Source organism: Xenopus tropicalis, chromosome 9 (genome assembly GCF_000004195.4).
Source record: "Xenopus tropicalis strain Nigerian chromosome 9, UCB_Xtro_10.0, whole genome shotgun sequence".
In the NCBI taxonomy this organism is placed as follows: domain Eukaryota; kingdom Metazoa; phylum Chordata; class Amphibia; order Anura; family Pipidae; genus Xenopus; species Xenopus tropicalis.
Genome location: NC_030685.2, coordinates 22,414,804 through 22,486,892, shown reverse-complemented (window position 1 = coordinate 22,486,892; position 72,089 = coordinate 22,414,804). Strand labels below are relative to the sequence as shown.

Genomic DNA, 72,089 nt, shown 5'->3' with positions numbered 1-72,089 from the left:
GGGAGAATTATATCCTAATGGTTATTTTTAATACCGGAGGCAAAATCCTCCCATGCTTTCATCCTGCGGTGTTTGCGACTAATGAATGATAGACAATCCCCTGCCTGACCCCTGTCAGAAGCCAGAAGCCAGAAATAATAACCACACAATAACCCCCAGTACTAATGACAGTAAGTGGAACATAGAAAACAAGTAACTACACAATAACCCCATGCTAGGATACAGATAGAATCAAGTGGCACATACAGAACTAGTAAAACAGGGTAGGGTTGGTAAGGGGGGCAGGGGGTCATATTGGGCAGACCATGGCCCGAGTGAATCTAGAAGCTGCTCTGACCTATAATAAATGACCCAGCCTAATAATATAGATTAGATAAAGACACCAATAATAATGGTGTGTTGATATGGGGGTCAAGAGTGGTACATGGTTGAGCTGAAGGGCATTTAGAGAATTTGCCATCATGCAACAGAGCTGGAACTATGGATAGGAAGCATAGACAGCTGCTTAGGACACAACAGGGTGGGGGCACAAGCTGGAAGAGAGGCAGTGCGCTAAGCAACCAGCAGGGAAGGAGATATTCAGAGGAGCAGGGAGTTGAGTGGGTTTTACAAGTGACCTACAGTGGGAGACATTATGGGTGGGTGCCTAGTCTTGGGCACATACATAGCTTTGCCTGACATTGCCATACAATACCTTTTGCTAATATAGGTGAGAAATGCATACACTATTAGTCAGGCCTAGATTTGTGGGAATGACCAAGGGTGGCAAGCTTCTAGGGGTGACATGGCACGGGGCTCATCTGAACTGTCAGCCCCAGTATAGCTGCTTGGGTGTGAGCAGCAGCATTGGCAGGGGGCAGCTATTGGCCTAGGGAAGTGCCACCATCATATCTAGCTCTGTAGTTTGTAAATACATAATTGCTGCTTTGATATAAGGTAAGGTGGGTGGTATATAGAGAATGACCAACCACAGCTGGAAATAGTGTAGTAGTACATAAGTAATGCTGCCCAGATATAGTGGCATGTGGTATATACAGTATACACCTGTCCAGACAGGTAGAACTGGGAATTCCAAATATGGGGCTCAGAAAGAATAAAATAAATAAATATGTCTTCTCTATGAAGTGACTGTACCTGCAGATACAATAGATATAAATTGATATTACTAACTGCAGCCCTGGTGCCCCATACTCACTCTGCTAACTCCTGGACCACAATGAAACAGAGTTCCATACATACGTAAATACAAACTGACACTGCGATAGAGTCATACCCATAAATGAACAACCCCGGCAGCACCGACACATCCAGCACTGACTCAGCCGCACACCCCTAGATACTGGGCCCACACTGATCCAAGCCTGATTCACTCAGGGGCAGGCTGCCTGCATTTATTGTGATTATTTGTTATTAAACATGTAACCTGTGGGACCAAAGCAGTGCGGCTTCCACACACGCAGTGCTCAAACACTGTCTTGGCTGACCAGTTTTCTATACACAACTCATAAATTTAGCAGCACTTGGTTGCATTCTCTGTATTATAGGCCTTTGGCTAGAGACAGGCCCAGACTGGCAATCTGAATATTTTGGCAAATGCCAGAGGGGCTACTGTAAGATGCCATACTATTGTCACTATTTATTGGGCTGTTTTGGCCACTGTTTATTGGGCTGGTGGGGGCTGGTGGGGGCTGGTGGGGGCTGTTTGGGGTGTGCCCCCCCCCCCTCCCCCCCTTTAGTTACTCTGCTGGGTAAGCCTGACTACAATTTAAGGGGACATATTGTGTGAAAAACAAGAACGTGCAAGTGCATTATACAGGTATGGGATCCCTTATTCAGAAACCCGTTATCCAGAAAGCTCCAAATTATGGAAAGCCCGTCTCCCATAGACTCCATTTTAATCAAATAATTCAGAAATTTAAAACTGATTTCCTATTTCTCTGTAGAAATAAAACAGTGCTTTGTAATTGATCCCAACTAAGGTATAAATAATCCTTATTGGATGCAAAACAATCCTATTGGGTTTTATTATTATTATTATTATTATTTATTATTATTATTTAATTAATGTTTTATTGATGTTTTAGTAGACTTAAGGTATGGAATTCCAAATTATGTAAAGACCCCTTATCCGGAATACCCTTGGTCCCGAGTATTCTGGATAACGGGTCCTATACCTGTACTCTGCTTTAAAAAGTTGTGTATCTGGTTGATTCATTAAAAACTTCTGCAAAACCCTTCTAGTCCCGCCCATCTCTTCCACTTCCTGCTGCCTCCTTTCCCAGGCTGTGCAGGGGGGCCCGCGGCACTCAGCACACTGCACTGTAGGACAGGAACCAATCAGCAGCTAGGCTGACCTAATAGGGAACTGAAGCCTGTCTTTGCTTGTGTGACAGGGCTGTGATTGGCTCTCCCCCTCCTACTGTGCCTCTGGCAGGGACTGTTAGGACACGCCCACCCCTCATTTAAAACACAGACAGTGACAGTATTAGATCAATAAAGTGGCCATTTTTAAAGATATTATTTTCTTTTTTTAGTTATGCTATATATCTCCATTAAGGACTGAATGCCAACACTGTAGCTGCCCTTGAACAGCGTGAGGTGCAGTTCTATGTTCACATTAACGTAACTCTCAAACATCAAATTACAGGGAGTGCAATAGTATTATATCTCACATAACCAGGAGGTCATCAGAATGTGGCTATTGAATCTATTCGCACACAATCCCCTTCAACAGATGCTGCTTCTCATTTATTTTCTATTAAGCCCCGTTCACCTGTTTCTTTTCTCCATTCCTCCCCTGCAATTGATGGCACGGCGTGACCATAAATCTTTGTTTGTGCCCTGTCTGTGTCACTCAATACGCCCACGTCGTAGGTTTCAAGAACTCATTGCTGAGGCTGCCTGACCCAGGGCAGGGGGCCTCGCCGCAGCGAGAAACTGTCATCTGGTGACATTATGTTCTGTGAGGGGAGGTGAGAACCGGTAATTCTCTGCTTGGACGTGACAGGGACAACAGATAAAGCGAAGGCAGCAGGGACTTACCCAGTAATATCTCCCCAGTCTATATCATCGTAGCAGCTCTCTGTATTAACCCTGAAGTAGTACTGTGCATGAGCATTAGTGATTCGCGAATCTGTCCCGTTTCACTTCGCCGAATAAAAAAATAAAACGGCGGAAAATTCGCGAAACGTCGAAAATGTTGCACGATAAAAAAATTTGTCGCCCGCGGCTAATATTTTTTTACGCGGCTATTATTTTGACGCCCGCAGCTATTATTTTGTCGCACGGCTATTATTTTGTCGCCTGCGGCTATTATTTTGTCGCCCACGGCTATTCTTTTGTCGCGTGGCTATTATTTTGTCACGCGGCTATTATTTTGTCGCCCACGGCTATTATTTTGTCACCCGCAGCTATTATTTTGTCGCCCACAGCTATTATTTTGTTGCGCGGCTATTATTTTGTCGCACAGCTATTATTTTGTCGCCCACGGCTATTATTTTGTCACCCGCAGCTATTATTTTGTCGCCCACAGCTATTATTTTGTTGCGCGGCTATTATTTTGTCGCACAGCTATTATTTTGTCGCCCGCGGCTATTATTTGTCGCCTACGGCTATTATTTTGTCGCACGGCTATTATTTTGTCGCCCATGGCTATTCTTTTGTTGCACGGCTATTATTTTGTCACGCGGCTATTATTTTGTCGCCCATGGCTATTATTTTGTCACCCGCAGCTATTATTTTGCCACCCGCAGCGTCAATTTTTGTTCGCAAAACAATCTGCCAGTGGTGAAATGTGGAAATTCGCCGCAAATCCATGCCTGGGGAAACATTTTGCCCATCACTAATGAGCATCCATACTTGAGCCTCACCCTGTGTTTAGAGATTTTAATATGGCTACCAGTATAATAGTAGCTGATTTTTTATTAGTCTTTAATTTAAGGGCCACCCAGTTATGCCCCTAATCCAACCCTTTTCCAGCTCCTGCTTCTCAGGATCCCCCCAACCATGCTCCCTGGTGTGTCTGTTCTGTACTATGCATGGAATGTACCATAGAGGAAATTAGAAATGTGTAAAGCAAATAAACTAGTTTAACTATTAAACATCTACATACATCTTTAGAGGGCCACTACATCATGAAAACTATTCAACATGAAGAGTAATACCCCCATATCTGCCCCTAGGTCCCTATGTAAGGGGTTAATTTAAGCAGCATCCAGGCCTTCTTGGATGTCCATGGCTCCCCACCTTCTTGATACATGCTCAGGTCTTCTGCTTCCATTTGTTACTTGCTTGCTCCTGAAAACTGCTCAACATGGAGACGAATATCCACTTCCCTGCCTCTAGGTCCCAATCATTTCTGCTCCTAAAGAACGGAAATGACATCAGTGGGGCCTTATGAATTCTGGATGGCTGTAGCTGAAGATGAGGGCCACCAGGAAAGCATGGGTGTCCATCAAGATATTCCTAACACACTGCTCTTTATTTATATGGTTTACAAAGGTCTTCTAAAGGATTTTTTCCAACATAATTTTAGGGCTTGTGCTAAACATAGTCTTTGCCTATTTGTTTAATTAGGAAATGTACGCATTTATTTTTCTAAACAGGGCAAAATCTGAAAATGAAATGATTAACATTCTTCTTCCTGATCCCTACGAGCACTATCAAGACAAATCAGCAGTTGTCGGGGAAATCTCTGTATAATGAGCTGTCTTTATCTCACAGCCTAACAGGCTGCAGCTGGGGAAGGCAAGGGTTTATTTATACAGAGGGCTTCTCAGTGGACTGTGATGATTTGTATTGATTGTGCTCGTAAGGACATATAACTGTCATTTTAAAAAATATCTAGCTTGTTATTGTTTAGCACTCTATCAATCCTTCGTCTATATCCTTCAATGGCGACTGGGTGACTCATGCACTTCTTTATCCCTCACAGGACAGATGACTACGGATATCATACAAAGCAGCACATCTAACTTTAGCCGTGATATCCAGGCAGACCAGGCATTCCTGGGGGGTCACAGGAGGGGGGAACAGAGGATAGAGGATTTTCTTTAGCTCTTTTGTCTTTGCGCGTCCCCGAGTGCTGCATTGAGATAGTGACGTGGCACAGATTTGCACAAAGCCAAGTGCAGATAACTTTATTAAAAACACAAAAGGATAAGAATATGCTCAAGGTCTTTTTCTTCTTGTAAGCAACTGGCAAAATTCAATTTTGATGCACTCAGAACAAATAACCGAATAAAGCTGGAGATAAGCATGAATAAATAATATTGGGCTTCTTTATCCATTTAAACCAAAGGCTGTGGCCCAGAATGCTGTGCGACGGTGCCCTTGGCATCTATATAAGTATATTCCATGGCAGACAACTCCCACAAAGAGTGACCTGCAATGCTCCCATTTCCCTGATAACAACAGAATGTTCTTGCAAGAACGATATGCATTCTGCCCATCTGCAACCCTCCAGAAGCATTTACTCAAGTCATCATGGAAGACAATGATCATCATTTGAAGTAATCAACAATACTTCACCCAGTAATCAAGTGGCTTATTGGCTTGTAATTTCAGGCTTATGGCCTGTGCTGACAAAATTCATTCTGAAGTGGTTCGGTGACTGGCTTAGAGAAAGTGGTGGCACGGGGCAATGCAAGGAGAGTGGAGCCCTTATCTAAGGGGCATGATATAGATTAGGAATATCAAGACTGTGGCACTCCGGCTATTGTTCGACTTCAACTCCCATATCCCAGTGAGAGCTCAAGGAGGGTGTGCAAATGTAAGATGTCTCTGAGGTTTCTATTAGGAATGTACCAAATCCAAATTTACTTCGGACTTAAGCAGAATCCAAGCCTGTTTCAGCAGGAGTCACATGAATATAAGTGCCTGGCTGAAGCGAATCCGGACCCTTAAAAGCACATAGCTTGGTGGCATGAACTAGGATATCATTTTTTTAATCAACATTTCTTTACAAAACATGTGTTATTCTAGGTCAGTGTCAGACTGGCTAACTTAGGTTCACCAGGGAATGTCCACCCCAAGGGCCCACCATCCCAGGTGTGGGTGTTCCCCTCAGGGACCCACCCTGCCACAAACCTCTTCTTGCCGTACTGCCAGGTGCAGCAAGCCACAGCCCAAAACCACACATTGCAGGCTGTCTGCATAGTTGGCACTGCAATTATCTCACCATTTTTTTTTTATTAAAAAACAAGCAATTTAAAATATACAAAAGTATTCCAATACACAGGTACGCAGGTTACTCACCTAAAACAGCATGAGCCCAATCATAAAAATCCGCTGGAGCATTTATTTTGTCATGCGTCTTGGGGTTATTATACATGAAGTTGGCACAGTGTTTATCTTGTCATGTGTTCTGAGGTCATTATACATGAAGTTGGAACAGTATTTATCTTGTCAAGTGGGGTATATGTAATTAGCACTACATTTATCCTGAAAGGTATTCTGGAGGTATCTTATATTCTATGTGGGATCCTATTAAAAGAATCTATATGATTGAATTAACCTCTTTAATTTGCTTTTTTTTGGAGAACACAACCAGCTCTTCAAAAACATTACCTAGAACCATACCGTATGCTTTGGGATGATTAATGTGACCTGTCTATCTGCAATGACCCTCCGTTGCGAAAAGAAACACTTCTTCTCCTGACCTCTCCTTTGCTAATGGGAAGCTTTGTCCTGATTCCTATCCTTGACTGAGCTGTTCCACCATGATAGATGATACCCTTCCCACACGGAGAAGGGCTTACGTTTCCTTCTTTCTTGCTGCTTCAATCCATATTCTTGACCTTTGGTCTAAATTGAGCTTTTGATGATGTTTTGTGCTGGAGATTTTCTCCATATGTAGAACTGTTGCTGAACATGCAATACAACATTCATCTCAGCAAGGTTATTGAGAAACAAAAGGGCAGAATTGGTTCCAGATAATATACTTATTTGTGCAATTCAATAATAAAAAGACTGTGAAACAATTGATGGCCAGGTCACAAGAAGGCCATACACTCACCAGCTGATCTTTTTAAAGACGACTTTGGCCAGGGATTATCTGGCCTGATGTATATTTAATTTTAGCTGAAACAGTCTAAAGGCAGACCACCCAGCTGGAAGAACCATAAACCTATTTTAGTTATCATTTCTTTTCTTAATTTGCTTTTCTTTTTTGACTCTCTACCTAAAATAACATTTTAGATATATTACAAGAAATGAGTTGGGTCCCTGCAGGGTTCCACCATCTTTGCCTTGGGTCTACCAGTACCTTATAGCAACCTTGTTAGGACTAGCTGATTGACCAATGTATTTGTACTAAATGGTGACTTTCCCCAAATATCTGGTTTAGGCTCTTCCATAGGAAGGCTGAAAAACCCACATAGTATCAAGTATCTAGCCATAGAATTGTTTTGTTGCTGGCACCCCCAGATGTGATCCAGTCATGTCCCAGGTGCTAAACAATAGCATCTACTCAATAGACCCCAAAATTAGGAAAAGATTCATTTGTCCAGCTCAAGGGTGCCCTCTGTATCTTACTGATTGCTCTATCCCATTCATAGTAATCTACAGCCTGGTTTATATAAAACTCCCATACCTTTCTAAGCTGAATTGTTCAACTATCAGACTATCTGGGGTGAATGCTGCACAACCCCATCAGATAACAGCTGGTTGCTTCACAATGAAAATCATGTTAACTAATACTGCTATCCCTTAGCAGGAAGCATCAAGGGCCACCTATCCATCTTTCTTCAAGTACTAACCAGTTGATCTGTCTGAGGATCAGCTGATTGGATCAGTGGAAACTGGCCATCCAAATATCTACCTGAACATGGTTCCCTCACTAGGCACATGGGCCAGCCGATCAGATTACATGTGAGTGGCTGATCTGTACATGCCTCTGAGCCTAGATTATGTGGCCACCCGGAGCTGAGGGGGTATCAGGCTACACAGGATGAGATATTCACTAACAGACATGCTTTTTATAGGCTGAGAAGTAAAATTTCTTTCACATCTTCCACCTCTGACTCCAGCTGGAAAGAATGCTTTCAACATAAAAGAGTTTTATACTTCCTGGGAATGATGCATTTACTGATGGACCAGATAAGCCAATTCTAGCAGGGCAGTCACAGCTAACCCCATTACATAGTAAAACAGTCTAAATAAAGTGATATCTATTTTCTCCTTCATTTTATGGATAGGGAGGAATCCAGTCTTCTCTTTCATTCTCCCAATAGGGAGGCATCCAGTTGCTTCTGGATTCTTGCTAAGCCCGACCTCTCTTGTATACAAACACACTTGCACAATGTCAGAATGTTGTTTTACAATGACACAGTTGGACAAATATGTCAGTTTATCTAACCTTGTTTAGCACCAGGCCGCCCCACTATTGCAAAATGCAGTAAATGTATTATAGAACATGGTAAGGAGCAATGTTTTGGACACACAAGGACTTTTTACTAAAATAGTGCAAAATATTGGCACAATATGTTTTCCAACCACAATGCACAAGTTAGTAAATTGCACACATTTGCATCTACACACATGGGTATGCACTTTCATGCCCTTAAATTGTGTGCACAAAATGTTGTGACCTGGCTAATGTGTATTTATCACCTGCACGTAGGCCTTTACTGGTACAGGGCTTCTTGGTGCCTGAGATCTCTGCATAGCGCTTCTTCTGCATCGGTCACGTTACGACAGTGATCCCCAACCAGTGGCTCAGGGGCAACATGTTGCTCACCAACCCCTTGGATGTTGCTCTCAGTGCCCCCAAACCAGGGAGTTATTTTTGAATTCCTGACTTGGGGGCAAGTTTTAGTTGAATAAAAACAAGATTTACTACCAAATAAAGCCCCTGTAAGCTGATAGTGTGCATAGAGGCCCCTAATAGCCAATCACAGCCCTTATTTGGCACCTCCAGAAACTTTTATGGTGCTTGTGTTGCTCTCCAAGTCTTTTAACATTTGACTGTGGCTCCTGAGTAAGAAAGGTTGGGGATCCCTGCGTTACGAGGGATCCATGCACACATACAGTAGATACTAATTCTTTTTGTATGGCATTTTAGTGTGCCCAGTTCTGCACCCATTTTAGCACCTAGTTAATAAATGAGCACTTGACCCCCTTCTGTGTCCATCTCTGCCCAATGCATTTCACTACAAATTACTAAAAAAAAATCCTATATTTCCTCCCTATGTTATCTCTTTTGCTATTCTCTTTTCCTTTCAGATTTTTTTCCATTGCTTCTGTCATGATGATGAACCCAATGGAAATGCTACCTTGTGTGGAGGAGTATGGTATGTGTAACATTGCCCCAGAATGTAAATATTTTGTGTGCAATATAAAACCTTTAAAGACAGGAAGTGAAATCCAAGAACAACCTTTGATACAGAGGAAGACAAACAGGGCCCCAGCAGGCACATCTTTTATAAATAGCACATAGGCCGATGGGATTGTAAATCTTACTGCTTTCTCTGCCTGGTCTGCCCTTTAACATTATCCACGTGGGACAGGTATTTTAAAGGCTTATGTTGTATCCCTGATTGCAGCAGTACACACTACCCCAGTGGGATCCATTTGTTTACTTACCTTGCCCAGATGTAAATGTACATATAAAGACTGGCCATAATGATTCACAGTTATAAGTGAGAGTATTTCGGCCCAACAATGATAGTATTTGCTTACTTAATACCCTGGCCTGCTGCTCCAAGTAGCGGAAAACTGCCCTGGGGTTCTTCTCAGTGAGCACCACAGAGCGATCATCTTCCTGCTTATTCTTTATTCGCTGCCCTGGGGCAACAGTAAAGTGAAAGAGTTGATGTTTTTTTGTCTGTCATGGGAAAACATGTTTTTTACCAAATACATCAGTTAATAGTACTCCTCCAACGGAATCCTGCATTGAAATAAGTTTTTTCAAAAGACCAAACAGATTTTTTTTATATTTAGTTTTAAAATTTGACATGGGGCTAGCCATATTCTTCATTTCCCAGGGAGCCACAGCCATGTGACTTGTGTTCTCATACACTTCAGTTTCTCTTTACTGCTGAGCTGCAAGTCAGAGTGATATCACCCCCCCCCTTCCCCCTTCCCCCCCAGCAGCTGATCCGCAAAGCAATATGAAGGTAGCAAAATAGCAGCTTCCTGACATCTGTATTGCTAAAAATACTCCCATGCCCCACCTTATGGTACATATCAGAATAGCACTTAATAGTAGAAATCCAAGTCAAGATTTCTCCAGTCCGGTTTCTCCGAGTAGGAGAAACAATATGTTATCTGAAAGCAGTCCTATTGTGTAGCACAGGCTCCTTCTGAAGCTCAGACTCAGGCACAATGCACTGAGATGGCACCAAAACACCAATATTACAACTAAACTACAATTGTGGTTCAAGAATAAAATGTTAGAGTGAGTTATTTGCTATGCAAACAGTGTAATATAGTAATACAAACTATACCATAAAAATCAATACAGAATTCCTTTAAAGTTCTGCTTTACTGTTGTCTTTAACAAGTACAACCATATATCACTCCCCCCACCCCCACCCCACACTCCTTCCAGTCATAGTTCACAAAAGACAGGTGTTGTCGCTAATAAATAAGACGTTCTAGAACCCTTTATGAGCTCCGTGGATGCCTCAGTCCTTTGAAGCACATCACTGTTGTTACAGCAACGCTTTGTTTAACTTATCAAACCAGTGGCTCAACAAAGGATTAATCACTGAGCCACAATATTCCTGGGACAGCAATAAAGAGTCTAATGGTTACCAAGCACCAGTGCACCCCAGGCCTGAATACTGATTGGCAGATAAATAGATGAGTAGGAAAATACATTATATGGAAGATGATTGTATCCTAGACCATTAACCAAAGGAGAGTTCATGTAGAACTAAAGCTAAAGAAGAAGGCAAAATGCTACATCTTATGTCTTGAGCTTCTGTACTAGTCAGAAGCCCCCCCAGCCCTTCAATAGTAAAGATCTGTGCCTCCAAAGGTCCCCCCAGTAGCTCCCCATCTTCTTTCTGCTGATTCCTAGTACAGGTATAGGACCCATTATCCAGAATGCTCGGGACCAAGGGTATTCCGGATAAGGGGTCTTTCCGTAATTTGGATCTCAATACCTTAAGTCTACTTAGAAATCAATAAAACATTAATTAAGCCCAATAGGATTGTTTTGCATCCAATAAGGATTAATTATATCTTAGTTGGAATCAATTACAAGGTTCTGTTTTATTTCTACATAGAAAAAGGAAATCAGTTTTAAAATTCTGAATTATTTGATTAAAATGGAGTCTATGGGAGACGGGCATTCCGTAATTCGGAGCTTTCTGGATAACGGGTTTCCGGATAAGGGGTCCGATACCTGTATATGATCTGAGCTGCTGTCATTTACCTGAGCTTATGGAAAAACTTACATGCAATGCACAGTATATATACTGTATATAAAATATATTACCCAATTCAAAACACAAGTCTAATTAATAATTTAGACTGATATTATCTGACAGGAACCAGTGCATTCTGGTTAATAATCAGCCAATTAGCATCAGTTTCTATGACAGATGTAACCATACTTTTTACTATGCTGAAGATTTCCATAAAGCCTTAAGGTGGCCAACCTCTCCAAACAAGAGGTTGGAGAGGTGGGTACTGGGTATGTGGGCTGTTGGACCGAGGACCTCATCAACAAGCTGGTCCCGATCTGATGGAAAAATCAAACATGCCAATCAAGATCTGGACAATTTTATGTCAGATATCGGTTAGGTAGGCCTGTTGGGTGTGCCCATACACAGGCAGATAAGCTGCCAAATTGGTCTGAATGACCCAAAATTGGCAGCTGAAATCTGCCAGTGTATGCCCACCTTAAACCTTAGCCAAAGGCACACTGAGCATGTGCAGTGCCACTGACACTCAAAAGATGCCATGCTGCTTGGGACAACCTTGAAGGCATGGAATATTACAGTTAAAGGCCTGCTGAACCTCTCCACTGATACAGCAAGTTCAGTATATAAAATAGTATTTCTAGCCGAACTGCACAGACTAATATACATTTCAATCTCCTGAAACATCTGGGGTTCTTTAGGGAACTCTGTTCCGAACAATAATACTTATACCCCGTACCATTCTTGCTCACGGGCACACAATGGCGACTCTCACCGGTGTTCCTTTTGCAGTCAGTAGGAAAGCACACATGGACAAATGTTTATATGGAAAAGTGGTTCCCAAAATGCTGGCAGGTCCCCCTAGGGGGCCCTTGGAGCAGTGGCTGCTGGGGCCCAACCTCAAGGCAAGGTAGTGTGAGATGGGGAACAAATGCCTAATGGCTCTCCTGGATATTCCTTAATAACCAAGCTTAGAGGACAATTACAGAAAGGGGTAAAAGTTTGTCTCTTCTCATAGATTTTCTTGAAAATATGGTTGAATGCAGAGCTGCCATCTGCAGGAGATGGGAAGGACACCTGTCAGCTGCCCAGAAGAATTGGGGGGCCCATAATTCTCACACATGAGTGGGGGATACTGCAAAAGAGGAGAGGTATAGCAGGTCAGGAGGCATGGCCAGAGGGCATTGAGGATGTGGGAACCCTGGCCAGTGTCGGACTGAGATGCCAGGGGCCCACCAGAACACCTTGAACCATGGGCCCACGCTCTAAACTATTATTTCTCCTCTGCTCATATAATCTTTTTATTATCCTAGTCCTTTGTTCTTCTTTGTTCTCATACAGGAATAGGGAATGACCATGAAGCAGGCCACTGGGAGTTTTCTGGTATCCCGATGGACCAGTCCAAATCAAGCAAATAGTTAGAAGCAAGAGGGCCCACTGACACCTGGGCCGGGAGTTTTCCTGGTATCCTGGTGGGCCAGTCCGACACTGACCCTGGCTGAATGGCTGATACACCCATGTGTTCTTATATATTTAACCTAAGGGAGGCCCTGACTAAATGTGGTCTCTCAATGGTCTCTGAAAACCATTGACACAGAATCATAATGACTTGTCTGTCCTACGCAACAATACCCTTAGGTCAATGACAAATCAGAATATTCTGGACATTTTTTCCAGCCAAAACCTGTTTTCAGGTGATTCCCATACAAGCCAACAGAGGGCAATGTTTGGGTGTGGTTGTCAGGCCTACTAAAGATTGCAACAGAAACAATGCCACCTCCACCTGTGCCATTTACCTTAAAGATATCTGCATTTAAACAGCAGATAAGCCAGGGTACAAAAATACAAATAAGTTCCATTAAAAAGTTGTGGTAATATAATTCCACCAATAGATTTTTTTGCTCCACTTTTGTGACCCCCCTCCCCCCCCCCTTCCCCGTGTAACTGGTCTTTTAAGTGAAAAAGGAGAAAATATGAGTTGGCAGAGCACAGGAAACACAAAGGGAAAATAAATTAGACAAACAAGGTAAAAAGGGAATAAAGCAGGGAAGGACTGCACAGGGCGGCAGCAAGGCGCTGACATTGATCAGGTGCTTTCCTGTCATTAAGGCCTTTCTGCCTGTTTCCCTGGCGCATAGCATGTTAAACACATTTGTCTGGGGCTTGTGTGAGGCGCACACTGACGTGCAGTGACTCAGCCTTGGTACGACTGCCTGCGTGCGTGTGTGTATGGAGTCACATCACTGTGGTTCACTTGCAGAGAAAGTTATGCGTGACAGCAACTGGTTGAAAAAAAATGGCTCTGTGTATTCAAGGCCAAGTGGCGACTCGATTTCTCAAGTGCCATAAACCTAAACATAGTGCCATAATAATAGGCCTAGGGCTCTCTGTGTCAAGGCAAAAGAGAGCAATGCTTTTATATATATCTGGAGTTCCACTGATGAACGTAGAATCCTCCAGCCATTAATAATAAGGAACCACCGGGTGTCACCGGCATTGGGAATACACCACCTTAATAACCCAAATTGCTGCTCCCCCCCCACCATGTTCCAGTGCTACATGGTGCCCTGCAGAGAGTTGTGTGCACAGGGAAAAGCTAAATTTGCCCTAGGACCAGGCCCGGACTGCGATTCAAAATAGGCCCTGGCCCCAAACAGCCCAATAAATAGTGACTGTCTATGGCATCTTATAGCAGCCCCTCTGGCATTTGCCAGAAGCCACACTCCAGGCCTGCCTAGGACCTTGCTGCTGCTACTAAGGAGAGCCCTCATGTTGGGTATAATTGCTTTTATGTTACCCTCTCAGCCCATATTCATTTGCTTCTGTTACCAGATCATTTTTGCTCATTTTTATTTGAAGGCAATAACAGGAGAAAGCTCTCAGGAGCCAGCTGCCTGCCATGGAAGAACTGATTCCCCTCCCCAAGGATTCAGGTCGTGATGCAGATTATTGCTCAGTGTCTCTGCTATTGGGCTCTATTTCAAAAAGACCCTTTCCACTCCTGCATCCTTAATTCTCCTCTGGATCTCTGCCTGAGCTGTTTTTTTTTGGCAACTGGGCTCAGGATGCAGAAAGTTTTGCATGGCCCAATTATTTATAGAACTGTCCAAACTACGGTCCCCCAGCTGTTATTTAACTACAAGTCCCTGAAGCCCCTTATAGCCTTTTCTTTTTGGAGCTGGGAATTTCAACAACAAATTCTGTAAAGTGTTGTAATCTTCCCTACTACACCTTCTATCCCACATCCATAGAAGCCACTGTTACTATAGGCACCATCTCTCCCTACTATACCTGCTATCCCACAGCCACAGTCCCTTCCCAGAGGCTATTATCCCCACTGCTACTATAGGCACCATCTCTCCCTACTATACCTGCTATCCCACAGCCGCAGTCCCTTCCCAGAGGCTATTATCCCCCCACTGCTACTATAGGCACCATCTCTCCCTACTATACCTGCTATCCCACAGCCACAGTCCCTTCCCAGAGGCTATTATCCCCCCACTGCTACTATAGGCACCATCTCTCCCTACTATACCTGCTATCCCACAGCCACAGTCCCTTCCCAGAGGCTATTATCCCACTGTTACTATAGGCACCATCTCTCCCTACTATACCTGCTATCCCACAGCCACAGTCCCTTCCCTGAGGCTATTATCCCCCCACTGCTACTATAGGCACCATCTCTCCCTACTATACCTGCTATCCCACAGCCACAGTCCCTTCCCTGAGGCTATTATCCCACTGCTACTATAGGCACCATCTCTCCCTACTATACCTGCTATCCCACAGCCACAGTCCCTTCCCAGAGGCTATTATCCCACTGCTACTATAGGCACCATCTCTCCCTACTATACCTGCTATCCCACAGCCCCAGTCCCTTCCCAGAGGCTATTATCCCCCCACTGCTACTATAGGCACCATCTCTCCCTACTATACCTGCTATCCCACAGCCACAGTCCCTTCCCAGAGGCTATTATCCCACTGCTACTATAGGCACCATCTCTCCCTACTATACCTGCTATCCCACAGCCCCAGTCCCTTCCCAGAGGCTATTATCCCACTGCTACTATAGGTACCATCTCTCCCTACTATACCTGCTATCCCACAGCCACAATCTAATATCTCGGCTCTTGCTATAGCTTGCACATTCAAGAAATACATTTGTGGTGCAATAATTAATTTTTCAGCATTTTTGGTGCCTAGAACTACTGCTCTACAGGACTGCATAATAAGCATGGGCAAGGTCAATTTACCTTGGTTGGATCCTCCACTAATCCCAAGCAGTACGACACAAGGCCTTGGAAGGAAAGCAGCCACATTTATGTTAGTAATCAGTTGTATTGGAGTCCTTCCAAACCTTTACTGTACCCCCATTCCTTTGATATTGAGTCATAACCGGATAAGGAGCACATGGAGTATAATGTTGACAGCCATACACATATACACATAACATTTCATAAGAACAAGGTTTTAACACCCCACAAGACAAGCTGTTTCGGGCATATGTCTTTTGCATACAAAGGGCTGTAAATAGATGAAATCCCATAATCCATAGGTGCACCAGCCAGCAAAACACCTTCTGCGTTCCCAACTCCAGGGTGGCACGGCTGTTAAATGACAGGGTGTGGAAAGGGTGCAAAATGACTCAAAAGGCCACTTTGAGAAAATAGGGGGGGGGGGGGCTTGCAGAAGAGGTGAGCAGGGCTGGAACCACACTGGTACACAAGGTGTTTCCTTAAATGTGCGGGAGACGAGAAAATGAAATAGACAGCTTCCCTTGTGGAAAGGGCAATAAGGCACTCCCGATTTGCAGTCTTTAGTGTTCTCTTTTTTCTACACAAGGTACATTCACTCTGGGCCAGCACAGGCTAAATAAAGGTTCCTTTGAAGTCCAACAAGTAAATATATTAATTCAACTTTAAAGGAATATCCCTGTGGCTCACCAGCTACTAGTGTACTACAACTCCCAGAATGTCCTGATGGCTTTGAGCTGTCTGTGGAGGCTGAGAGTTGTAGTTCAGCAATTGCTGGAGAACCACAGGTGGTCCAATCCTTCAATACGGCATAGTGGCATCTATAATACATATATAAAATATACATATACAAATGCATAGAAGCTTGGTGTTATAGCAAAGTATAAAGGAAATGTACCAAGCCATGATTAGTATCAGTACTAATATTATATATATATATATATATAACACAAAGTAGCCATGAATAACATTTAAAATACAATAGTGCTAAGTGATGTAATTCGTATCACATGACTCAATGAAACTTAAACTTGTGTATTAGAAATGAATAATATAGACCTATTAGATATTGGACTTCCCACTGGAATTCTATAACCTGTATAAAAGCCTGTGGCCTTGTGCCTTTATATGGTCATAAAACTCCTTAGTTGCATCTAATATCCTTATATTCCATGATAGGGGTCACTGGGGGTTTCATGACTGTATCAAGGGCTGAGGCCACAGTCTAAGTGCTTTTATACAGGTCATGGAAATCCAACAACCCTTATAATACCCATAATCAGTGAGCCATGTAACACTAAGCTCTAATAGCGATTAACAGCACTAGGCACTATGAATTAAAATATATATTCATAGCTTTTGTGTATTATATATATATATATATATAAATATATCAGTGCATGTAAAACACACACGCTTGAGTGAATGTTCCCTATATAGTAAGGTTACCAGCTAAAAGGACTGGCTTGAATTGAAATGCAATTAATTGGTAACCACTGGAGCCCAGTAACTTACACTTAGAATTGAACTGGTAACCATACTATAGAGTACAGAGTAAACACAATAAACACCTTCCATTCATTTTAACAATGTGGGGTCACAAGCCCAACTGGCCAGTTTCCCTGGCACCCATTTAGCTGGCAGCCCCAGACAGTGAATGGCTGCCGCATGAAAGCTGTAGTAGTTCATCCATGTGAAAACGAGTAGGTGCAGTTACAACCCTCCCTGCTCCTCTGCTTCTGCCTCCTCTCTGCGCCTCTTCTGCCTCTGCCGCCGGGACCTCCAACACAGGAAAGCGGCCACCAATAATGCTGCCCCTGCTGCAAGTGCTGCCACTGACACAGCCTTGGCAATGTCCATGTGAGGTCCTCGGAATTTGAAGGTGATACATGTGGCAGCAATGCCAATCACCAAGGCCACTGCCCCAAAAGGAAAAACACAGCGGTGCCAGGACTTCTCTGCACCACCTGTGGCCAGTGCCAGCTTGTTAAGGGTGGCCGTGGAGTCTGTGGCTGTCTCGCATGGATCTGGAGGTGGTGGGCCTGGCTTGGCTGCTTGGAGGCAGGATAAGGAGTTGGACTTGCAGACAGTCATGGTCCGTAGGTTGGGGAATGGGCAAGCTGCCTCCCCTGGTGTAGTTGCCTCTGGGGACAAAAGGCTGCTGGGCTCCTCTTCTATGGAGTTCGGGAGAAGCAGGTGCCCCTCTATTGTGAGGCTGACAAGGGGAAAAGGAGACTGAAGCTCTGTGTCTTTCAGTAATGATGATCCACTGTGTCAATCTTCTTTATATCCTTAGGTACTGGGCATAAACAGTGTTACAATCAGCACCAACAGCTCTGACACTGTCACTGACTCTTTCTTTCTCCTGTAGTACAGGGTTTGTTCCACTGTGTCACCGGCTCAATCCTACGGGACTGCTGTTCCAAAGTGTCATTTACTCACAATTAGTGTTCTATGGTGTCAGTGACTCACCCTGTGTCCTCTAGTGCTGGGGTTCCACAGTTCCACAGATTCTCTGCATCCTTTGGTGCTGGTGTGGCCAAGTATCACCGACCCACTCGGTATCCTTCAGCACTGGGGTCTTATTGTGTCACTGACTCACTTTGTATCCTTCAGTGCTGGGGTCCCACAGTGTTCCTGACTGTACGTATCCTTCAGTGCTGGGGTCCCACTGTGTCCCTGACTCTCCGTATCGTTCAGTGTCGGTGCTGTGCCACTGATTCCCTTTGTGTGTCTCAGGACTGGTTTTTCACAATGTCACAGATTTATGCTATTGCATTTATTGCCTGATTTTCTCCCCGTATCTATTTCTCACTGAATGAATGAACAAGGTTCTTTTATTCCTCCTTTCATTGTCTCACTCTGCCTTTTATCTCCCCTGTATCATTGCCCTCTCTGCTGCCTCTTTGTATTGTGCTTCTCCTCTGCCTTACTGCGCTCTCTCTCTTCCTGGCTCTTCTCCCCAGCCCCTCTCCCTTTCTGTTTTGCTCTCTGCTTCATTCCAGTCTCTCTGCTTATTGGTAGATGTGCAGAATGGTGGGCGAGACTCCCAGACACTCTCATTAACACTTTCCTGCCCAGTGGTCCACCTTCAGGCTGGGTTTCTGAGCTTAAAAATGAACCTTAAAGATTATTAAATAATCTTTAAAAATAAGCCCAAAATAAGCTTTAAAAATATATTCAAATAAATATAATTTCTGGTCTATTTTTACAGTGAAGCTTTATATCTGCTGTAGCTGATGTTCCAGCGCTGTGTTGAGCGTTGCATTGTTGGAGGAAATTCAAACAAAAACCCAAAGCAGGATTATAGGTGACCATAGGCAAGCAGGCTCATTGACTAAAAGGGCAGCCCATTGCCCTATGTATGGGGCCACAACGATCACTCCCCTTATCAGTAACTGACTGGGGTTTGTTCAGATGTTGATGGGGCTGGACAGAAATTTGTGTTGGCTGTAGACAATATTGGCTTTGGCTGTAGTTTACAGTCACTTAGGGCCCTATGTATGAATCAGCCAAATTTGGCTGGCACGGAATCCACTTGTTTGGCGACCTTAAGTGCTGGGAATCAGTGTTCTCATTGGTCACTTCCCTTGCAATTATAATGAGGTTTTTGGTCAGTAGAATGCTCATTTTTAGACAACTTCTATAGCAAAACTAGGGGCAAAGTGGGACAGTGTTATGATTGGGTTTACAACCCCTTTAATAATAAAACCTGGAGTTTCAAGGGAATAGCAACCTGGGCATCTGCTAAAGATTTTGTGGACACTTTAATTATTCTTATTTGGTTCAAATAAGTTGATCGTATAGTCTGGTAATGCAAATGCCTTAGTTCACCACAGTAAGGTTCTCTAAGGTGACCATTTACACCAGGCACCATGGGAAAAGGTCATTTTTCCCAGGCCCAACAAACCAGCACAGACTTTCCACTCAGTATCTTCTGCTTTTGCCTTACTATAATATTTCCATTGCACAGGTTTTGTTAATTACAATCTAAAAATAGATTCTTAGCTAATATTGAATGTCTATAACAACATGAATGAGAGTAAAAAGATCTAATAATAATGTGTTAGAATATAATTCTTCTTGGATACCACACAGTGGAACCTATGTCTAGACTAACACACGGATAGCCATGGATCGCCAAAAGATACTCTATGCAATTGCTTCTGAAATTATCACTAAGGAGCATATATTTATTATAGTGTGTAAGCCAACATCACCAGTGATGTTGCCTATAGCAACCAATCAGATATTTGCTTTTGTTTTCTAACAAAAGAATTAAAATGTAATTGCTTATTGGTTGCTATGGGCAACATCACTGGTGATGTTGGCTTACACACTAAATATGCCCCTTAGTATATCCATTTGTAAAGGAAGGACATTCCAATACACATGTATCTATTTCTGATGTGAAATACTAAATATACACAGTTAGAATGGCCTGCCAATGCACAAGAGGATCTCTCGGTGGACCAGGGTCAAGTAGGCTCCAGCCAAGCTCAATTCCCATTAGCCCTTTCTTACTTTAGGTATATACAGTATAACACCCACAATATTTGGTACTGTCTCCATGTAATTGTTGTGAGAATAAGCTCTTGATGCCAGGTTCTCTGATGGGAGCCTGTATATTCATATATATATATATATATATATATATATATATATATATATATATTATATTATATAATATATATATTATATTTATATATATTTGTGAATGATTGCTTTTTAGTGAATTGTTTTTGGTGTATGAGTGAATAATGAAGGCACGATTTAGTTCAGAATGACAGGTAATGTGTTCTTTGTGGGATAGCTAACAACCGTATAAATATACCCAGCTGCTATTACTCAAGGTTTACCTTGTCATCGTGTAAATTCCAGCTCTATTAGAAAAAGAAAACACCTCACAGTATCCCTGAATAACGCAGCTAGGAATGCTGATAGCTGTGGCCTTTCTCTGTGCTATTTGCCCCTGATGTAGTCAGTTTGTTAGAGTTAGGGTTAACCTGTGTGCTACTGAGTAAATGGAAGCGATGGCAGCGTATCTTGCTGCAGTGTTATTAGTGGGACTGACTAAAAGGCTGTATGGGGAGCAATTAGAATCATTTATACATATCCCCCAACTGTCCCGCTTTCCGCGAGACTGTCCCGCTTTTAATAGCGCATTCCGCTGTCCCAGATAGTTCCATGAATGTCCCGCATTACGGGACAGCGGGATGCGCTGGCTGGAGCTTCTTGTGCGGCTTCAGCTCCTTATGCAGCGACAGGCCCTTTTATAAGGTTGCGCCTCGTGAGCATTGACGTCACACGTACGCACGGGGCGCAACCTTATAAAAGGGCCTGTCGCCGCCACATAAAGAGCAGGAGCCACTGAAGAAGGAGCGGCAATGGGGGGTACTGTCTATTGGGGGGTACTGTCTATGGGGGCAATTGGGGACACTTTCTATGGGGGCATTGTGTATGGGGGGTAGTTTCTATGGGGGTACTGTGTATGGGGGCTACTGTCTATGGGGTCAATTGGGGGCACTGTGTATAGTGTCAATTGTGTATGGGGGCAATTGGTAGCACTTTCTATGGGGGGTACTGTCTTATGCCTTTGGGGGCACGGTGTATGGGGGACAAAACTGGTACATAGTTATAACTCACTTGTGGTGTGGTAATTGTAGCGTGGTCACAAAAGTGGGCGTGGTCAAAAAATTTGCCGCATTGCGCGCGCCAAACCTTTTTGTCCCTCTTTTCATTTTTCAAATGTTGGGAGGTATGCATTTACAGAAAGACCCATGCTGGTGGCTATGGGATCAGTGCTGGAAAGGAGGCCATACATGCACCTAACCCTGTACATGGGCATGTATATTTGTCTATCCCAGGGTAAGGCTATGTCCAAATCTCAGAGTTTATATTCCAATACTTATTGAAGTCTGTTATGTTCTGGACTCGGTATTATAAAAGAGATTCACAGCAGCTGGTAGTGTAACAAGTTTTACTTAGAACAAAACATGGCTGAACTGCCAACAAGTTGGGAGGAAGGAAAGGATAGACAGGCAATGCTAGTGGAAACAATTATCAGCCGAACTGGATGACACATATGTTTTTACATATAACAGCACCATCTAGTGATCATACATTAACAGCCAATACACAACAAAGTCTGTATAGCAAAGAGCCTAAAGGTAAACCATCCAACAAATATTGCTGCCCCTGTGCCAGGAGCTACAGATAAATCCAGCCCTTGGTGTGTACATTTCATGTACTTAGGGTTGTCATCAGTTACGCCATTAAAATACCAGCCAAGGCTGGGGACAGGGCCAGTATTACAAACTGACCAGCAATGTATTTGCCAATAAATTTGTAATCCCAAGTTATTTTGCCACTAGCCAGCCTCTGATTGGCCCCAATCCTGCGTCCCCACTCTCCCTTCATCACACCCATCCCCTCTTTAAGCTTGCCCCAGACTGGTTATTAACCCCACTCTATTACATCATTAACCCGCCCCTCTCAGTTCTGCACCCCCTTGTGTCATGGCCTCGTAAGGATTCGACACAAAGGCGGCACCCTATGTGTAACTCCAACCCTTGGCTTGAACAATTCCTGTATCTTACATCCCAAGGGCCTACAGGTCTACCAGAATGAACCTGTCATCCTTTCTTGGTTCTGTTAATTTGTAATAGCCCTTTTTTCAGCTGAGTACTCACAATAGGTGGAGGAAGGGATGGATGCTGAATTTAAATACTTCCTGAATCCAAATAATATTTTTGTACGGGTACTACTTGCACATAGCGGTTACTTGCTCCCAGTATCCCAAAGAGTGCCCAAGACATTCGACTAAGACTTCCATGAGTCCTACCCATAATGATCATCTGGGGAACTACCACACACCTTGATTTTCTAGGTGGAACTATAATCCCTACCCCTGAGCAAATAAGGGACACATCCTTCCTGCAGGGTACAGGACTTGGACTCCCTAAACCAGTACTGGAATTAACCCCATGGGTCCCTTACAGACCCATGCTGAGCAGTGAGCTGGTGCTGAGCACATATAACATAACATATAATATATAACATAACATATCCTGGGTATCAGCAGCTCCAAAGGTAAATGTTTCCATTAACACAAAAGGAATTAACTTGTTTACTGAAAAAAAGGGGGGGCTAAAGTCACCACATGCTATTTGTGGTGCTGTCATTACATTGCGCTGCATGATATTATACAGGGGGGAGGCTGAATTCATTCTCACTCTGCATGTTGTTAAGCATATTATGTTATCACACAAAATTACACTGAAGCACTGTTCATTACATGATTCTGTCTCTCTGCATGTCATTTCATGGCCCCCGGAATAAGAGAAAGCAGCAGTTACCATCATAAATGCTATCTCTGTGGGTCCCTGAGCTACAGAACTGACATACAGCAAGCAGTGTTTGTGTAAAGCAGTTCAGCTATGCGTGCCTTACCCAACATGGAGACTTTTCCCAATACATAGAAACATTCAGTTAATAAGTAGCATATTTGCTCCCCCCCCCACCTACTGCCATTGAAAAGCATTGAAACAAAATGTAGCAAGAAGAGCAGGGAATGTGGTTGGGGTGCGTGGCCTGGGTGGAATGGGGGGGCATCCTTTTGGGGTAATTGGAAAGAGCTGGGTGGAATAGGGTGTGGCTTCATTTGGAATTGCCAGTGTGGCAGTTGTTGGTGTTTTTACTGTTCTGGAGGGGTACTGATCCCCCCTGCACTGAGCTGAGTGACACTAAAACAGGGTGTTCAGATATAGTGGCTATTCTAGGCCTATAACCATAGTCAGGATAAGGAGAGGGATCAGAGGTCATATTTGCTTCTCAAGCACCCCTCATGGCGCCAATGCCATGTGTTAGTACTTTGCCATCTGCCCCATGCCTAATACCCATAGGCCCAGGTCTTGGTGATCCAGAACAGAGTGCCAAGAGCTGTGTGCTGAGGGTTGCACATGTTTATCCCCTTACATGCCCACTACCCTGTGCATCAGTCAGGAGTAGCAGCTACAGCAGCCAGTAAGTACAGGGATTTTATGCACTCTGTACCTCTGTGGATTTTTAAAACAACAGAATCTCCTCCATGAACCTCCACAGTCTGCAGAAGCCATTGCTCCAGGTGCAGAGTTCCTGTTGAGCGGAATGCACAGAAACCCCCATAGAGTTAATCTAAATGGTTTATATGGTTACTTATTATACAATGCTTTAATGTCATTTATCCTCTCTATCCTCTTACTTTAATCCTCAATTAAACATTACATGCTTCCTTCCCCGGCAAGCTTCTGTCAGGTTGTTACCAACATGAGCCTTCTTACAAATGTTGCCTTTAATCCCTTTCATCAGAATCCTGCTTTATATCAGCAACACAACTCCCACATTCTTTCCTATGATCTACACACCCCAACAGAAGACAGATCAGTTCTTCTTCCCACCATAATGGTCATTGGCTCTGAACCATACATAATGGCTTAAATGGTGCCCTTTACCTGTTCATTGTGTGGCATAGTGGATCAGGGGTTGGCACTGCTGCATTGGGCCTGGAGACTGCAAGGAGTTTGTATACCAGGGATCCCCAACCTTTCTCACTCGTGAGCCACAGTGAATTATAAAAAGCCTTGGAGAGCAACATGAGCACCATAAAAGTTCATGGAGGAGCCAAATAAGGGCTAAGATTGGCTATTAGGGGCCTCTATGCACACTATCAGCTTACAGGAGGCTTTATTTAGTAGTAAATCTTGTTTTTATTTAACCAAACTTGCCCCCAAGTCAGGAATTAAAAAATAACTATCTGGTTTGGGGGCACTGAGAGCAACATCCAAGGGGTTGGTGAGCAACTTGTTGCTCACGAGTCGCTGGCTGGGGATCACTGTTGTATATGGTCCTTACGCAGTACCAAGCAGACTGGGATTTAAACTAGGCCCTGGCATTCCAAGTACACAGAGGCCCAAACAGCCCCCACCAGCCCAATAAATAGTGACTGTCTGTGGCATCTTACAGCAGCCCCCCAACACACAGATTGCCAGCCTGGGCCTGGTGGGTACACCATGTATGGGGCTATAAATAAAAAGAACTGTCTACAACTTCCATTTCCCTTCTGTACAGTTCCGACTGCTAATAGGAAACATTTAGAGATTTTTATAGCCCCTACCTGCTCTGCAGGAGTGAATCATCTTCATTTTCCAGTCAGACGATTGCACAGTGCAGCCTATGGGAGCTGAGAGAAAGAGTCATTCTGTGCCTAAATCCTTTTCATACAATCACCCATTTTAAAGTAACCCGGTGCCTGCTTAACCCCTTCCATTGCCATGGGGCTAAAAACATGGCTTAGCATAGATCAAAGAAAACCCAGAACCATAGTAGTAAATGCTAATTGCTGCTATGTTATTGGGATATCTGTGAATCAGATTCTAAAGCTCCACGACAGATTTTAAAGAAGGTAAATTCTGATGACATTGACTGAAGTGCAGGTGCGTTAAGGTAAAAAGAAAACTTGTACACACAGATAACAGATAATGAGGGCAACCTGGCCAATGGTCACATTTTCTGCATTTTAGGGATGCTATCAAGTTGCCTGGAACCAGAAAACAGATTGATTTTGAAGTTAGATTTTTATTGTTATTTTTTATCTTTTATTACTTGTTTTTCTGTACAGGGTTTCTGCTCTTTATGTTCTGTTCTGCCACTGCCTCCCTGGTTGCTAGGGAGAGCTCCCCATAGATCTTTTGTAGGATCCTACAAAATCTGATCCCCATAGGATGTAATGTATAGTTAGATCAGATAAAGTTATATGCTGAGCTTTGTTCATGCAGCTACATCAATCCTATTGTATTTTGTGCTACTACATTCTTGTAGGAGGTGTCCTGCCGAATCCACACCAACCAATAAAAGTAGTTTAGCCCTAAGTTTTTCCATGACGTTTGGGATAGCTGACTGCACCACATGGGTGGGGTTGGGTTGTAATCCCCTAACAAGTACACCAGCCCTGTAAATATAAATGCAATTATCACTTTGGACATTTCCATTTTACAATAATTAAGTACTTACGTCCATGGGAGCGGACTGCTGAGAAGTTGGCCATTCCCCAAGGTCAGGACTGTTAATATGAATATTGGATATATATATTTAATTCAGCATAAGCCTCCATACTTACTTTAATCAATCAATGTAAAACCAAGAGCAGACTTGCTGAATATTGATTTCCCCTGGCAGTGTCATGGTGTCCTTGCATTCCCAAAGCGCCACTCATGATATCAGTGCTGTATATATGTATTTATACATACAGAATTCAGCCTCAGGCACAATGCTCACATTCTTACCCCAACACCTATACTCTAAGCTAAGATTTGAAAAGGTTTATTCATTTAATTTATATATTTTTCCATCAGAAACAATTGTTCTATAATTGATACATTCAAGGCCAGCGGCAGGATGTCCACCGGAGACCGAGAAAGGATGCAGAAAGGTTATTAGGTTACAATGCTACGTTACTGTATTGTCTCCATTGTAATAAGATCAGGCTGACAAGCGTATACATTCTTACAGTATCTGGCCCCACTGTAATGCCGACTGCACTGCCGGGGATTTCCATGTTATGCTACACTTGGTCTGGAGAGAAGCGTCATCAAGCTGAAGCCCCGGGCTCTGTTATGAACTACAACTCACAGATACGGTTCACTTTCTTGACCACCCAAATAAAGGTATGGCACTGTAGTCTTTGCACTGATTACTCTAAACACAATTTGGAGAGTAGTAGTCAGCACCAAGCCTTGTGATTAGTTAGAAGTAGTGCAGGTTCCCCAATGGCCACTTTCCATCGGCATATCCTGGTACAGAAGAACAGGAACAGCACCTCTTGTCTTTGTAGATTAAAATGCCTTTATTGCAACGTTTTTTGGGGCAAACAACAACAGCAGCAATGTTTCAGGTCACATAAGACCTTTTATCAGCTTGATAAAAGGTCTTATGTGACCTGAAATGTTGCTGCTGTTTTTAATTTTAAAGACAAGAGGTGCTGTTCTTCTGTACCACTGATTACTCTAAACACAGGCACCCAGTTCTGAAGGATACCTGCACCCATATAGTGGAATGTAACATACCAGGCAAGGCCAACCTGCAGCCATTCAGCAGACCAGTGGTTTTGAGGGGTGTTGGGCCTTGCAGCCCAGATATAGGTCTTTCAAGGATTTCTGGGATTTACACTTGGCCACAGACCTACAGACTAATTTTATAGGTACGGGACCTGTTATCCTGAATGCTCCAGACCTAGGTTTTCCTTGATAAGGCGTCTTTTTGTAATTTGGATCTCATTACCTTAAAGGTGGCCATACATGGGACAATTTCAGATCCTGATATTGGTCTTTTAGACCAATTAAGTAGCTTATCTGCTTGTGTATGGGCACAACCTACAGGCCTCCATGACCGACATCTGGCCTGAAATTGGCCAGATCTTGATTGGGCAGGTTTGATTTTTCCATCAGATTGGGGGCCGCATCAGCTCGTTGATGCAGTCTCAGACACGACGGCACCCACAGGTGGGCATATCGGGAGAAGATCCACTCGCTTGGCGACCGAGCAGATCTTACAGTGTATGGCTACCTCAAGACTGCTAAAAATCATTTAAACATTATTTTTTTGCCTCACCCACTCACAGGGTTGGACTGGGAGGTGCAGGCTTCCACCTATACAGCCTATATTTCTATCTAGGTTTATTTTTACACTGAACTGTTATGAAACAGTTTTTTTGGGGGTCTTTTTTTAGATAATGGCTCCTTGTACAAGCATATAAATCTGTTTTTTTATACTTCCATCATGTAAAGTTTGGGAATTTTTTCTCTCCTTGTGATATTTTCTATTCCAGCTGCTCCTATAATAACACTCTCCTAGTCGGTTGAATTGGCACATGGTATACATGTGAGCAGTAACGCCACGTCAAGGCTTCAACCATGTTACTGTCCATTCACACACCTATTGCAGCAAATGGCTCACCCTATCATTTGCTGCAATAGTTCCCTATCCCTAGGCTCTGGCTAATATAAGCCACCATGGAACCCTTCCTCCTCAGTTCAGACTGGGAGGTGTCAGGAACAAAAGTTCCCCATTTGGATACCTACAATAATACACACACTCTTTACAACCACATTCTCTCACTGATTCATTCACTATCTTCTCTTTTTCTGTGGCAAATCCCATGGTCATTGTAGTTGGGACTGGGATTCCACTCCCCACTTACTAACTATATAATTCCCCCCCCCCCTAGTTCCTTACCTAGTAAGGCATTAAAATGAGATACGTGGATGGGGACAATTTAAGGACACTGTTACATAGTAATTAAGGGTGAGTGTGTCCATTAGTTTAAATTGACCTAACATCTATATAATCCAGAGGAAGGCAAAAAACCCCATTGGTAGCCATCTCCAATTTGCTTCAGATGGGGCAAAAATTCCTTCCTGACTCCAAAACGGCAATCGGACAAGTCCCTGGATCAATAGTGTGCTGACTATAAAAACCACAGCCTTTTACTATGTAAAAGGCCTGGATATGGGATAATGAAGATTATGATGGGCCTATTTATCTTGCCTAATATACAGTTCATGGCCGGGAGGGGAAGGAGGGAGTGGAGGCTAGGCAGCATTTAGGGACATACAGCTCTGCCTCGTCTGTTCTGATTCCTTTGATCCTAAACCCTAAGTATCCCTAAACTTTACACCAATCACATTCATTACTCTGATGGGCATGTTTTTATTTTTTGAAAAAAAGGGGCCTACAGCTGCAGCTCCATCTGCTGCATTATTTCTCCCTCCTACTGGGTTAAAGAGGCACAAGGTACAGACCGCCTCATATAGATGTTTCTACATTTTAATAGTGATCTAAATTCAACTTGCAGCCAATCAAAAGGTCAACTGTGTTCACCTTCTAAATTGGTGCAGGGGGATCCCTATTTGCATTCACACACATTCACTTCCATTCATACATTTTGCAACAAATTACTTAACATATTAAAAGTGAAAAAGAAGGTTAGGGAAAAAATGAGAGAGGAAAATAAGAATTGGAGAGGAGAGAAGAAATAATCCTAATTATATAACTTATGCTATCTATATTTTTTTTTTTTTACTTAACTTATATTAAAGGTGAAAAGGAAGGTTAGAGGGGGTGGAGCTTACCCACGATCTAAGATGGACGCTTGAGAGCAGAGCTCCGTCAACCAGGGGCCCACAAAAGCAGCACAGCCCAGCAAACTTACCCCAAACCAAAGATAAAAGCCGGGGAACAGACAGAGTACATGAGGAGACCACGGAACCCCCAGCGGAGAACGCAGAAAGCTGTCACCGCTTTCTTCAACACAGCCTCAGCGCAGCCCGACCACACTACACCAGACGCCATCTTGACAGCGCTGGATACGGATCAGACTGAAACGCGGGCCACGATGACGGACTCCTCTACAAACTCCCCACCGGCTACGGTGAACCAAATAAGAGATATGCTGAACGAAGTAAAGAAAATAATCCAAGGAGACATAAAACAGCTCTCCTCTGACCTCAGCAAAGAAATCAGAGACCTCGGTGACCGCACAGCGCATCTAGAGGACAAAATGGGTGAGTTTGCTGAAGCACACAACGATCTTGCAGACTCTCACAAAAAAGCACAAACTGAACTAAATAACTTAAGGGAGAAAGTCACAGACTTAGAAGACAGGTCCCGCAGAAATAACCTGCGCTTCAGGGGAATACCCAAATCTGTCTCTCCTAAAGATCTAGAAAGCCACATTACTGAGCTTCTTAAGGGCTCTGGCACACGGGGGAGATTAGTCGCCCGCGATTAACTCCCTGTTCGCGGGCGACTAATCTCCCCGAGTTGCCTACCCCTGCCATCCCACCGGCGAACATGTAAGTCGCCGGCGGGATGGCAGACGCGGCGGCGCGATTTCGCGCAAATCGCCGAAAAAGACTCGCGAGTCTTTTTCGGCGATTTCTGGAAATCGCCCCGCCGCGTCTGCCATCCCGCCGGCGACTTACATGTTCGCCGGTGGGATGGCAGGGGTAGGCAACTCGGGGAGATTAGTCGCCCGCGAACAGGGAGTTAATCGCGGGCGACTAATCTCCCCCGTGTGCCAGAGCCCTTAAGAAGCTCAGTAATGTGGCTTTCTAGATCTTTAGGAGAGACAGATTCATAGGGTCCCAAAGCCCAAAACAGCCCCAGACAATGTACCACGCGATGTCCTAGCCAGATTTGTATTCTACAAAACCAAAGAAAGATTACTTGCTTCTGCAAGAGAACTGGCCAGAACAATACCAAAAACTGGAAATATACACAGATCTCTCTCCTGCTACACTGCTTAAAAGGAAAGCGTTCCTCGAGATCACTAAACTACTGAGACACCATAACATCCCGTACAGATGGGGCTACCCGGTAAAACTCATAGTACAGCGCAACGGGACACCTACTATCATAACTACAGTCCAAGAGGCCAAAAAACTACTAACAAGATGGGATATCCCTCCAACAAGTGAAGGAACACCACAACCGGAACACGAAAAGTCTGTGACCCATTATATTCACTGAACACAAGAGGGCTGAACTCCCCAAACAAACGCAACCAAATAATTAATGACGCATATAAGGCAAAAATAGACATATTATTTTGCCAAGAAACCCATTTTAGCAAAAAAAATCCCCCAAAATTTCACAACAGATACTTCCCCCACAATTATCATGCAAACTCCAACAATAAAACAAAAGGAGTCTCAATACTGATAAACTCTAAAATACCATTTAAATTCAAAGAGACGCATGCGGATACTATGGGCAGATATTTGATGGTAATAGGCGACATAGGTAACACAACATACTCTCTACTCAACCTCTATGTACCAAATGAGAACCAAAACAAATTTCTTTCTACCACGCTTTCAAAACTACTATACCACAAACAAGGGAAATGTATAGTTGCAGGGGACTTCAACATAGCCCCTAATCCAAAGATAGATGTCTCTAAAGGGTCGAGAACCCCCATACCCAAGGCACAACTTAAACAATCACAAATATTCAGAAATACACTCCACACCCACGGCCTGATAGATGTCTGGAGAGCACAATACCCCACTGCTAGAGACTATACTTATTATTCCCCAAGATATCACACCCACACCAGGATTGATCTTTTCCTTGCAGACCCTCAAACTGCCTCACAAATCACAAAAACCTGGATAGGATTGAGAACCTGGTCCGATCATGCCCCAATAGGAATAGAAATCCCACCTAACAATAATACAAAACTCCCATGGAGACTAAACAAAAGCTTATTGCTTAAAGAAGAACACAAACTCCAAATCGAACAAGCAATCCAACAATACTTTACACATAACATAACGGAAGATAGTAAACCCCAAATAGTCTGGTTAGCACACAAGGCAGTTCTTAGAGGCGAACTAATAACACTAGCCAAAACACTTGAAAAAAACCAGAACAGAAACCCAAACACAACTAGAAATTAAATTAAGGGCGCTGGAGCAACAACTCCAACAAAACCATAATAGGCAAATATTAAAAGAAATAACTGAAACAAGACTTAAGTTAAACGAGAACATAGCAGCTAAGACGGCATACAGACTTAGAAGGCTTAAGCATCTATTCTACACCAAGGGAAACAAAGCGGACAAATTACTTGCAGCCCAACTAAAGGAAACACAAGCACAGACACGAGTACAATACATCTCCACACCTCAAGGGAAAATTACAGACCCCAAACAAATAGCCAATGAATTTGCCAAATACTACTCCACGCTATATAACCTAGCTTCAAACAATGAAACCCCTAAACCGACAGTAGACCATATTAAAGAATATCTAAAAAAATTACAGCTCCCCCACCCCTCCCAAATACAGATAGATATGCTACAACAACCAATAACTGAGGAAGAAATAAAGCTAGCCATTAAAAAGCTGAAAAATGGAAAAGCCCCAGGCCCGGACGGATTCACTAATAACTACTACAAAATCTTTACAAAACAGCTATGTCCACACTTACTCACACTATTTCAAAACATTATGGACACAGCTTACACCAACTAAGAGGCAACTTTAAATTTGAATGGAAAGAATCCTATATTACCTATTTAGGTATAAAACTGCCTAAAGACCCTGAGACCATATACCGATTAAACTATCAGCCACTACTGAAAATGATAGAAAAAGAATGCACCAAATGGAAAAAGGCACCTATATCATGGTTAGGTAGAATTATATCAATCAAAATGAACATCCTGCCCAAGGTTTTATATCTGTTTAGAACCCTCCATATAGCACTACCCCCTCAATACCTAGAGGCTTTACAACGTATTGTTAATAAATTTATATGGCAAAACAAGCCTCCGAGAATAGCTTTTGCCTGTTAACAATTCTCTAGACAGCTTGGCGGCTTGGGGATCCCAAACATTAAGGCATACTATTTGGCGGCAATCCTTGAAATGGTAATAAGACTACACTCCCCCCTAGGAAACAAGAAATGGGTGGATCACGAAACAAGTCTAGCCCCAGATGGGAACTTAATCCAACTTTTCTGGCTCCCTAAAAGATCCAGACCGTTAACACCAAAGCTACTGCCTACCACAAAACTATCAATAAAAACATGGGACAAACTGGCAAAAAAGCACAACTTCAATATATTTCCATCAACAATAATGCCACTTACGGCTCTAAAGTATATGATACCAAACATAAACCTACAAGAATGGATTACAAAAGGGATAACTACAATACGCCACCTATATTCCATAACTGAACTGCAAAAATTTGAGGACCTAATGGAAAAATATAACCTAACACAAAACCAAAGGTACACCCATTTACAACTGCTCCACTTCCTCAGAACCACCTCTAAGGACTACAAAACCTGCAAAAGAAAATCCATAATGGAACACCTATAATAAGGAATGGAATGGAAAAGCAACTTTGTCACAATGCTACAAACAACAACTACAATTACCGGAAGGACACAAATTCCCATACATGCAAAGATGGGAAAACGAGCTGCAACTTCAGTTTACCACAGAACAATGGCAGCAAATATTATCAGCGCATAAAGTAACTACCAACTGCACCAACCATATAGAAGTCCACACAAAAATCACACACAGGTGGTACTTAACACCTAAAAAGATAAGTAAAATATATCCACAATACTCATCATTATGTTGGAGACAATGTGGACAACAAGGAACATTCCTGCATATGTGCTGGCAGTGTCCATCAGCAAAACCCTTCTGGACAGAAGTTTTCAACCTAATCAAAAATAAACTGGGATGGAACCTACCTGTACAACCGCACTACTGCAACTATACCCTCCAGACATACTACCACCAAATAAAAAACTTATTCCATATCTTTAACACAGCATTCTCTCTTATTGCAAAAGTGTGGAAACAACCTTCCACCCCGAATTTACAACACCTAATCCAACAAGTCAATCTCAGAGCAGTAATGGAAAAAATGACATCTGATACACAAGACCGCAAAGATAAGTTAGCCTTAATTTGGGATCCCTGGCACAAAGACCAAGCAACAGCAAATTTATAACAGCCCACTAAGTATTACAACACACCTATTTCTAGCAAAATACCACACCACCTAGGTTTACCTACCAAAACAGTAATCAAAACCTTCCAAAACCTGTACAATTATTTCCTTTTTTTTACTGTTATGTATGTAACAACTGATATTTTGTTGAATCTGCAATAAAATGTAACTTTGCACAAATACTCAATAAAAAAACTTGAGTTAAAAAAAAGGAAGGTTAGAAAAAAGAATTAGAGAAGAAAATAAGAACTGGAGAGAAGATAAGAAATAATCCTAATTATATAACTTATGCTATCTATATATATTTTTTTTTTTTTTTACTTAACTTATATTAAAGGTGAAAAGGAAGGTTAGAGAAAGAATTAGAGAAGAAAATAAGAATTGGAGAGAAGATAAGAAATAATCCTATAATATAACTTATCCTATCTATGGTAACAGAATGGGAGAGGAGATAGAAAAGAAAGATTCTTACCTTAGAATACTTACCCCACTTACCCCAACTAACCTTACCCTATATAAAGAAATTGAAAAATACTGAACGCTGTTAATTAACAGTGCACTGGCTTACCATAAGTGCACTGTATGTTCAGTATAGATGTTGACCCTTATCCAAGGGTCTGTGGGACTTTGTCCAAAATCCATTTAGAGAATCCAGCTCGCAGCTCTTCTGGCCTCCCACGATGTCTTCTTCTTCAAGTTGCCTCTTCTTTTTATCTAGGATCCCGTGTGGTGCTGATGTAGTTGGCTATACAGGCAAACACTTGCAGCTGATGGCAGATCTGATGTCCACAGATGGAATTTGCCATGGATGGTATGTTGCCCTGATCACTTGTTGCACAGGGAGTTTGCTGTTAGTCCCCATGAGCACAGAAAATGCTTTACTCCTGCCAATTCCAGTTGGAATCCACATTGGAGAAGTCTTCTAGCTTATTTTCCTCGGAGGTCTCGGTGCAGAATCCCGGTTTAATTTCTTTTAATTTATCTGCTGGTGGCTATAAAAAGAATGCAAACACTTAGTTGCATTACAGTATTTAATTTGTAAGCATGAACATGACACATTCTACAATACGGGCACATATTTTTGTATGATGTGTATGTTTTGTATGTATGATGTTAAAATTCTGCACTGTATGTTTAAGAAGGTTCCTTACTTCATGGTAACAGGAAAATTCATGGAACAGGGACATAATAAGTTTCTCAATTCAGCTGTCAATTACCAACCTACTTACTGACAATTAAGGGAATATCCCTGAAAATGTTTAGAAGGTTCAAGTATTTATGTCCTTCAAATAGTCTGAGTTGAATGCAAAGAAAAAAATGACATAAAAAGGTATATGGAGGCTCAGCCTCTGCAAAAAAACAACTGCCTCCTATGAAATTCTACAAAAAGGTCCAATAAAGCAAATAGCCTATTGGCCTCCCCAAATAAAAACGTAGCCTTCCCTGCTGTCAGTGGTGCAATACACTTACATGTAGATGTTGTAGAGGTATGGCAAAAGTTAAGCCAGGGATCCCCCACTATTTTTACTTGTGAGTCAAACTCAGATCTAAAAAGTGGCACTGCAGGGTGAATGTGGGGAGACACATGCCTTTGCTTGGGGTAGCCATATACTTACAATTTTGGGCTTGAAAGGTGTCCGAGTTGTTCTCCTTTCCACCTCACTCCAGTTGATTCCGGCATAGAATTGATGTTCCCTGATGTTCCCATTTAGTCCTAAACGGTTGTTATTGTCCATCTCCAGAAGCTTAAAAAAAAAAAAAAAGAACATTTATCAGAATAAAACAGATGTTTAATCAGACACCATTCAACCATAGAGGGCTGTTCAATGCAAGGGCTGTGGTTGAACTCCAGCTCTTCAAGAAATTTTAGTGGCCACAAAATGTATCTATATCTATCCCTCTAAATTGAAATGAGAGCACTGTGTACATCGGTGGGAGTGAAAGCAAATATAACTCATTGCAGTAGAGGAGGGGAGGTCATGGAATATATTCACTCTGCTTGAAAGAAGTACTGCCCCCATGTACCTGACCCCAGATTTTGAATGTGCAAAAGTAGCAAGCAGTGCAAGTAGTCAATGAATTCACTTCCCAGTGTGTAATTGTTCCTACTGACCTTTGGCAGAAGGTCCAGCATTTCCTGGCTCATGTGACTTGGATAATCAACCTTCGTCTGTTTCATATCAACAAACTCCCTAGCAGGATCAAGCGATGGGACAAATGGCAGCCTGCCAGTGGCCATTTCATACATGATGACACCAAGCGACCACCAGTCCACTCCGGCGTCATACGCCTCCAATGACAACATCTTTAGAAAAAAAGAACCAATTATTTCAGGATAATAGAAACACAGTTACATTAAAGACAGTGAAATTGCATTTCTAATTGGGTCTTAAATCTAGAGTAACACTTTGCTAAATGAGGGCCAATAACCTAGGGAATATATAAAAGGCAAAGGTTTGGACCCCTTTGTATATTCTGACTGATTGGGGCATTTTTCCCTTTCTTGTTTATATTATCAAAATGTTCTATTGTTGGGTTAAAATATACAGTAAAATGGCCTAAAGGACAGAGCAAAGTTGCAAAGATGTCCATGGAAGAACAGACATAAGGGATTATGTTGTAAAAGGCACTAAGTTTGCCCAGGAGCAGTAACCCATAGCAACTAAAGGTATAATTTACTGGTCACCTGTATTAAAGCAAACATCTTATTGGTTGCTATTGGTTACTGGTCCTGGGCAAACTTAGTACCTTTAATTACATATGAGGGAAAGAGATATTAATGCCACTGTGTATACATTTTGTTATAAAAAAAATTCTGACCTCTGGCGCACGGTATCCAGGTGTTCCGGCCAATCCCCTGATCTTCCATCCGGCGAACATTCCTACAGCAGCGATGCCGAAGTCGCAGATCTTGATGTGTCCGTCGTTATCCACCAAGATGTTGTCAGGCTTGAGATCACTGCAACATACGCATGGGGGACAATGAATGTACAATATACTGTAACTGAGTAAAGTTCTGAGAATGATAACTAAAATAACTATAGATATTTTTGGTATAAGATAACCTAGAAACAATGAAGCTAAGTATTAAAAAGAAAAGGACAAATACATGCTATTTAATAAAAAAGAAAATGTACAGTAAATAAATATTATGCAGGTAAACTAAAATGTAAAATACAAAGGCTTAAACCACAATTTATTGTGAGCCTGGACAGACAGTCTGAGTCACTAAAAGTAAATGTCCCTAACTGATTGCCCCAGATACCAGAGGCGGAAACATTAGTGTTAGCAGAATGTGAATAAATGGGCACAAGCTGTGCCAGTGAGGGAAGGGGTGGCACATTGCTTTACACTTACATGCCTGCTGTGTTAAGTACTGTATTCCCAAACAAATTCTATGACAATCCACCAAGCCAGTGGTGTACTGAGAACCGCCAGGCCCCCCTGCAAAAGAATCTTTGGAGGTTCCCATTGCACACAGGTACCCAGCCGGCGCCCCCTGCTGAATATGTACAGCGGGCATGTATAACTTTGGAGACTAGAGCAGCTATAAAGGAAGCAGACACCTGACGTCTGGCCCATACTGTCCCCCGCTCTCTCTATAGTAAAGCCACTGCATTAAGCTGTGTATCATGCTAACAATAAATATAAATGGAAACTAGACATTCCATAATATTCTAGAGGAGAGAACGGAGATTGAACTGACCGATGGATGATGCCATTGTAGTGCAGAAACTGTAGCGCAACCACCATCTCTGCAGAGTAGAACCTGCAAAAAAACAATTTCTGTATCATACACATTTGATATATATGTATACATTTAGATATAGCGTTACCTGTAAATGCCTCTGCTTCTTCTATTTCTAATATTTAAGTGCTGAAAAACTTTATATTTTTACTACTTTTTAAGATGACTAAATATTTGTTTTTCTTTACATTAAAATGAACCTTTCGTATTATGTAGAAAGTGATATTCCGAGAGAGTCTGCAATTGGTCTTTTTTTTAGTATTTGTGGATTTTAAATTGTTTAGCTTTTTGTTCAGCAGCTCTCCAGTTTGGAAATTAAGCCGCTATCTGGTTGCTAGGGTCCAAATTACCCTAGCAACTAGGCAGTGGTGTGAACGAGTGTCTGAAAAATGAATCAGAGAAGTCTGAACAGAAAGTTAATTAATAAAAAGTAACGATAACAATAAAATTGTAAGTTTACAGAGTAATAGCTTCTCTGGCTGCCGGGGTCAGTAACCCCCATTTGAAAGCTGGAAAGAGGAAGAAGAAGATGTTGAATAGCTCAAAAATGTTAGCAAGTAAAAAATGAAGACCAGTAGAAAAGTTGCTAGGAATTGGCCATTCATAAATTGATTTGGCTGTTCAAAAGTTAACATGAAGGTGAACTACTCTCTCTCTCGGCCTGGACAAGCATGTTACCTGTATACATGATTAAAGAACAAGGAGAGTCTAATTCTCAGGTGGGTGCCTATATGTTAGATAATCCCTTGTAAATTTCCCCAGGCTGTCGCTTCTTTTGGGAGGAATTCACCAGCCCTTTCTAAGTGCCATGCTGCTATCTAACCAGTATTTCCCAGAGGAATAAAGAGAAAGCTGTAGAAAGATCAGTGGTGCCCTGGTTCTTCCGCTGTGTACATACCTCTCCTTTTGTGACAAAGGCCCAAGAACAAAGCAATACACAACAACCCGTGAATTTACATGAAGGACATTTTCATTTTCTAATGAATTCACTTCTGAATTCCTATTTTTATCATTTTTTGCTTACCAAAATCTTAATTTCACATATACAGTCATGCACAAAAAGTCTGCTCTCCTACTCCCAAGCCCCTCCGCTTATTGCTCAGCCCTGGGGGTGCATTGGCACGACCTGGACACTTACATCTTAGTTGGAGTCAATCATCAACACTGAGCAAATTTGCCCGTGGACAGTATCCTATGGTAACCAATCATATTGTTGCATTTAATGTTCTACATGCAGTTGGCTGAAAAGAAGCCAATCACTGACTGGTTGCTATGGGTTACAGGCCATGTGCATATTTACCCACTGTTGATAAATGAGTAACATACACTTTCTGTCTTAAGGTCCCCATACACTGGCAGATCCGCTCGCTTGGCGATGTCGCCAAGCGAGCGGATCTTCTCCCGATATCCCCCACCTACGGGTGGGCAATATCAGGAGAATCCAGGGTAATTCGATCGTTTGGCCAAATGGGGCCAAACGATCAAATTATAATGACGGGCATAGGTAAAGTCAGTCCGGGGACCGCATCAACGAGCCGTTGCAGTCCCCGATCTGACTAGATTTTCTAACCTGCCCTATCGAGACCTGGCTGATTTCAGGCCAGATATCGGTCAGGCAGGCCCGTCAGAAGTGCCCATACATGGGCCGATTAGCTGCCGAAACGGTCAAAGGGACTGATATCGGCAGCTACTATCGGCCCGTGTATGGGGACCTTAACTCTACGTTCCTCTACAGTAAGAATCTTATCACTTACTGGATGCTCTTCGTCGGTAATGTTTTTTGACGGGAAATCATCCTGTACAGCGTACCCCCACCGGCATACTCCAGCACGAAGAAGGCTTGAGCCTAAAATAAATGAGCAAATGGTAAGGCATAAGCCACAACTGAACAACAAAGCAAGGAGAATTAATAAAACAGATTATGTGGCAATACAAACAGTGTTCCCTACCTTGGACTGGAATGTGGCATGTGAGTGACACAGGAAGGGGCATTCTCTGGCGAACTTCGAGAGCTGGGCCTCCATCATGATCCACGGATAGTTGCACTTGTTTGGTTTTTTCTGGACTATCTTTATTGCCACGAGTTGTTTTTTTGGTGCAAATGATGCCAACATCACCTAAGAACAGACAAAAAAGGTTAAATATCACAGTGTCTTGAATAGCTTTAAGAATAGTGCCCAGAAGGAACCATGTTAGTTGCTGTTAGTTGCTTAAGGAAAGGTCATTTGGAGACAATGACCTGAAATAATTAATTATATCAACTTTAAGTTAATATTCTTAGACTTGGCCAATGGGAATATTTAATGACATTGCCAAGTGTTTGATTTCCCTCATATTTTGCACAGTTTAATACCAGATTACAGAAGAGATTTCCATATTGGGAGGCCCCTCACTCACCTTTCCACCGGTGCCTTCTCCTAGCTTTCGATGGAACGTGTAACTTTGTATGTCCAGGGGGGGTGGCCTTCTCACTTCCACACGGGATTTCTTCTTTGCATTTTCATCTTTTGGGATCAAACACATTCAGTCAAAAGCTCATATCAAAATACATAACACATTTCCATAAATATTTCCATTTATGTACCCCAATGACCATTAATCTTAGCTAAGGCAAGCACCCACATTCAGAGTAAGACTCTTTATCCAAGCAGAATATTGAGTGAGTGACTGACAACACAGAACTGTTACCTTCCTACAAGGTCTTTAGGGTTATACAAAATATTCTCTGTAAAAAAAAAAAAAGGCATTAAGTTTGCACAGGGGCACTAACCTATAGCAACCAACAAGATGTTTGTTTTTAAACAGATGACCAGTAAATTCTACATGCTGATTGATTGCTATGGGTTACTGCTCTTGGGCAAACTTAGTGCCTTATAAATCTATAGAAGAATTTCACAAAGCAAAGGGACGGATTTGTTGTCTCCCCTCTAACAGAACAAGCATCTGACCATTTTTGGCAGTTAAATGTATAAGAGAAAATAAAGCAATATATTTCTAGCATTATACCCTTGCCTTCTAACAGATCTTCTCGGCTCCTTTTCTTCTCCTTGTTGTCTTCCTGCTCCTTAGTCCTTCCATTACTGCTGCTTTGAAGAAATTCTTCTGAGCTGGATTTCTTTTTATTTTTTTCTTCTTCATCCTTCTTCCTCTTCTTGCTCTCAGGTTTGCTGGTCTCATCTGAGAGGCTTTTTCTTTCTTCTTCTTGGCTATCCTTTATCTTCTCTGTTGGTTCTTCAGTCCTTTTCCTTTTAATGGTCCCATCTTCAGGGGGCTTCTCCCTACACAGACTCATCTTCACATTTCCATCAGGACTGGTCTTCTCTTTTAGGTTGGGTTTGTCAGTTGGAAAGACAAATCCGTCTTGACTCTTAGCCTTCTTCTCCACGCAACCTTTATCCTGTAGAGGTTCTTCTGGAGTCTGGCTCCTTTTTTTCCTCTTCTTTCTTCTCTTCTCCATCTTCACCTTCCTTCTTCTCCTTTTATTTTATCCAAATTTGTCCAAATTGTCTTCTTTTTTCGCAACAGCCGTTGAACTCTCTGGCACTCTCTATCTCCTCTTCACAATCCAAATGGCAGTTGGGCTGAGCATGTAAGCAACAGTTAAGGTGTCGGGTTACGACCAACAGACACCCCTGGAGCAGCATGTGACTACCAGCAGTGAGACATGCAACCAGCAGCAGTAGCATGGCCCATTAGCAACAATCTAGGCTTATAATCACTGACAGCAGAAATCAGAGGAATGTTTAAATCTCAGGGCAGATAGAGGCAAATCATTTTAAGAAACTGACAGATTACTTTCTATAACATTCATAGGTAATAAAGCATAACTAAGTTCTTTGGGGCAGGGCCCTCTTTACCTCTTGTATTGGTTGTTCATTGATGATATATGCACCCAATTATTGTCCAGTGCTGTGGAATATGTTGGCTCTTTTTAAATACTTGCTAATAATACATTTTAAAGTGAACTTGACCTTGAGAATTACAAGATGTATCCTATATAATAAATATGTATATTTGATCAACTATTTATTGGTAAATGTGTGTGTTGATAACCAGCTGACAAAGAGATACACTTGACACACAAAGATGATCAGCCTCATTCAAATAGTTTGCCCGATGTGTGTGTGGGGGGGGCGACATTGGGAAGTGGGGGGGCAGCAAGGGCCCTTCAGATCATGTTCTTCAGGAGGCCCAAGGTTCCCCAGGCCTAAACTGTGTAGAATAGTTCATAAAATGGGCACTATTGGCTCATAAGTTCCAGACTACCAGTGCCATTGACTTTACCTTTATGTGTATTTCTGTGTCATTTCTGTGCTGTATACCAGGCCACATGTTGTGCGGCACAGCAAGAGCAGTGGGACTCAACATTTGGGTTCCTCAACAGAACCAAACAGGCCGTGCACACTCTGATTATGTCTATTTATACCCATATGCTTTTCTAAGCGATCCCGCCCCCCATCTTTTTGTGGCGCCGCTCCGAACCCCCCAATTTTCCCATTGTCTTTGACAGGGAAGATTTTCAAACTGCTGCCACACTTACAGCTTTGGAGCTACACCCCCCAAACTTGAATAACATAATAATGGGGTCACCCCAAATAAAACAGCAACATTTGTTGGAAGACCCCAATATGGGAGGGGCCAACAACAGCCAATCAAATTTCACCCATTGACTTTAATGGGGAAATTGAAACTGCTGCCAATCTTACAGCTTTGAGGCTGCACACCCCAAACTTGAATCACATAGTCATGGGGTCAGTCTGAATGAAAATATGATGATTGTTGGATGCCCAAAAGTGGGCGGAGCTGTGAACAGCCAATCAGATTTTACCTATTGACACTAGGGGACTGCAGTTTTAGTTTTGAAAATTGGGCAGAGCCACCAAGAGCCAATCAGATTTCACCTATTGATTTTTATTGGTTTGATGCCAGGGTTTCCAAACTTTGCACAGTCAGTCACTGGGTGACTACGCATTCAAGTTTTTTTTTTAAAAACCACAAAGTGGGAGGGGCCAACAACAGCCAATCAAATTTTACCTATTGACTTTCATGGGAAAATTGAAACTGCTGCCAATCTTACAGCTTTGAGGCTGCACTCCCCAAACTTGAATCACATAGTCATGGGCTCAGCCTGAATGAAAATATGATGATTGTTGGATGCCCAAAAGTGGGTGGAGCTGTGAACAGCCAATCAAATTTTACCTATTGACTTGGTGGAAATCCAACCTGCTGCCATTCTCACAGTAATAACACCGGGGTCCCCAAAGTTTGCAGGGTTAGGCACCAGGTAACTTTGGTTTGAGGTAAGAAAAAGTGGGCGGAGCCACCAACAGCCAATCAGAGTTTACCTATTGACTTTCAATGGGGAAATTCAATCTGCTGCCATTCTGACAGTATTCCCCAAACTTTTCACAGTTGGTCACTAGGGGACTGCAGCTTTAGTTTTGAAAAGTGGGCGGAGCCACCAACAACCAATCAGATTTTGCCTATTGACTCTAAATGGGGAAATTCAACCTGTTGCCATTCTCACAGTAATAACACCAGGGTCCTCAAACTTTTCACAGTTGGTCACTAGGGGAGTGCAGTGTTAGTTTTGAAAAAGCGGGCGAGGCCACCAACAGCCAATCAGATTTCACCTATTGAATTTTATTGGTTTGATGCCAGGGTTCGCAAAATTTGTACAGTCTCTGCGTGACTTCGTACTCAAGGTTAGAAAAAGTGGGCGGGGCCACCAAAAGCCAATCACATTTCTTTCATTGTTTTCAGTGGGGAAATTTTAACTGCTGCCATTCTCACATGTTTAATGTCAGGGTCCCCAAACTTTGCACAGTTTGTCACTGGGTGACTATGTTTCAAGTTGAGAAAAGTGGGCGGGGCCAACAACAACCAATCAGATTTCACCTATAGACTTCATATGTTTAAATTTAAACTGCTGTCATTCTTTAAATATTAATACTAAGGTCTCCAAACTTTGCAGAGCTAGTCACCAGGTAACTGCGATTCAGAGTTAGAAAAAGTGGGTGGAGCCACCAACAGCCAATCAGATTTTAACTATTGATTTTCAATGGGGAAATTTAACCTGCTGCCATTCTCACAGTATTAACACCAGGGTCACTAGGGGACTGCATTTTAAGGTTTTAAAAAGTGGGTGGAGCCACCAACCGCCAATCAGATATCACTCGACTTTCAGTGGGGAAATTTAAGTTGCTGCCATTCAGACACTATTAAAACCAGGGTCCCCAAACTTTTCACAGTGGTTTTTACTGTACAGGTATAGGATCCATTATCCAGAATGCTCGGGACCAAGGGTATTCCGGATAAGGGGTCTTTCCGTAATTTGGATCTCCATACCTTAAGTCTACTAAAAAATCAATAAAACATTAATTAAACCCAATAGGATTGTTCTGCATCTAATAAGGATTATTTATATCTTAGTTGTGATCAATTACAAGGTACTGTCTTATTTCTACATAGAAAAAGGAAATCAGTTTTAAAATTTTGAATTATTTGATTAAAATGGAGTCTATGGGAGACGGGCATTCCGTAATTCGGAGCTTTCTGGATAACGGGTTTCTGGATAAGGGGTCCGATACCTGTATAACTGTGGTCCAAGGTTAGAGAAAGTGGGCAGAGCCCATTCAGTGACTTCATGTTTTTCAACCCAACAGGAAGTTTGTTATCAATCTTCCCTTTCTAGTTAAAATGTGACTCTTTTTCACCCTCTAGATCTTACACACTGTGCAATTTCTGCTTCCTATATTACACTGACACAAACTTCTCAGAGGGGAGGATATTAAGGTATTCACACTCATGGCACACCTGGTATATTATGAGCTAACTTTTGTTTTTTTCAGCTGGCAGGAAAGAGGATAGAGCTAGTAAAATGTTGTGTAGTACTTATCTAAAGCAGATAGGATTCAAATTGGGGATATTAAAAATTAATTTGAGCCACTGGCCCAGACAGACTACATTCTATTGCAACTAAACGGTAAATAATTCTTTTTCTGGCTTGTGCATGTGGAATTGGTCCTTCGGAACATTAAAACACCCACTCACAGGGTTGGACTGGGAGGTGCAGGCTGCCACCTATACAGCCTATATTTCTATCTAGGTTTATTTTTACACTGAACTGTTCTTCTGGAACTATGGGCTTTTTTAGATAATGGCTCTAGTGTACAAGCATATAAATATGTTCTTTTATATTTTCCATCATGTAAAGTTAGGGAATCTTTTTCTATTCCAGCTGCTCCTATAATAACACTCTCCAAGTTGGTTGAATTGGCACATGGTATACATGTGAGCAGTAACGCCACGTCAAGGCTTCAACCATGTTACTGTCCATTCACACACCTATTGCAGCAAATGGCTCACCCTATCATTTGCTGCAATAGTTCCCTATCCCTAGGCTCTGGCTAATATAAGCCACCATGGAACCCTTCCTCCTCAGTTCAGACTGGGAGGAATCCGGAACAAAAGTTCCCCATTTGGATACCTACAATAATACACACACTCTTTACAACCACATTCTCTCACTGATTCATTCACTATCTTCTCTATCTACTCTTTTTCTGTGGCAAATCCCATGGTCATTGTAGTTGGGACTGGGATTCCACTCCCCACTTACTAACTATATAATTCCCCCCCCCCCTAGTTCCTTACCTAGTAAGGCATTAAAATGAGATACGTGGATGGGGACAATTTAAGGACACTGTTACATAGTAATTAAGGGTGAGTGTGTCCATTAGTTTAAATTGAACTAACATCTATATAATCCAGAGGAAGGCAAAAAACCCCATTGGTAGCCATCTCCAATTTGCTTCAGATGGGGCAAAAATTCCTTCCTGACTCCAAAACGGCAATCGGACAAGTCCCTGGATCAATAGTGTGCTGACTATAAATACCACAGCCTTTTACTATGTAAAAGGCCTGGATATGGGATAATGAAGATTATGATGGGCCTATTTATCTTGCCTAATATACAGTTCATGGCCGGGAGGGGAAGGAGGGAGTGGAGGCTAGGCAGCATTTAGGGACATACAGCTCTGCCTCGTCTGTTCTGATTCCTTTGATCCTAAACCCTAAGTATCCCTAAACTTTACACCAATCACATTCATTACTCTGATGGGCATGTTTTTATTTTTTGAAAAAAAGGGGCCTACAGCTGCAGCTCCATCTGCTGCATTATTTCTCCCTCCTACTGGGTTAAAGAGGCACAAGGTACAGCCCGCCTCATATAGATGTTTCTACATTTTAATAGTGATCTAAATTCAACTTGCAGCCAATCAAAAGGTCAACTGTGTTCACCTTCTAAATTGGTGCAGGGGGATCCCTATTTGCATTCACACACATTCACTTCCATTCATACATTTTGCAACAAATTACTTAACATATTAAAAGTGAAAAAGAAGGTTAGGGAAAAAATGAGAGAAGAAAATAAGAATTGGAGAGGAGAGAAGAAATAATCCTAATTATATAACTTATGCTATCTATATTTTTTTTTTAACTTAACTTATATTAAAGGTGAAAAGGAAGGTTAGAGGGGGTGGAGCTTACCCACGATCTAAGATGGACGCTTGAGAGCAGAGCTCCGTCAACCAGGGGCCCACAAAAGCAGCACAGCCCAGCAAACTTACCCCAAACCAAAGATAAAAGCCGGGGAACAGACAGAGTACATGAGGAGACCACGGAACCCCCAGCGGAGAACGCAGAAAGCTGTCACCGCTTTCTTCAACACAGCCTCAGCGCAGCCCGACCACACTACACCAGACGCCATCTTGACAGCGCTGGATACGGATCAGACTGAAACGCGGGCCACGATGACGGACTCCTCTACAAACTCCCCACCGGCTACGGTGAACCAAATAAGAGATATGCTGAACGAAGTAAAGCAAACAATCCAAGGAGACATAAAACAGCTCTCCTCTGACCTCAGCAAAGAAATCAGAGACCTCGGTGACCGCACAGCGCATCTAGAGGACAAAATGGGTGAGTTTGCTGAAGCACACAACGATCTTGCAGACTCTCACAAAAAAGCACAAACTGAACTAAATAACTTAAGGGAGAAAGTCACAGACTTAGAGGACAGGTCCCGCAGAAATAACCTGCGCTTCAGGGGAATACCCTATGAATCTGTCTCTCCTAAAGATCTAGAAAGCCACATTACTGAGCTTCTTAAGGGCTCTGGCACACGGGGGAGATTATTCGCCCGCGATTAACTCCCTGTTCGCGGGCGACTAATCTCCCCGAGTTGCCTACCCCTGCCATCCCACCGGCGAACATGTAAGTCGCCGGCGGGATGGCAGACGCGGCGGCGCGATTTCGCGCAAATCGCCGAAAAAGACTCGCGAGTCTTTTTCGGCGATTTCCGGAAATCGCCCCGCCGCGTCTGCCATCCCGCCGGCGACTTACATGTTCGCCGGTGGGATGGCAGGGGTAGGCAACTCGGGGAGATTAGTCGCCCGCGAACAGGGAGTTAATCGCGGGCGACTAATCTCCCCCGTGTGCCAGAGCCCTTAAGAAGCTCAGTAATGTGGCTTTCTAGATCTTTAGGAGAGACAGATTCATAGGGTCCCAAAGCCCAAAACAGCCCCAGACAATGTACCACGCGATGTCCTAGCCAGATTTGTATTCTACAAAACCAAAGAAAGATTACTTGCTTCTGCAAGAGAACTGGCCAGAACAATACCAAAAACTGGAAATATACACAGATCTCTCTCCTGCTACACTGCTTAAAAGGAAAGCGTTCCTCGAGATCACTAAACTACTGAGACACCATAACATCCCGTACAGATGGGGCTACCCGGTAAAACTCATAGTACAGCGCAACGGGACACCTACTATCATAACTACAGTCCAAGAGGCCAAAAAACTACTAACAAGATGGGATATCCCTCCAACAAGTGAAGGAACACCACAACCGGAACACGAAAAGTCTGTGACCCATTATATTCACTGAACACAAGAGGGCTGAACTCCCCAAACAAACGCAACCAAATAATTAATGACGCATATAAGGCAAAAATAGACATATTATTTTGCCAAGAAACCCATTTTAGCAAAAAAAATCCCCCAAAATTTCGCAACAGATACTTCCCCCACAATTATCATGCAAACTCCAACAATAAAACAAAAGGAGTCTCAATACTGATAAACTCTAAAATACCATTTAAATTCAAAGAGACGCATGCGGATACTATGGGCAGATATTTGATGGTAATAGGCGACATAGGTAACACAACATACTCTCTACTCAACCTCTATGTACCAAATGAGAACCAAAACAAATTTCTTTCTACCACGCTTTCAAAACTACTATACCACAAACAAGGGAAATGTATAGTTGCAGGGGACTTCAACATAGCCCCTAATCCAAAGATAGATGTCTCTAAAGGGTCGAGAACCCCCATACCCAAGGCACAACTTAAACAATCACAAATATTCAGAAATACACTCCACACCCACGGCCTGATAGATGTCTGGAGAGCACAATACCCCACTGCTAGAGACTATACTTATTATTCCCCAAGATATCACACCCACACCAGGATTGATCTTTTCCTTGCAGACCCTCAAACTGCCTCACAAATCACAAAAACCTGGATAGGATTGAGAACCTGGTCCGATCATGCCCCAATAGGAATAGAAATCCCACCTAACAATAATACAAAACTCCCATGGAGACTAAACAAAAGCTTATTGCTTAAAGAAGAACACAAACTCCAAATCGAACAAGCAATCCAACAATACTTTACACATAACATAACGGAAGATAGTAAACCCCAAATAGTCTGGTTAGCACACAAGGCAGTTCTTAGAGGCGAACTAATAACACTAGCCAAAACACTTGAAAAAAACCAGAACAGAAACCCAAACACAACTAGAAATTAAATTAAGGGCGCTGGAGCAACAACTCCAACAAAACCATAATAGGCAAATATTAAAAGAAATAACTGAAACAAGACTTAAGTTAAACGAGAACATAGCAGCTAAGACGGCATAAAGACTTAGAAGGCTTAAGCATCTATTCTACACCAAGGGAAACAAAGCGGACAAATTACTTGCAGCCCAACTAAAGGAAACACAAGCACAGACACGAGTACAATACATCTCCACACCTCAAGGGAAAATTACAGACCCCAAACAAATAGCCAATGAATTTGCCAAATACTACTCCACGCTATATAACCTAGCTTCAAACAATGAAACCCCTAAACCGACAGTAGACCATATTAAAGAATATCTAAAAAAATTACAGCTCCCCCACCCCTCCCAAATACAGATAGATATGCTACAACAACCAATAACTGAGGAAGAAATAAAGCTAGTCATTAAAAAGCTGAAAAATGGAAAAGCCCCAGGCCCGGACGGATTCACTAATAACTACTACAAAATCTTTACAAAACAGCTATATCCACACTTACTCACACTATTTCAAAACATTATGGACACAGCTTACACCAACTAAGAGGCAACTTTAAATTTGAATGGAAAGAATCCTATATTACCTATTTAGGTATAAAACTGCCTAAAGACCCTGAGACCATATACCGATTAAACTATCAGCCACTACTGAAAATGATAGAAAAAGAATGCACCAAATGGAAAAAGGCACCTATATCATGGTTAGGTAGAATTCTATCAATCAAAATGAACATCCTGCCCAAGGTTTTATATCTGTTTAGAACCCTCCATATAGCACTACCCCCTCAATACCTATAGGCTTTACAACGTATTGTTAATAAATTTATATGGCAAAACAAGCCTCCGAGAACAGCTTTTGCCTGTTAACAATTCTCTAGACAGCTTGGCGGCTTGGGGATCCCAAACATTAAGGCATACTATTTGGCGGCAATCCTTGAAACGGTAATAAGACTACACTCCCCCCTAGGAAACAAGAAATGGGTGGATCACGAAACAAGCCTAGCCCCAGATGGGAACTTAATCCAACTTTTCTGGCTCCCTAAAAGATCCAGACCGTTAACACCAAAGCTACTGCCTACCACAAAACTATCAATAAAAACATGGGACAAACTGGCAAAAAAGCACAACTTCAATATATTTCCATCAACAATAATGCCACTTACGGCTCTAAAGTATATGATACCAAACATAAACCTACAAGAATGGATTACAAAAGGGATAACTACAATACGCCACCTATATTCCATAACTGAACTGCAAAAATTTGAGGACCTAATGGAAAAATATAACCTAACACAAAACCAAAGGTACACCCATTTACAACTGCTCCACTTCCTCAGAACCACCTCTAGGGACTACAAAACCTGCAAAAGAAAATCCATAATGGAACACCTATAATAAGGAATGGAATGGAAAAGCAACTTTGTCACAATGCTACAAACAACAACTACAATTACCGGAAGGACACAAATTCCCATACATGCAAAGATGGGAAAACGAGCTGCAACTTCAGTTTACCACAGAACAATGGCAGCAAATATTATCAGCGCATAAAGTAACTACCAACTGCACCAACCATATAGAAGTCCACACAAAAATCACACACAGGTGGTACTTAACACCTAAAAAAATAAGTAAAATATATCCACAATATTCATCATTATGTTGGAGACAATGTGGACAACAAGGAACATTCCTGCATATGTGCTGGCAGTGTCCATCAGCAAAACCCTTCTGGACAGAAGTTTTCAACCTAATCAAAAATAAACTGGGATGGAACCTACCTGTACAACCTCAAATAGCACTACTGCAACTATACCCTCCAGATATACTACCACCAAATAAAAAACTTTTATTCCATATCTTTAACACAGCATTCTCTCTTATTGCAAAAGTGTGGAAACAACCTTCCACCCCGAATTTACAACACCTAATCCAACAAGTCAATCTCAGAGCAGTAATGGAAAAAATGACATCTGATACACAAGACCGCAAAGATAAGTTAGCCTTAATTTGGGATCCCTGGCACAAAGACCAAGCAACAGCAAATTTATAACAGCCCACTAAGTATTACAACACACCTATTTCTAGCAAAATACCACACCACCTAGGTTTACCTACCAAAACAGTAATCAAAACCTTCCAAAACCTGTACAATTATTTCCTTTTTTTTACTGTTATGTATGTAACAACTGATATTTTGTTGAATCTGCAATAAAATGTAACTTTGCACAAATACTCAATAAAAAAACTTGAGTTAAAAAAAAGGAAGGTTAGAAAAAAGAATTAGAGAAGAAAATAAGAACTGGAGAGAAGATAAGAAATAATCCTAATTATATAACTTATGCTATCTATATATTTTTTTTTTTTTTTTTTTACTTAACTTATATTAAAGGTGAAAAGGAAGGTTAGAGAAAGAATTAGAGAAGAAAATAAGAATTGGAGAGAAGATAAGAAATAATCCTATAATATAACTTATCCTATCTATGGTAACAGAATGGGAGAGGAGATAGAAAAGAAAGATTCTTACCTTAGAATACTTACCCCACTTACCCCAACTAACCTTACCCTATATAAAGAAATTGAAAAATACTGAACGCTGTTAATTAACAGTGCACTGCCTTACCATAAGTGCACTGTATGTTCAGTATAGATGTTGACCCTTATCCAAGGGTCTGTGGGACTTTGTCCAAAATCCATTTAGAGAATCCAGCTCGCAGCTCTTCTGGCCTCCCACGATGTCTTCTTCTTCAAGTTGCCTCTTCTTTTTATCTAGGATCCCGTGTGGTGCTGATGTAGTTGGCTATACAGGCAAACACTTGCAGCTGATGGCAGATCTGATGTCCACAGATGGAATTTGCCATGGATGGTATGTTGCCCTGATCACTTGTTGCACAGGGAGTTTGCTGTTAGTCCCCATGAGCACAGAAAATGCTTTACTCCTGCCAATTCCAGTTGGAATCCACATTGGAGAAGTCTTCTAGCTTATTTTCCTCGGAGGTCTCGGTGCAGAATCCCGGTTTAATTTCTTTTAATTTATCTGCTGGTGGCTATAAAAAGAATGCAAACACTTAGTTGCATTACAGTATTTAATTTGTAAGCATGAACATGACACATTCTACAATACGGGCACATATTTTTGTATGATGTGTATGTTTTGTATGTATGATGTTAAAATTCTGCACTGTATGTTTAAGAAGGTTCCTTACTTCATGGTAACAGGAAAATTCATGGAACAGGGACATAATAAGTTTCTCAATTCAGCTGTCAATTACCAACCTACTTACTGACAATTAAGGGAATATCCCTGAAAATGTTTAGAAGGTTCAAGTATTTATGTCCTTCAAATAGTCTGAGTTGAATGCAAAGAAAAAAATGACATAAAAAGGTATATGGAGGCTCAGCCTCTGCAAAAAAACAACTGCCTCCTATGAAATTCTACAAAAAGGTCCAATAAAGCAAATAGCCTATTGGCCTCCCCAAATAAAAACGTAGCCTTCCCTGCTGTCAGTGGTGCAATACACTTACATGTAGATGTTGTAGAGGTATGGCAAAAGTTAAGCCAGGGATCCCCCACTATTTTTACTTGTGAGTCAAACTCAGATCTAAAAAGTGGCACTGCAGGGTGAATGTGGGGAGACTCATGCCTTTGCTTGGGGTAGCCATATACTTACAATTTTGGGCTTGAAAGGTGTCCGAGTTGTTCTCCTTTCCACCTCACTCCAGTTGATTCCGGCATAGAATTGATGTTCCCTGATGTTCCCATTTAGTCCTAAACGGTTGTTATTGTCCATCTCCAGAAGCTTAAAAAAAAAAAAAAAAAAGAACATTTATCAGAATAAAAGAGATGTTTAATCAGACACCATTCAACCATAGAGGGCTGTTCAATGCAAGGGCTGTGGTTGAACTCCAGCTCTTCAAGAAATTTTAGTGGCCACAAAATGTATCTATATCTATCCCTCTAAATTGAAATGAGAGCACTGTGTACATCGGTGGGAGTGAAACCAAATATAACTCATTGCAGTAGAGGAGGGGAGGTCATGGAATATATTCACTCTGCTTGAAAGAAGTACTGCCCCCATGTACCTGACCCCAGATTTTGAATGTGCAAAAGTAGCAAGCAGTGCAAGTAGTCAATGAATTCACTTCCCAGTGTGTAATTGTTCCTACTGACCTTTGGCAGAAGGTCCAGCATTTCCTGGCTCATGTGACTTGGATAATCAACCTTCGTCTGTTTCATATCAACAAACTCCCTAGCAGGATCAAGCGATGGGACAAATGGCAGCCTGCCAGTGGCCATTTCATACATGATGACACCAAGCGACCACCAGTCCACTCCGGCGTCATACGCCTCCAATGACAACATCTTTAGAAAAAAAGAACCAATTATTTCAGGATAATAGAAACACAGTTACATTAAAGACAGTGAAATTGCATTTCTAATTGGGTCTTAAATCTAGAGTAACACTTTGCTAAATGAGGGCCAATAACCTAGGGAATATATAAAAGGCAAAGGTTTGGACCCCTTTGTATATTCTGACTGATTGGGGCATTTTTTCCCTTTCTTGTTTATATTATCAAAATGTTCTATTGTTGGGTTAAAATATACAGTAAAATGGCCTAAAGGACAGAGCAAAGTTGCAAAGATGTCCATGGAAGAACAGACATAAGGGATTATGTTGTAAAAGGCACTAAGTTTGCCCAGGAGCAGTAACCCATAGCAACTAAAGGTATAATTTACTGGTCACCTGTATTAAAGCAAACATCTTATTGGTTGCTATTGGTTACTGGTCCTGGGCAAACTTAGTACCTTTAATTACATATGAGGGAAAGAGATATTAATGCCACTGTGTATACATTTTGTTATAAAAAAAATTCTGACCTCTGGCGCACGGTATCCAGGTGTTCCGGCCAATCCCCTGATCTTCCATCCGGCGAACATTCCTACAGCAGCGATGCCGAAGTCGCAGATCTTGATGTGTCCGTCGTTATCCACCAAGATGTTGTCAGGCTTGAGATCACTGCAACATACGCATGGGGGACAATGAATGTACAATATACTGTAACTGAGTAAAGTTCTGAGAATGATAACTAAAATAACTATAGATATTTTTGGTATAAGATAACCTAGAAACAATGAAGCTAAGTATTAAAAAGAAAAGGACAAATACATGCTATTTAATAAAAAAGAAAATGTACAGTAAATAAATATTATGCAGGTAAACTAAAATGTAAAATACAAAGGCTTAAACCACAATTTATTGTGATTCTGGACAGACAGTCTGAGTCACTAAAAGTAAATGTCCCTAACTGATTGCCCCAGATACCAGAGGCGGAAACATTAGTGTTAGCAGAATGTGAATAAATGGGCACAAGCTGTGCCAGTGAGGGAAGGGGTGGCACATTGCTTTACACTTACATGCCTGCTGTGTTAAGTACTGTATTCCCAAACAAATTCTATGACAATCCACCAAGCCAGTGGTGTACTGAGAACCGCCAGGCCCCCCTGCAAAAGAATCTTTGGAGGTTCCCATTGCACACAGGTACCCAGCCGGCGCCCCCTGCTGAATATGTACAGCGGGCATGTATAACTTTGGAGACTAGAGCAGCTATAAAGGAAGCAGACACCTGCAGTCTGGCCCATACTGTCCCCCGCTCTCTCTATAGTAAAGCCACTGCATTAAGCTGTGTATCATGCTAACAATAAATATAAATGGAAACTAGACATTCCATAATATTCTAGAGGAGAGAACGGAGATTGAACTGACCGATGGATGATGCCATTGTAGTGCAGAAACTGTAGCGCAACCACCATCTCTGCAGAGTAGAACCTGCAAAAAAACAATTTCTGTATCATACACATTTGATATATATGTATACATTTAGATATAGCGTTACCTGTAAATGCCTCTGCTTCTTCTATTTCTAATATTTAAGTGCTGAAAAACTTTATATTTTTACTACTTTTTAAGATGACTAAATATTTGTTTTTCTTTACATTAAAATGAACCTTTCGTATTATGTAGAAAGTGATATTCCGAGAGAATCTGCAATTGGCCTTTTTTTTAGTATTTGTGGATTTTAAATTGTTTAGCTTTTTGTTCAGCAGCTCTCCAGTTTGGAAATTAAGCAACTATCTGGTTGCTAGGGTCCAAATTACCCTAGCAACTAGGCAGTGGTGTGAACGAGTGTCTGAAAAATGAATCAGAGAAGTCTGAACAGAAAGTTAATTAATAAAAAGTAACCATAACAATAAAATTGTAAGTTTACAGAGTAATAGCTTCTCTGGCTGCCGGGGTCAGTAACCCCCATTTGAAAGCTGGAAAGAGGAAGAAGAAGATGTTGAATAGCTCAAAAATGTTAGCAAGTAAAAAATGAAGACCAGTAGAAAAGTTGCTAGGAATTGGCCATTCATAAATTGATTTGGCTGTTCAAAAGTTAACATGAAGGTGAACTACTCTCTCTCTCGGCCTGGACAAGCATGTTACCTGTATACATGATTAAAGAACAAGGAGAGTCTAATTCTCAGGTGGGTGCCTATATGTTAGATAATCCCTTGTAAATTTCCCCAGGCTGTCGCTTCTTTTGGGAGGAATTCACCAGCCCTTTCTAAGTGCCATGCTGCTATCTAACCAGTATTTCCCAGAGGAATAAAGAGAAAGCTGTAGAAAGATCAGTGGTGCCCTGGTTCTTCCGCTGTGCACATACCTCTCCTTTTGTGACAAAGGCCCAAGAACAAAGCAATACACAACAACCCGTGAATTTACATGAAGGACATTTTCATTTTCTAATGAATTCACTTCTGAATTCCTATTTTTGTCATTTTTTGCTTATAAAAATCTTAATTTCACATATACAGTCATGCACAAAAAGTCTGCTCTCCTACTCCCAAGCCCCTCCGCTTATTGCTCAGCCCTGGGGGTGCATTGGCACGACCTGGACACTTACATCTCAGTTGGTGTCAATCATCAACACTGAGCAAATTTGCCCATCAGAAGTGCCCATACATGGGCCGATTAGCTGCCGAAACGGTCAAAGGGACCGATATCGGCAGCTACTATCGGCCCGTGTATGGGGACCTTAACTCTATGTTCCTCTACAGTAAGAATCTTATCACTTACTGGATGCTCTTCGTCGGTAATGTTTTTTGACGGGAAATCATCCTGTACAGCGTACCCCCACCGGCATACTCCAGCACGAAGAAGGCTTGAGCCTAAAACAAATGAGCAAATGGTAAGGCATAAGCCACAACTGAACAACAAAGCAAGGAGAATTAATAAAACAGATTATGTGGCAATACAAACAGTGTTCCCTACCTTGGACTGGAATGTGGCATGTGAGTGACACAGGAAGGGGCATTCTCTGGCAAACTTCAAGAGCTGGGCCTCCATCATGATCCACGGATAGTTGCACCTGTTTGGTTTTTTCTGGACTATCTTTATTGCCACGAGTTGTTTTTTTGGTGCAAATGATGCCAACATCACCTAAGAAAAGACAAAAGAGGTTAAATATCACAGTGTCTTGAATAGCTTTAAGAATAGTGCCCAGAAGGAACCATGTTAGTTTCTTAAGGAAAGGTCATTTGGAGACAATGACCTGAAATAATAAATTATATCAACTTTAAGTTAATATTCTTAGACTTGGCCAATGGGAATATTTAATGTCATTGCCAAGTGTTTGATTTCCCTCATATTTTTGCACAGTTTAATACCAGATTACAGAAGAGATTTCCATATCTGGACTCACCTTTCCACCGGTGCCTTCTCCTAGCTTTCGATGGAACGTGTAACTTTGTATGTCCAGGGGGGGTGGCCTTCTCACTTCCACACGGGATTTCTTCTTTGCATTTTCATCTTTTGGGATCAAACACATTCAGTCAAAAGCTCATATCAAAATACATAACACATTTCCATAAATATTTCCATTTATGTACCCCAATGACCATTAATCTTAGCTAAGGCAAGCACCCACATTCAGAGTAAGACTCTTTATCCAAGCAGAATATTGAGTGAGTGACTGACAACACAGAACTGTTACCTTCCTACAAGGTCTTTAGGGTTATACAAAATATTCTCTGTAAAAAAAAAAAAGGCATTAAGTTTGCACAGGGGCACTAACCTATAGCAACCAACAAGATGTTTGTTTTTAAACAGATGACCAGTAAATTCTACATGCTGATTGATTGCTATGGGTTACTGCTCTTGGGCAAACTTAGTGCCTTATAAATCTATAGAAGAATTTCACAAAGCAAAGGGATGGATTTGTTGTCTCCCCTCCAACAGAACAAGCATCTGACCATTTCTGTCAGTTAAATGTATAGAGAAAATAAAGCAATATATTTCTAGCATTATACCCTTGCCTTCTAACAGATCTTCTCGGCTCCTTTTCTTCTCCTTGTTGTCTTCCTGCTCCTTACTCCTTCCATAACTGCTGCTTTGAAGAAATTCTTCTGAGCTGGATTTCTTTTTATTTTTTTCTTCTTCATCCTTCTTCCTCTTCTTGCTCTCAGGTTTGCTGGTCTCATCTGAGAGGCTTTTTCTTTCTTCTTCTTGGCTATCCTTTATCTTCTCTGTTGGTTCTTCAGTCCTTTTCCTTTTAATGGTCCCATCTTCAGGGGGCTTCTCCCCACACGGACTCATCTTCACATTTCCATCAGGACTGGTCTTCTCTTTTAGGTTGGGTTTGTCAGTTGGAAAGACAAATCCGTCTTGACTCTTAGCCTTCTTCTCCACGCAACCTTTATCCTGTAGAGGTTCTTCTGGAGTCTGGCTCCTTTTTTTCCTCTTCTTTCTTCTCTTCTCCATCTTCACCTTCCTTCTTCTCCTTTTATTTTATCCAAATTTGTCCAAATTGTCTTCTTTTTTCGCAACAGCCGTTGAACTCTCTGGCACTCTCTATCTCCTCTTCACAATCCAAATGGCAGTTGGGCTGAGCATGTAAGCAACAGTTAAGGTGTCGGGTTACGACCAACAGACACCCCTGGAGCAGCATGTGACTACCAGCAGTGAGACATGCAACCAGCAGCAGTAGCATGGCCCATTAGCAACAATCTAGGCTTATAATCACTGACAGCAGAAATCAGAGGAATGTTTAAATCTCAGGGCAGATAGAGGCAAATCATTTTAAGAAACTGACAGATTACTTTCTATAACATTCATAGATAATAAAGCATAACTAAGTTCTTTGGGGCAGGGCCCTCTTTACCTCTTGTATTGGTTGTTCATTGATGATATATGCACCCAATTATTGTCCAGTGCTGTGGAATATGTTGGCTCTTTTTAAATACTTGCTAATAATACATTTTAAAGTGAACTTGACCTTGAGAATTACAAGATGTATCCTATATAATAAATCTGTATATTTGATCAACTATTTATAGGCAAATGTGTGTGTTGATAACCAGCTGACAAAGAGATACACTTGACACACAAAGATGATCAGCCTCATTCAAATAGTTTGCCCGATGTGTGTGTGTGTGTGGGGGGGGGTGATATTGGGAAGTGGGGGGGCAGCAAGGGCCCTTCAGATCATGTTCTTCAGGAGGCCCAAGGTTCCCCAGGCCTAAACTGTGTAGAATAGTTCATAAAATGGGCACTATTGGCTCATAAGTTCCAGACTACCAGTGCCATTGACTTTACCTTTATGTGTATTTCTGTGTCATTTCTGTGCTGTATACCAGGCCACATGTTGTGCGGCACAGCAAGAGCAGTGGGACTCAACATTTGGGTTCCTCAACAGAACCAAACAGGCCGTGCACACTCTGATTATGTCTATTTATACCCATATGCTTTTCTAAGCGATCCCGCCCCCCATCTTTTTGTGGTGCCGCTCCGAACCCCCCAATTTTTCCTTTGACTTTGACAGGGAAGATTTTCAAACTGCTGCCACGCTTACAGCTTTGGAGCTACACCCCCCAAACTTGAATAACATAATAATGGGGTCACCCCAAATAAAACAGCAACATTTGTTGGAAGACCCCAATATGGGAGGGGCCAACAACAGCCAATCAAATTTCACCCATTGACTTTCATGGGAAAATTGAAACTGCTGCCAATCTTATAGCTTTGAGGCTACACACCCCAAACTTGAATCACATAGTCATGGGCTCAGCCTGAATGAAAATATGATGATTGTTGGATGCCCAAAAGTGGGCAGAGCTGTGAACAGCCAATCAGATTTTACCTATTGACTTGATGGAAATCCAACCTGCTGCCAGTCTCACAGTAATAACACCGGGGACCCAAACTTTGCAGTGTTAGGCACCAGGTAACTGTGGTTCAAGGTAAGAAAAAGTGGGCGGAGCCACCAACAGCCAATCAGAGTTTACCTATTGACTTTCAATGGGGAAATTCAATCTGCTGCCATTCTGACAGTATTCCCCAAACTTTTCCCAGTTGGTCACTAGGGGTCTGCAGCTTTAGTTTTTAAAAGTGGGCGGAGCCACCAACAGCCAATCAGATTTTGCCTATTGACTCTAAATGGGGAAATTCAATCTGCTGCCATTCTCATGGTATTAACACCAGGGTCCCCAAACTTTTCACAGTTGGTTACTAGGGGACTGCAGTTTTAGTTTTGAAAAAGTGGGCGGGGCCACCAACAACCAATCAGATTTCACCTATAGACTTCATATGTTTAAATTTAAACTGCTGCCATTCTTTAAATATTAATACTAAGGTCTCCAAACTTTGCAGAGCTAGTCACCTGGTAACTGCGGTTCAGAGTTAGAAAAAGTGGGTGGAGCCACCAACAGCCAATCAGATTTTAACTATTGATTTTCAATGGGGAAATTTAACCTGCTGCCATTCTCGCAGTATTAACACCAGCCAATCAGACTTCACCTATTGATTTTTTGGGGGGTTTAAATTTAAAATGCTGCTTTTCTCACACTATTTATGTCAGGGTTCCCAAACCTTGCACAGTCAGTCACTGGATGACTACATATTCAGGGTTAGAACAAGTGGGAGGAGCCACCAACAGCAAATCCATTTCCACCTATTAATTCCAGGGTTGTTAAAGTTTCCAGAGTTAGTCACTGGGTATTTGCCGTTCAAAGTTTTTAAAAAATGTGGGCGGAGCCACCAACAGCCAATCACATTTCACCTATTTACTTTCAATGGTGAAGTGTAAAATGCTGTCAGTCTCACAATTTTTATGCCTGAGTCCACAAAATTTGCAAAGTTGGTCACTGGGGGACTGCAGTTCAAAAATAGGAAAAGTGGGTTGGGCCACTAACAGCCAATCAGATTTCATCCATTGAATTTTATTGGTTTAAAATGCTGCCATTCTCACAGTATTTATGCCAGGGTGCCCACTGTTTATCACTGGGTGACTTCAACTCAAGGTTAGAAAAAGTGGGCACACCCACCAACCACCAATCACAATTCACCTATTGACTTTTATTGGTTTAAACTGCTGCCGTTCTTTAACTATTAATCCTAGGGTCCCTAAACTTAACAGAGTTAGTCACTGGGTAACTGCAGTTCCAGGTTAGAAAAAGGGGGTGGAGCCACCAACCGCCAATCAGATATCACTCGTTGACTTTCAGTGGGGAAATTTAAGTTGCTGCCATTCAGACACTATTAAAACCAGGGTCCCCAAACTCTGCACAGTGGTTTTTACTATATAACTGTGCTAAAAGGTTAGAGAAAGTGGGCGGAGCCCATTCAGTGACTTCATGTTTTTCAACCCAACATGAAGTTTGTTCTCAAACTTCCCTTTCTAGTTAAAATGTGACTCTTTTGCACCCTCTAGATCTTACACACTGTGCAATTTCTGCTTCCTATATTACACTGACACAAACTTCTCAGAGGGGTGGATATTAAGGTATTCACACTCATGGCACACCTGGTATATTATGAGCTAACTTTTGTTTTTTTCAGCTGGCAGGAAAGAGGATAGAGCTAGTAAAATGTTGTGTAGTACTTATCTAAAGCAGATAGGATTCACATTGGGGGATATTATAAATTAATTTGAGCCACTGGCCCAGACAGACTACATTCTATTACAACTAAAGGGTAAATCATTCTTTTTCTGGCTTGTGCATGTGGAATTGGTCCTTCGGAACGTTAAAACACCCACTCACAGGGTTGGACTGGGAGGTGCAGGCTGCCACCTATACAGCCTATATTTCTATCTAGGTTTATTTTTACACTGAACTGTTCTTCTGGAACTATGGGCTTTTTTAGATAATGGCTCTAGTGTACAAGCATATAAATCTGTTCTTTTATATTTTCAATCACGTAAAGTTTGGGAATCTTTTTCTATTCCAGCTGTTCCTATAATAACACTCTCCTAGTCGGTTGAATTGGCACATGGTATACATGTGAGCAGTAACGCCACGTCAAGGCTTCAACCATGTTACTGTCCATTCACACACCTATTGCAGCAAATGGCTCACCCTATCATTTGCTGCAATAGTTCCCTATCCCTAGGCTCTGGCTAATATAAGCCACCATGGAACCCTTCCTCCTCAGTTCAGACTGGGAGGATACCTACAATAATACACACACTCTTTACATCCACATTCTCTCACTGATTCATTCACTATCTTCTCTATCTACTCTTTTTCTGTGGCAAATCCCATGGTCATTGTAGTTGGGACTGGGATTCCACTCCCCACTTACTAACTATATAATTCCCCCCCTCCCTAGTTCCTTACCTAGTAAGGCGTTAAAATGACACACGTGGATGGGGACAATTTAGGGACACTGTTACATAGTAATTATGGGTGAGTGTGTCCATTAGTTTAAATTGACCTAACATCTATATAATCCAGAGGAAGGCAAAAAACCCCATTGGTAGCCATCTCCAATTTGCTTCAGATGGGGCAAAAATTCCTTCCTGACTCCAAAACGGCAATCGGACAAGTCCCTGGATCAATAGTGTGCTGACTATAAAAACCACAGCCTTTTACTATGTAAAAGGCCTGGATATGGGATAATGAAGATTATGATGGGCCTATTTATCTTGCCTAATATACAGTTCATGGCCGGGAGGGGAAGGAGGGAGTGGAGGCTAGGCAGCATTTAGGGACATACAGCTCTGCCTCGTCTGTTCTGATTCCTTTGATCCTAAACCCTAAGTATCCCTAAACTTTACACCAATCACATTCATTACTCTGATGGGCATGTTTTTATTTTTTGAAAAAAAGGGGCCTACAGCTGCAGCTCCATCTGCTGCATTATTTCTCCCTCCTACTGGGTTAAAGAGGCACAAGGTACAGACCGCCTCATATAGATGTTTCTACATTTTAATAGTGATCTAAATTCAACTTGCAGCCAATCAAAAGGTCAACTGTGTTCACCTTCTAAATTGGTGCAGGGGGATCCCTATTTGCATTCACACACATTCACTTCCATTCATACATTTTGCAACAAATTACTTAACATATTAAAAGTGAAAAAGAAGGTTAGGGAAAAAATGAGAGAAGAAAATAAGAATTGGAGAGGAGAGAAGAAATAATCCTAATTATATAACTTATGCTATCTATATTTTTTTTTTTTAACTTAACTTATATTAAAGGTGAAAAGGAAGGTTAGAGGGGGTGGAGCTTACCCACGATCTAAGATGGACGCTTGAGAGCAGAGCTCCGTCAACCAGGGGCCCACAAAAGCAGCACAGCCCAGCAAACTTACCCCAAACCAAAGATAAAAGCCGGGGAACAGACAGAGTACATGAGGAGACCACGGAACCCCCAGCGGAGAACGCAGAAAGCTGTCACCGCTTTCTTCAACACAGCCTCAGCGCAGCCCGACCACACTACACCAGACGCCATCTTGACAGCGCTGGATACGGATCAGACTGAAACGCGGGCCACGATGACGGACTCCTCTACAAACTCCCCACCGGCTACGGTGAACCAAATAAGAGATATGCTGAACGAAGTAAAGAAAATAATCCAAGGAGACATAAAACAGCTCTCCTCTGACCTCAGCAAAGAAATCAGAGACCTCGGTGACCGCACAGCGCATCTAGAGGACAAAATGGGTGAGTTTGCTGAAGCACACAACGATCTTGCAGACTCTCACAAAAAAGCACAAACTGAACTAAATAACTTAAGGGAGAAAGTCACAGACTTAGAGGACAGGTCCCGCAGAAATAACCTGCGCTTCAGGGGAATACCCAAATCTGTCTCTCCTAAAGATCTAGAAAGCCACATTACTGAGCTTCTTAAGGGCTCTGGCACACGGGGGAGATTAGTCGCCCGCGATTAACTCCCTGTTCGCGGGCGACTAATCTCCCCGAGTTGCCTACCCCTGCCATCCCACCGGCGAACATGTAAGTCGCCGGCGGGATGGCAGACGCGGCGGCGCGATTTCGCGCAAATCGCCGAAAAAGACTCGCGAGTCTTTTTCGGCGATTTCCGGAAATCGCCCCGCCGGGTCTGCCATCCCGCCGGCGACTTACATGTTCGCCGGTGGGATGGCAGGGGTAGGCAACTCGGGGAGATTAGTCGCCCGCGAACAGGGAGTTAATCGCGGGCGACTAATCTCCCCCGTGTGCCAGAGCCCTTAAGAAGCTCAGTAATGTGGCTTTCTAGATCTTTAGGAGAGACAGATTCATAGGGTCCCAAAGCCCAAAACAGCCCCAGACAATGTACCACGCGATGTCCTAGCCAGATTTGTATTCTACAAAACCAAAGAAAGATTACTTGCTTCTGCAAGAGAACTGGCCAGAACAATACCAAAAACTGGAAATATACACAGATCTCTCTCCTGCTACACTGCTTAAAAGGAAAGCGTTCCTCGAGATCACTAAACTACTGAGACACCATAACATCCCGTACAGATGGGGCTACCCGGTAAAACTCATAGTACAGCGCAACGGGACACCTACTATCATAACTACAGTTCAAGAGGCCAAAAAACTACTAACAAGATGGGATATCCCTCCAACAAGTGAAGGAACACCACAACCGGAACACGAAAAGTCTGTGACCCATTATATTCACTGAACACAAGAGGGCTGAACTCCCCAAACAAACGCAACCAAATAATTAATGACGCATATAAGGCAAAAATAGACATATTATTTTGCCAAGAAACCCATTTTAGCAAAAAAAATCCCCCAAAATTTCACAACAGATACTTCCCCCACAATAATCATGCAAACTCCAACAATAAAACAAAAGGAGTCTCAATACTGATAAACTCTAAAATACCATTTAAATTCAAAGAGACGCATGCGGATACTATGGGCAGATATTTGATGGTAATAGGCGACATAGGTAACACAACATACTCTCTACTCAACCTCTATGTACCAAATGAGAACCAAAACAAATTTCTTTCTACCACGCTTTCAAAACTACTATACCACAAACAAGGGAAATGTATAGTTGCAGGGGACTTCAACATAGCCCCTAATCCAAAGATAGATGTCTCTAAAGGGTCGAGAACCCCCATACCCAAGGCACAACTTAAACAATCACAAATATTCAGAAATACACTCCACACCCACGGCCTGATAGATGTCTGGAGAGCACAATACCCCACTGCTAGAGACTATACTTATTATTCCCCAAGATATCACACCCACACCAGGATTGATCTTTTCCTTGCAGACCCTCAAACTGCCTCACAAATCACAAAAACCTGGATAGGATTGAGAACCTGGTCCGATCATGCCCCAATAGGAATAGAAATCCCACCTAACAATAATACAAAACTCCCATGGAGACTAAACAAAAGCTTATTGCTTAAAGAAGAACACAAACTCCAAATCGAACAAGCAATCCAACAATACTTTACACATAACATAACGGAAGATAGTAAACCCCAAATAGTCTGGTTAGCACACAAGGCAGTTCTTAGAGGCGAACTAATAACACTAGCCAAAACACTTGAAAAAAACCAGAACAGAAACCCAAACACAACTAGAAATTAAATTAAGGGCGCTGGAGCAACAACTCCAACAAAACCATAATAGGCAAATATTAAAAGAAATAACTTAAACAAGACTTAAGTTAAACGAGAACATAGCAGCTAAGACGGCATACAGACTTAGAAGGCTTAAGCATCTATTCTACACCAAGGGAAACAAAGCGGACAAATTACTTGCAGCCCAACTAAAGGAAACACAAGCACAGACACGAGTACAATACATCTCCACACCTCAAGGGAAAATTACAGACCCCAAACAAATAGCCAATGAATTTGCCAAATACTACTCCACGCTATATAACCTAGCTTCAAACAATGAAACCCCTAAACCGACAGTAGACCATATTAAAGAATATCTAAAAAAATTACAGCTCCCCCACCCCTCCCAAATACAGATAGATATGCTACAACAACCAATAACTGAGGAAGAAATAAAGCTAGTCATTAAAAAGCTGAAAAGTGGAAAAGCCCCAGGCCCGGACGGATTCACTAATAACTACTACAAAATCTTTACAAAACAGCTATGTCCACACTTACTCACACTATTTCAAAACATTATGGACACAGCTTACACCAACTAAGAGGCAACTTTAAATTTGAATGGAAAGAATCCTATATTACCTATTTAGGTATAAAACTGCCTAAAGACCCTGAGACCATATACCGATTAAACTATCAGCCACTACTGAAAATGATAGAAAAAGAATGCACCAAATGGAAAAAGGCACCTATATCATGGTTAGGTAGAATTATATCAATCAAAATGAACATCCTGCCCAAGGTTTTATATCTGTTTAGAACCCTCCATATAGCACTACCCCCTCAATACCTAGAGGCTTTACAACGTATTGTTAATAAATTTATATGGCAAAACAAGCCTCCGAGAATAGCTTTTGCCTGTTCACAATTCTCTAGACAGCTTGGCGGCTTGGGGATCCCAAACATTAAGGCATACTATTTGGCGGCAATCCTTGAAACAGTAATAAGACTACACTCCCCCCTAGGAAACAAGAAATGGGTGGATCACGAAACAAGTCTAGCCCCAGATGGGAACTTAATCCAACTTTTCTGGCTCCCTAAAAGATCCAGACCGTTAACACCAAAGCTACTGCCTACCACAAAACTATCAATAAAAACATGGGACAAACTGGCAAAAAAGCACAACTTCAATATATTTCCATCAACAATAATGCCACTTAAAGTATATGATACCAAACATAAACCTACAAGAATGGATTACAAAAGGGATAACTACAATACGCCACCTATATTCCATAAATGAACTGCAAAAATTTGAGGACCTAATGGAAAAATATAACCTAACACAAAACCAAAGGTACACCCATTTACAACTGCTCCACTTCCTCAGAACCACCTCTAAGGACTACAAAACCTGCAAAAGAAAATGTAATAAGGAATGGAATGGAAAAGCAACTTTGTCACAATGCTACAAACAACAACTACAATTACCGGAAGGACACAAATTCCCATACATGCAAAGATGGGAAAACGAGCTGCAACTTCAGTTTACCACAGAACAATGGCAGCAAATATTATCAGCGCATAAAGTAACTACCAACTGCACCAACCATATAGAAGTCCACACAAAAATCACACACAGGTGGTACTTAACACCTAAAAAGATAAGTAAAATAAATCCACAATACTCATCATTATGTTGGAGATAATGTGGACAACAAGGAACATTCCTGCATATGTGCTGGCAGTGTCCATCAGCAAAACCCTTCTGGACAGAAGTTTTCAACCTAATCAAAAATAAACTGGGATGGAACCTACCTGTACAACCGCACTACTGCAACTATACCCTCCAGACATACTACCACCAAATAAAAAACTTTTATTCCATATCTTCAACACAGCGTTCTCTCTTATTGCAAAAGTGTGGAAACAACCTTCCACCCCGAATTTACAACACCTAATCCAACAAGTCAATCTCAGAGCAGTAATGGAAAAAATGACAGCTGATACACAAGACCGCAAAGATAAGTTAGCCTTAATTTGGGATCCCTGGCACAAAGACCAAGCAACAGCAAATTTATAACAGCCCACTAAGTATTACAACACACCTATTTCTAGCAAAATACCACACCACCTAGGTTTACCTACCAAAAGAGTAATCAAAACCTTCCAAAACCTGTACAATTATTTCCTTTGTTTTACTGTTATGTATGTAACAACTGATATTTTGTTGAATCTGCAATAAAATGTAACTTTGCACAAATACTCAATAAAAAAACTTGAGTTAAAAAAAAAAGGAAGGTTAGACAAAAGAATCAGAGAAGAAAATAAGAACTGGAGAGAAGATAAGAAATAATCCTAATTATATAACTTATGCTATCTATATTTTTTTTTAATTTTTTTTTTTACTTAACTTATATTAAAGGTGAAAAGGAAGGTTAGAGAAAGAATTAGAGAAGAAAATAAGAATTGGAGAGAAGATAAGAAATAATCCTACAATATAACTTATCCTATCTATGGTAACAGAATGGGAGAGGAGATAGAAAAGAAAGATTCTTACCTTAGAATACTTACCCCAACTTACCTTACCCTATATAAATAAATTGAAAAATACTGAACGCTGTTAATTAACAGTGCACTGCCTTACCATAAGTGCACTGTATGTTCAGTATAGATGTTGACCCTTATCCAAGGGTCTGTGGGACTTTGTCCAAAATCCATTTAGAGAATCCAGCTCGCAGCTCTTCTGGCCTCCCACGATGTCTTCTTCTTCAAGTTGCCTCTTCTTTCTGTCTAGGATCCCGTGTGGTGCTGATGTAGTTGGCTATACAGGCAAACACTTGCAGCTGATGGCAGATCTGATGTCCACAGATGGAATTTGCCATGGATGGTATGTTGCCCTGATCACTTGTTGCACAGGGAGTTTGCTGTTAGTCCCCATGAGCACAGAAAATGCTTTACTCCTGCCAATTCCAGTTGGAATCCACATTGGAGAAGTCTTCTAGCTTATTTTCCTCGGAGGTCTCGGTGCAGAATCCCGGTTTAATTTCTTTTAATTTATCTGCTGGTGGCTATAAAAAGAATGCAAACACTTAGTTGCATTACAGTATTTAATTTGTAAGCATGAACATGACACATTCTACAATACGGGCACATATTTCTGTATGATGTGTATGTTTTGTATGTATGATGTTAAAATTCTGCACTGTATGTTTAAGAAGGTTCCTTACTTCATGGTGAGTTGAATGCAAAGAAAAAAATGACATAAAAAGGTATATGGAGGCTCAGCCTCTGAAAAAAACAACTGCCTCCTATGAAATTCTACAAAAAAGTCCAATAAAGCAAATAGCCTATTGGCCTCCCCAAATAAAAACTTAGCCTTCCCTGCTGTCAGTGGTGCAATACGCTTACATGTAGATGTTGTAGAGGTATGGCAAAAGTTAAGCCAGGGATCCCCCACTATTTTTACTTGTGAGTCAAACTCAGATCTAAAAAGTGGCACTGCAGGGTGAATGTGGGGAGACTCATGCCTTTGCTTGGGGTAGCCATATACTTACAATTTTGGGCTTGAAAGGTGTCCGAGTTGTTCTCCTTTCCACCTCACTCCAGTTGATTCCAGCATAGAATTGATGTTCCCTGATGTTCCCATTTAGTCCTAAACGGTTGTTATTGTCCATCTCCAGAAGCTTAAAAAAAAAAAAGAACATTTATCAGAATAAAACAGATGTTTAATCAGACACCATTCAACCATAGAGGGCTGTTCAATGCAAGGGCTGTGGTTGAACTCCAGCTCTTCAAGAAATTTTAGCGGCCACAAAATGTATCTATATCTATCCCTCTAAATTGAAATGAGAGCACTGTGTACATCAGTGGGAGTGAAACCAAATATAACTCATTGCAGTAGAGGAGGGGAGGTCATGGAATATATTCACTCTGCTTGAAAGTACTGCCCCATGTACCTGACCCCAGATTTTGAATGTGCAAAAGTAGCAAGCAGTGCAAGTAGTCAATGAATTCACTTCCCAGTGTGTAATTGTTCCTACTGACCTTTGGCAGAAGGTCCAGCATTTCCTGGCTCATGTGACTTGGATAATCAACCTTCGTCTGTTTCATATCAACAAACTCCCTAGCAGGATCAAGCGATGGGACAAATGGCAGCCTGCCAGTGGCCATTTCATACATGATGACACCGAGCGACCACCAGTCCACTGCAGCGTCATACGCCTCCAATGACAACATCTTTAGAAAAAAAGAACTAATTATTTCAGGGTAATAGAAACACAGTTACATTAAAGACCGTGAAATTGCATTTCTTATTGGGTCTTAAATCTAGAGTAACACTTTGCTTAATGAGGGCCAATAACCTAGGGAATATATAAAAGGCAAAGGTTTGGACCCCTTTGTATATTCTGACTGATTGGGGCATTTTTTCCCTTTCTTGTTTATATTATCAAAATGTTCTATTGTTGGGTTAAAATATATAGTAAAATGGCCTAAAGGACAGAGCAAAGTTGCAAAGATGTCCATGGAAGAACAGACATAAGGGATTATGTTGTAAAAGGCACTAAGTTTGCCCAGGAGCAGTAACTCATAGCAACCAATCTAAAGGTATAATTTACTGGTCACCTGTATTAAAGCAAACATCTTATTGGTTGCTATTGGTTACTGGTCCTGGGCAAACTTAGTACCTTTAATTACATATGGGGGAAAGAGATATTAATGCCACTGTGTATACATTTTGTTATAAAAAAAATTCTGACCTCTGGCGCACGGTATCCAGGTGTTCCGGCCAATCCCCTGATCTTCCATCCGGCGAACATTCCTACAGCAGCGATGCCGAAGTCGCAGATCTTGATGTGTCCGTCGTTATCCACCAAGATGTTGTCAGGCTTGAGATCACTGCAACATACGCATGGGGGACAATGAATGTACAATATACTGTAACTGAGTAAAGTTCTGAGAATGATAACTAAAATAACTATAGATATTTTTGGTATAAGATAACCTAGAAACAATGAAGCTAAGTATTAAAAAGAAAAGAACAAATACATGCTATTTAATAAAAAAGAAAATGTACAGTAAATGAATATTATGCAGAGAAAAAACATGTATTGCCAAGGTAAACTAAAATGTAAAATACAAAGGCTTAAACCACAATTTATTGTGATTCTGGACAGACAGTCTGAGTCACTGAAAGTAACTGTCCCTAACTGATTGCCCCAGATACCAGAGGCGGAAACATTAGTGTTAGCAGAATGTGAATAAATGGGCACAAGCTGTGCCAGTGAGGGAAGGGGTGGCACATCGCTTTACACTTACATGCCTGCTGTGTTAAGTACTGTATTCCCAAACAAATTCTATGACAATCCACCAAGCCAGTGGTGTACTGAGAACCGCCAGGCCCCCCTGCAAAAGAATCTTTGGAGGTTCCCATTGCACACAGGTACCCAGCCGGCGCCCCCTGCTGAATATGTACAGCGGGCATGTATAACTTTGGAGACTAGAGCAGCTATAAAGGAAGCAGACACCTGCAGTCTGGCCCATACTGTCCCCCACTCTCTCTATAGTAAAGCCACTGCATTAAGCTGTGTATCATGCTAACAATAAATATAAATGGAAACTAGACATTCCATAATATTCTAGAGGAGAGAACGGAGATTGAACTGACCGATGGATGATGCCATTGTAGTGCAGAAACTGTAGCGCAACCACCATCTCTGCAGAGTAGAACCTGCAAAAAAACAATTTCTGTATCATACACATTTCATATATATGTATACATTTAGATATAGCGTTACCTGTAAATGCCTCTGCTTCTTCTATTTCTAATATTTAAGTGCTGAAAAACTTTATATTTTTACTACTTTTTTTTAAGATGACTAAATATTTAAGTTTTTCTTAACATTAAAATTAACCTTTAGTATTATGTAGAAAGTGATATTCCGAGAGAGTCTGCAATTGGTCTTTTTTTTTCGTATTTATGGATTTTAAATTGTTTAGCTTTTTGTTCAGCAGCTATCCAGTTTGGAAATTAAGCCGCTATCTGGTTGCTAGGGTCCAAATTACCCTAGCAACTAGGCAGTGGTGTGAAAGAGTGTCTGGAAAATGAATCAGAAAAGTCTGAATAGAAAGTTAATTAATAAAAAGTAACGATAACAATAAAATTGTAAGTTCACAGAGCAATAGCTTCTCTGGCTGCCGGGGTCAGTAACCCCCATTTGAAAGCTGGAAAGAGGAAGAAGATGTTGAATAGCTCAAAAATGTTAGCAAGTAAAAAATGAAGACCAGTAGAAAAGTTGCTAGGAATTGGCCATTCATAAATTGAATTGGCTGTTCAAAAGTTAACATAAAGTTGAACTACTCTCTCTCTCGGCCTGGACAAGCATGTTACCTGTATACATGATTAAAGAACAAGGAGAGTCTAATTCTCAGGTGGGTGCCTATATGTTAGATAATCCCTTGTAAATTTCCCCAGGCTGTCGCTTCTTTTGGGAGGAATTCACCAGCCCTTTCTAAGTGCCATGCTGCTATCTCACCAGTATTTCCCAGAGGAATAAAGAGAAAGATGTAGAAAGATCAGTGGTGCCCTGGTTCTTCCGTTGTGCACATACCTCTCCTTTTGTGACAAAGGCCCAAGAACACAGCAATACACAACAACCCGTGAATTTACATGAAGGACATTTTCATTTTCTAATGAATTCACTTCTGAATTCCTATTTTTGTCATTTTGTGCTTACCAAAATCTTAATTTCACATATGCAGTCATGCACAAAAAGTCTGCTCTCCTACTCCCAAGCCCCTCCGCTTATTGCTCAGCCCTGGGGGTGCATTGGCACGACCTGGACACTTACATCTCAGTTGGTGTCAATCATCAACACTGAGCAAATTTGCCCATCAGAAGTGCCCATACATGGGCCGATTAGCTGCCGAAACGGTCAAAGGGACCGATATCGGCAGCTACTATCGGCCCGTGTATGGGGACCTTAACTCTATGTTCCTCTACAGTAAGAATCTTATCACTTACTGGATGCTCTTCGTCGGTAATGTTTTTTGACGGGAAATCATCCTGTACAGCGTACCCCCACCGGCATACTCCAGCACGAAGAAGGCTTGAGCCTAAAACAAATGAGCAAATGGTAAGGCATAAGCCACAACTGAACAACAAAGCAAGGAGAATTAATAAAACAGATTATGTGGCAATACAAACAGTGTTCCCTACCTTGGACTGGAATGTGGCATGTGAGTGACACAGGAAGGGGCATTCTCTGGCAAACTTCAAGAGCTGGGCCTCCATCATGATCCACGGATAGTTGCACCTGTTTGGTTTTTTCTGGACTATCTTTATTGCCACGAGTTGTTTTTTTGGTGCAAATGATGCCAACATCACCTAAGAAAAGACAAAAGAGGTTAAATATCACAGTGTCTTGAATAGCTTTAAGAATAGTGCCCAGAAGGAACCATGTTAGTTTCTTAAGGAAAGGTCATTTGGAGACAATGACCTGAAATAATAAATTATATCAACTTTAAGTTAATATTCTTAGACTTGGCCAATGGGAATATTTAATGTCATTGCCAAGTGTTTGATTTCCCTCATATTTTTGCACAGTTTAATACCAGATTACAGAAGAGATTTCCATATCTGGACTCACCTTTCCACCGGTGCCTTCTCCTAGCTTTCGATGGAACGTGTAACTTTGTATGTCCAGGGGGGGTGGCCTTCTCACTTCCACACGGGATTTCTTCTTTGCATTTTCATCTTTTGGGATCAAACACATTCAGTCAAAAGCTCATATCAAAATACATAACACATTTCCATAAATATTTCCATTTATGTACCCCAATGACCATTAATCTTAGCTAAGGCAAGCACCCACATTCAGAGTAAGACTCTTTATCCAAGCAGAATATTGAGTGAGTGACTGACAACACAGAACTGTTACCTTCCTACAAGGTCTTTAGGGTTATACAAAATATTCTCTGTAAAAAAAAAAAAGGCATTAAGTTTGCACAGGGGCACTAACCTATAGCAACCAACAAGATGTTTGTTTTTAAACAGATGACCAGTAAATTCTACATGCTGATTGATTGCTATGGGTTACTGCTCTTGGGCAAACTTAGTGCCTTATAAATCTATAGAAGAATTTCACAAAGCAAAGGGATGGATTTGTTGTCTCCCCTCCAACAGAACAAGCATCTGACCATTTCTGTCAGTTAAATGTATAGAGAAAATAAAGCAATATATTTCTAGCATTATACCCTTGCCTTCTAACAGATCTTCTCGGCTCCTTTTCTTCTCCTTGTTGTCTTCCTGCTCCTTACTCCTTCCATAACTGCTGCTTTGAAGAAATTCTTCTGAGCTGGATTT

The 72,089-nt window shown here is 41.7% G+C and overlaps 3 protein-coding genes across 3 annotated transcripts; all 3 read right to left on the bottom strand.

Annotated features, from left to right (window-relative positions):
* Nucleotides 1-33,523: 33,523 nt before the first annotated feature.
* LOC101735020 (protein kinase C theta type) lies at nt 33,524-39,668 on the bottom strand. The gene is made up of 8 exons (XM_018090440.2): nt 39,345-39,668; nt 38,897-39,064; nt 38,702-38,793; nt 36,906-36,968; nt 36,020-36,158; nt 35,313-35,504; nt 34,816-34,944; nt 33,524-34,191 (listed from the first exon to the last, which is right to left on the bottom strand). Exons 1-8 carry the CDS (start codon nt 39,468-39,470, stop codon nt 34,078-34,080), a joined length of 1,023 nt encoding a protein of 340 aa, XP_017945929.2. The 5' UTR covers nt 39,471-39,668; the 3' UTR covers nt 33,524-34,077.
* A 10,676-nt stretch (nt 39,669-50,344) lies between these two features.
* LOC101734839 (protein kinase C theta type) lies at nt 50,345-55,934 on the bottom strand. Its single transcript, XM_018090543.2, has 8 exons — nt 55,611-55,934; nt 55,181-55,348; nt 54,986-55,077; nt 53,633-53,695; nt 52,747-52,885; nt 52,039-52,230; nt 51,539-51,667; nt 50,345-50,914 (listed from the first exon to the last, which is right to left on the bottom strand). The coding sequence occupies exons 1-8, from the start codon at nt 55,734-55,736 to the stop codon at nt 50,801-50,803; spliced, it is 1,023 nt and encodes a 340-aa protein (XP_017946032.2). The 5' UTR covers nt 55,737-55,934; the 3' UTR covers nt 50,345-50,800.
* A 6,473-nt stretch (nt 55,935-62,407) lies between these two features.
* LOC101734907 (protein kinase C theta type) lies at nt 62,408-71,697 on the bottom strand. Its single transcript, XM_031893444.1, has 8 exons — nt 71,374-71,697; nt 70,944-71,111; nt 70,749-70,840; nt 69,393-69,455; nt 68,485-68,623; nt 67,772-67,963; nt 67,282-67,410; nt 62,408-66,795 (listed from the first exon to the last, which is right to left on the bottom strand). Exons 1-8 carry the CDS (start codon nt 71,497-71,499, stop codon nt 66,682-66,684), a joined length of 1,023 nt encoding a protein of 340 aa, XP_031749304.1. The 5' UTR covers nt 71,500-71,697; the 3' UTR covers nt 62,408-66,681.
* Nucleotides 71,698-72,089: the final 392 nt, after the last annotated feature.

Bases quoted from the DNA above. Each gene is read 5' to 3' on its own strand.
- LOC101735020 (XM_018090440.2), bottom strand. From the start codon at position 39,470: ATGTGTTTGATCCCAAAAGATGAAAATGCAAAGAAGAAATCCCGTGTG. The intron at 36,159-36,905 runs GTCAGTTCAATC...CGTATGTTGCAG, and splicing joins TACAATGGCATCATCCATCG to TGATCTCAAGCCTGACAACA. The intron at 34,192-34,815 runs GTAAGTATATGG...TTCTTTTTATAG, and splicing joins CACCTTTCAAGCCCAAAATT to CCACCAGCAGATAAATTAAA.
- LOC101734839 (XM_018090543.2), bottom strand. From the start codon at position 55,736: ATGTGTTTGATCCCAAAAGATGAAAATGCAAAGAAGAAATCCCGTGTG. The intron at 55,078-55,180 runs GTAGGGAACACT...CATTTGTTTTAG, and splicing joins ATGCCACATTCCAGTCCAAG to GCTCAAGCCTTCTTCGTGCT. The intron at 50,915-51,538 runs GTAAGTATATGG...TTCTTTTTATAG, and splicing joins CACCTTTCAAGCCCAAAATT to CCACCAGCAGATAAATTAAA.
- LOC101734907 (XM_031893444.1), bottom strand. From the start codon at position 71,499: ATGTGTTTGATCCCAAAAGATGAAAATGCAAAGAAGAAATCCCGTGTG. The intron at 69,456-70,748 runs GTAAGTGATAAG...GTTTTTTTGCAG, and splicing joins TTACCGACGAAGAGCATCCA to GTTCTACTCTGCAGAGATGG. The intron at 67,411-67,771 runs GTCAGTAGGAAC...TTTTTTTTTAAG, and splicing joins TGCTGGACCTTCTGCCAAAG to CTTCTGGAGATGGACAATAA.